This window comes from Nansenia antarctica, assembly GCF_963989245.1.
Source record: "Nansenia antarctica genome assembly, chromosome: 4".
Lineage (NCBI taxonomy): Eukaryota > Metazoa > Chordata > Actinopteri > Argentiniformes > Microstomatidae > Nansenia > Nansenia antarctica.
In genome coordinates, this window is record NC_137689.1 from 52,013,940 (window position 1) to 52,086,028 (window position 72,089).

The 72,089-nt window shown below is 43.5% G+C and overlaps 2 protein-coding genes across 2 annotated transcripts in view; one reads left to right on the top strand and one right to left on the bottom strand.

The window, feature by feature from the left end:
* Positions 1 to 21,697: 21,697 nt before the first annotated feature.
* On the top strand, positions 21,698 to 53,472 carry grin3a (glutamate receptor, ionotropic, N-methyl-D-aspartate 3A; the record flags this gene model as incomplete). Its single annotated transcript, XM_080529438.1, has 10 exons — positions 21,698 to 21,881; positions 39,362 to 40,002; positions 42,979 to 43,580; positions 48,954 to 50,004; positions 50,358 to 50,503; positions 51,602 to 51,717; positions 51,923 to 52,074; positions 52,298 to 52,459; positions 52,581 to 52,651; positions 53,118 to 53,472. The coding sequence occupies 10 exons, from the start codon at positions 21,698 to 21,700 to the stop codon at positions 53,470 to 53,472; spliced, it is 3,480 nt and encodes a 1,159-aa protein (XP_080385564.1).
* Positions 53,473 to 59,338: 5,866 nt separating this feature from the next.
* The window catches only part of plppr1 (phospholipid phosphatase related 1), a gene marked incomplete at both ends in the record, with an annotated part of 17,633 nt that continues 4,882 nt past the window's right edge, over positions 59,339 to 72,089 (bottom strand). Inside the window, 6 exons of the mRNA XM_080530266.1 lie at positions 59,339 to 59,371; positions 62,264 to 62,395; positions 62,696 to 62,872; positions 63,827 to 64,077; positions 66,075 to 66,207; positions 69,161 to 69,349. Coding sequence (XP_080386392.1) covers positions 59,339 to 59,371; positions 62,264 to 62,395; positions 62,696 to 62,872; positions 63,827 to 64,077; positions 66,075 to 66,207; positions 69,161 to 69,349 — 915 coding nt within the window. The remainder of the gene's footprint in view (positions 59,372 to 62,263; positions 62,396 to 62,695; positions 62,873 to 63,826; positions 64,078 to 66,074; positions 66,208 to 69,160; positions 69,350 to 72,089) is intronic.

Here is a 72,089-nt window from a genome sequence, read left to right on the forward strand (position 1 = left end):
ATGTCAAAGTGTCCTTGGGCAAGACACTGAACCCCAAATTGCTCCCAGTGAGCGGGCCGGCGCCTTACATTTACATTTACATTTTTGGCATTTAGCAGACGCCTTATTCCAAAGCGACTTACAATCAATAAATTTGAATACTATGCATGTGAATCAGCAATCCACCATTCGTTGCAGGAAGAGTAATCTAGCTCGGGCCCGGGGCCACTGATAGAAGGAAAAACCTTCTCCCTATCGCCTTCTACTAAAACCTTTTTATTTATTTATTTATTTATTTTATTTATTTATTTATTTTTACTGGAGAAACTGAGAAACAGTACAAGGGAGGCAATAGAAGTTCTTAGGGACACAGTAGAGGGGAAAGCGGGTGTCTTTAGGAGACGTAGTGGTGAGGGTCAGAAGATGTCTCAGGAGGAGCAGTTAAGATGTAACCTGAAGAGATGGGTCTTCAGTCTACGACGGAAGATGGGTAGTGACTCTGCCGTTCTGACAGCCGAGAGGGTTCGTGGAGAAGCCTTGCATGGTAGCTTGCCGCCATTGGTGTGTGAATGTGTGTGTGAATGGGTGAATGAGAGGCCGTTGTAAAGCGCTTTGGATAAAGGCGCTATATAAGTGCAGTCCATTTACCATTTAGTTGATCTACTGTATCTCTGTCGCTAATGCTAGCTAGCTAACAATGAATCGTGTAGATTATTTGTTGACCGTGCGGTTTATTACATTGAGTTTGGAAGAGAAGATGAAGATATAGGGCCACACAGACTAGAAGACTTGGTTCTGCTTCAGGCTGGGGATAAAGTGACCTGTACGTTCAAACACCAACAGTTTGACTAAAAGAGATGGCTCACTGCTAGCAACTCGAAACATGCACTGTTCTGTTTCCCATGCATTATTTTTGGTGGACTCTGTTTGGGCATTGGCTGGATCCACTGGACCTGTCTGATTGGTTGATAATTCAGATGGGTAGGTGTAGATAGACTCAGACAGGCCGTTTCCTGCCTTCTGCTATGGAAGCTAATTTACAAGTGAATATCTAACTGACTAGCTGTTCCTCAGATAAAATTACGTTTTTTGGTTGCAAGTGAAGTGTTGCAAGTGTTGCATCTGATGGTCATCACCTGTTGTAACGTTCTTCCCTAGATTCACTAACCAGATTTAAGCACTCAGCTAATTGTCAACAGCTTAGCACAAATATTCATATGCAGCTAGAATGCTAACTACTTGGCACACATCTATCAGATGCAATCCTGAGATTGAGGAATGGGTTTACTTAGAAAAATGAAAACAGAAAAAAACCCATCTGTAAGTTAGTCTAGGGGTTGTGTTTGCAGAGCAGAGCAGAGCATCTCTTTCTCTCTCTCTCTCTCTCTCTCTCTCTCTCTCTCTCTCTCTCTCTCTCTCTCTCTCTCTCTCTCTCTCTCTCTCTCTCTCTCTCTCTCTCTCTCTCATTTGTGAACATTAATTCCATTGTCAATACACATTGCAATTAAAATAATTCTAGATCAGAATGTGTTTGAGGATGTTGAATTTCCATTCCAGAGATAGCAGTGTGATCGAGCAGTTCATCACAACCTTCTTTCCTCACACAAGCTTATTATTAGCATAATAAGTTAAACATTAGTAAATTCTTCAGATTTCCCCAAATGTTAATATTTATTCAGTCCTTCTGAGCATGAAGGTGCATTAAGCTGCTGTTCCAGCTGCCTGGAGGAGGGAGTGATGTTTGGGGAATAGGCCAAGGCGTGTGTGTGTGTGTGTGTGTGTGTGTGTGTGTGTGTGTGTGTGTGTGTGTGCGTGCTCAGTTATGCACACCTAGGTGTGTGTGGGGAATATGCCTCATCTCCACACATCAGCAAACCTCTGTCTGTCTGCCAGTCATACTAGATGCCCCCTTGACACGGAACCAGACACTGAACTGACCTTGAGTTAAAACCTGCTCAGCAGTCACACATGACGCTCTATATGATTTTCAGAAAAGGTGCTTACTTTTATATCAGCGAATAGTTCATCTCAAGATGCTGTTTGAGAAACAAAGTTTCTAGTATGTTCAGTATTTCAATATTAAGTTTCAATAAGGGATGCACTCAGAGAAGTCGTCAACGTTTTTGCTAGACCTCCTGTAATGGATAGAACTTCAGCAGCTGACTCAAACGCACGACTCAGACAAAAACTTTAAATCTAAAAGAATAGTTTAACCTTTACTTGCATAGGTTCGGTACACAGGTAGACAGTCATTAGGCAGGTAATCCAGTAGGGGTAGGCAGGGCAAGGTTTGGTACACAAGTTATCAATCAACGTAGTTGGCATAGAATCCGTCAGGGAGTAGGCAAAAGGCCGGGTCAAAAAACGGGAGAAGGGGAGATCAAAGACTAATAAAACAAAGCACTAGGAGATTGCTGAGACATATTGACACAGAGGCACAATAGACGAACTGGCAACAAGACAAAGGAACACACAGAATATACACAGGGAGTAATGATGAGGAACGGGGGGGTATTCCATCAAAGTCGCTAGAGGAAAATCCAGGCTTATTTTGATAAGTCTCGCGAAACATAAATAAATACAGGCTTATTTTGGTAAGTCTCGCAAGACTTATCGCGAATAAGTTTGGATTTTTCATTAGCGACGTTGATGGAATACCCCCCTGGTGAAACCAGTCAGGGTTTGTAAAGACAATTACACAGGTGGGAAACGCACAAGGGTAGATAGTGAATAAACAAAAAACAAAAGACAAGGGGAGTAACAAAAAATAAACAGGAAATAATGAATAACAAAAACAAAGACAAACAACACTAATGCACAGGACGAGACGTGACACCTCCATTATCATTTCCAATGGCTGTTTTAGTCAACAACAACAACAACAACAACAAAAATCATACAATATGTGTGTGTTTAGTTTCTAGAAATGTCAAACTAAACTAGAATGAGAGTGGACAGCCAGTGCTCCATCTGCGTGGTGCTCCTCCAATCACGTCGAAGTGTGAGCAAGTGGACTCTCCTCCACAGGAGAACGGCTCCGGCCTCCACTCTCCAGCCATGTCCAGCCACACTAATGAACCTCGGTGACCTCAGGAGACGCCTTCAAATGCCATTTTAGGAATATCCACAATACTTATATTTCTAAAGGTGTGAATGTGTATGTACTCAGCTCCCCCCTGTCATTCTCTAGTCTAAGGTATATACTTTACACACTTGATAGCTCATTGGCAGCTCATCCAGCACAGGCTGTGGTGTGGTGAGTTAAGACCAGGATGACCTGGAGTGGCCCTTTCTATTGGTTCATGTAATAATTGTTTTATTCAGAAGATACCAGGGTCAACGCCTGATTGGATCACTGGCTGAGCTGCAGCATCGGCTACTGCATGAGGGAATATATGGAAACACATATCACCATGCATAAACCATTTGTCAATGGTTTATGCATGACCATTACAACTCCCAGATCTTGTCTATGTCTAGGGGGTGTAGGGGAGCCCAAACAAAAAAAGTGTATACACCAAGCTTAATGTAGGGATGCAAAAAACAAGCCACAGACCAACAGAACTAAAGTGAAAGAATGTATTTACAATAGTGATGGTGAGTTTACAATACACACGCCAAAGGACAACTGGTAGACTATGAGCGGTGTCAACAAAGGGAAATCCAAAATAAAGTGCTATACTATCTAGTCTAGTGCATACAACCTAATCTAATAGATACATGGGACGTCCGCTCCTTTGCCTAGTGAAATAACAGAGGCAGCTCATACGCAGGGCTGCCAAGTCTCACGCAATCACCGTGAGACTCACGCATTTCAACCAGTTCTCACGCTCTCACGCCGCATCTCTATTTCTCACAGCCAGAAATAACAACTATTTTTGAAATACCTTGAAAGAAAGCTACCGGACATGACTTTCGTGGCATCTTTCTGCACGCGCGTTAACTTGAGTCTGCAATCGAAGCGGCAGGCGAGCGCTGATGGAAGAACCTGTGTTCACGCGAGCTGCAAGAACGTAGCAAGCAGGGTTGCCAGATTGGGCTACTTTTGGTCACACTGGACGGGTGGATTCGGCAGCTTTTAGACCGGTTGGGCTGGACATTGTCAATTCCATCTGGCAACCGTGGTAGCAAAATATGTGCATACATTACAACATCGTATCTGGTAGCCTACTGGACTGGGTTGCACCAATATGGCGTAAGTCATTACTAAATGCAGGCATTTAGTAGTTACTAAACCCCTAGTTGTTACTAGTTAGTTTCAAACTAGTTGTTTACTAATTTCGGTTGCACCACGCCAATCTTTTGCCAATCTTAGCTAGTAAATACTCCGTTTTGGTAACTGTTTTTTGTTTCTCTACTGTAACATAACCAGGTACATTAATAATAGTAATAATTAGTAATAATAATTACAATTTACAATACAAATACAACAATTGGGGGTCCCTCCAAAATAAATTCACCCACCAAGCCCTCATTCTGACCCAGGAAAAACCCTGGTATGTACTGTATAACATGATAGCCATCTATGAGCAATGCACTGTATATAACATGATGACCACGGGTCTTTCTGCTGCTGACCAAGGGGCTGAGTCCTGTTGATGGGGCCAATTTTTCTTTTAGAGTCTGTAGGCTACTGTGTTTATTAAGATTTCATAAATATGATATATTGTCTGTTTTTTTTTTCTTGTTTTATAAAATGTTATTATTTATTATTTTCATTTCTTGTGCTGGTTTATTATGAACAACATGTAAAATTGCAGGAAACTAGCACAAATAATTGGGTGGGAGAGAGGGGCCGCCGCTGCCAAAACGTGCACAGTTTTGCGTCGCTCCACCGCCCAAAAATCTCACTCCAAACTTTTGGTGAAACTTGGCTGCCCTGCCAATAAGTCTTAGAAGTCTGCGTGTGTATAGCCTACATTTATTGTATATTTGGGTTCCATAGAATAATAAGTTATGATAGTGTGATTCCTCCTTCTCAGAGGGTCAATGTGTTCCTTTAAAACCATGTAGGCTACTATCATTAACAATGCAACATTCTCTATGTATGGTTCCTCTTCTAGGCGAGTCAATATATGGTTTAACCCCAAAAAAATTGATACAAAAGGTTTTTCAATGGATTCTGGTAGTATTGGGCGTGCTAAATAACATACTAAAAGTTGACCAAAATCGACCCCTCCGAAAGCCGTCATTTCCAAGATGGCGTCCCAGATGGCGCCGGGGCGATTAAAATGGCTATATCTCAAATTAAGAAAATGGTGCAAAGGATTTCTCAACTGATTCTGGTACCTCTGGGCATGCTCACTAACATACAAAAAATCTAGGAAAATACACCTTCCAGAAAGGCTTCATTTTCAAGATGGCGTCCAAAATTGCAGCCGGCCAAGCTTAAAATGGCTATATACTGTATATGTCAATAGAAAAATTATATAAATGATTTTGTCATTTGATTCTGGTACCCCAAGTACCCCTAGACATACTTAGGAATACTTAGGATACTTTTTGTTGTTATAGTAGGATCTGAGTATGTCTGATGTTTTCTCTCTTATTGTAACAATACAATCCAAGCCATCTCCTTCTGCAATAAATATGCTATTTGCATATCGTTGCATCAGCAATGTTTTTAGGTATTGATTATTATATGGGATGGAATCGGCCTTAGACAAATACTCTTGCATTTTACACCTAAGTGCAGAAACGGTCAGCTGTCCATCATCATTCGTTTCAAAGTAAGCACACATTTTTGAGAAGGCTTGTTCTTGGTCCTCATTCTTTGGCCTTCCAGACTTTCTCCGCTTTGGATTACAATCAGGCTGAAATTCCATGGGAACATCACGGTCACACCGGAAATGTGTGCTACAAGCATTATGATACACACAGTCTGCAGCATGTAGATCACTATTATAGTATTCAATTCTACCTTTGACTTTGAATGACCACTCATCATTTCGTTTATCACAGCTTTGCAATATAGACTTTGCAAAGTTGTCTGTTTTCACGTAACTGTAGTCGGCACGTCCTTCATGAACATTTGTGCCGCAGAAAAGGCAATCAGTTTGGCTATTGAATGGAGCTTCAGACTGCCTAGTACTAGTCCTTTTATTAGTGGTACTTGATTCACCGCTCTGTTTCCTCTGTAAATGTAAATCAATATCTCGGCTATGTATGTACATTTTGCGGCATTCTGAATGTACTTTCATGCCAGCAGTCACATACAGTGTCACCTCTTTTAACACTAGCTTTATTGATCCCATCAGCACCTTTCTGACGAATCTCAACAAAATCACTTCCATCTTCCAATTTACAAATGGGACAGATCTGGGCACTGAATTCACACATCACTTTAGAAATCAGATAATGGTCAAAAAGAAGGATTCAACTATGCTAGCTTGAGAGCTGGAGAGTGCAAACACCTCTGGCAAAGACTAGGATGAAACTGGGGCTTAAATAACACTGCCAGGCCAGACACGCCCAGGCATGCCCAAACACAGGACTAGGTCAGAAAAGAAAGAAAGAAACTGATTCAGAAAAAGAAGGCTTCAACTATGGTAGTTTGGGAGCTGGAGAGTGCAAACACCTCTAACTATAACAACTATAATGGTCAAAAAGAAGGCTTCAACTATGCTAGCTTGAGAGCTGAGAGTGCAAACACCTCTGTCAAAGACTAGAATGAAACTGGGGCTTAAATAACACTGCCAGGTCAGACACGCCCAGACATGCCCAAACACAGGACTTGGTCAGAAACAAAAAAATTAAAATAAACTGATTCAGAAAAAGAAGGCTTCAACGATGGTAGTTTGGGAGCTGGAGAGTGCAAACACCTCTAACTATAACAACTATAATGGTCAAAAGGAAGGCTTCAAGTATGGTAGTTTGAGAGCTGGAGAGTGCAAACACCTTTTTTAGTAAGCTATTTGTATTTGTATAGTCATTTTAAGCTCCTGGGCGCCAGTTTGGACGCCATCTTGAAAATGATGCCTTTCCGGAAGGTGTATTTTCCTAGATTTTTAGTATGTTCACAAGCATGTCTAGAGGTACCAGAATCAAGTGAAAAATCCTTTGCACCATATTCTCAATTTGAGATATAGCCATTTTAATATCTCCACCGCCATCTGGGACGCCATCTTGGAAATGGCGGCTTTCGGGGGGGGGGGTCGGTTTTGGTCGACTTTTAGTATGTTATTTAGCACGCCCAATACTATCGGAATCCATCGAAAAACATTTTGTATCAATTTTTTTTGGGTTAAGTGCTTTTTTTTCATAGATTGATTCACCTATTCTGTGTTCAAGCATCTGTCTGGTGCAACAGTAAACTGGATAAAGGTTTAATGTCTTGCTCAGCTCAATTCTGGTCCATTGCAAGATGTCAGTATGGCCGAGTGGTCTAAGGCGCCAGACTCAAGGTGAAAGTCCTTCCTGATAAAGGAGTATTCTGGTCTCCGAATGGAGGCGTGGGTTCGAACCCCACTGCTGACACATTTTAAGTAGAGCATGGCAGGTGTTAGCAATGTTGACTCATTCAATGTTCTGTAAGATACATTATTATAACATCGAGTTCAACCTCAAGGTACCATAACACTGCATGGTCTCTAACAAGCGCTATATAAATATAATTTATTATTATTATTAACAAGAACATACAGCATAGTCAGTGGCTCGATGTAGCTCAGTTAGAAGGGCATGCTGCTAACAATGCTAATCACCATGACTTTGATTACAACTGGAACTGTCTATAGCCTATCCATATGAATGAATGAATGAATGAATGAATGAATGAATGAATGAATGAATGGTCTTTATTGTCATTTATATAGTACAGGTACCAAACAACGAAATTTGGGAGGGGGGGCTCCCCTGGTGCTAGGAAAAAAACAACTAAAAACAAGAAAGGAAAAGAGCTGGTTTACATAAATAAAGGCTATATACACTATCCACTATACTATACAAATAAAACACTGTGCTGTACTCTATGCTATGCTTTACATATCCTAACATTTCCTATCTCTGATTATGTACCCGAGAGTTGTCATATTGCACATAGTGTTATTGCACATTATGCTCATTCAGTTGTACATTCCTTCGGTTCATAGTCTACTCAATTCAATTCAATTCAATTCAATTCAATTCAATTCAATTCAATTCAATTCAATTCAATTCAATTCAATTCAATTCAATTCAATTCAATGATACTTTATTTATCCCCGTGGGGAAATTCATTTTGCCACGCCACTCCACTAAAAACAACACATAACAACACAACATAAAGGACAGACAATAATAATACTGGGCCAGCCATGTATAGTATATAAAAAAACAGTGAGATCATGATAGTTATTATATTAAAATACTAAAAAATACTAAAATACTAAAATACTAAAAAGTGATGATGATGATTAAAATAAATAATAAATACAAATTCAGGAGCCTTGACCCCGACTACTACTTTAGTTGCCATTGAACAGTCAGTGCAGCCGGGATAACTGCTTTTTTATATCGCTCCGTCCGGGAGCGTACCGAAATGAACAACAATGGCATGTGTGCTTGGACATTCATTTTGCCACGCCACTCCACTAAAAACAACACATAACAACACAACATAAAGGACAGACAATAATAATACTGGGCCAGCCATGTATAGTATATATAAAAAAACAGTGAGATCATGATAGTTATTATATTAAAATACTAAAAAATACTAAAATACTAAAATACTCAAAAGTGATGATGATGATTAAAATAAATAATAAATACAAATTCAGGAGCCTTGACCCCGACTACTACTTTAGTTGCCATTGAACAGTCTTAGTTAGTGCAGCCGGGATAAATGCTTTTTTATATCGCTCCGTCCGGGAGCGTACCGAAATGAACAACAATGGCATGTGTGCTTGTCATATTATAAAACATATCATTTGCCAGATATATTCAGGTAATTACACGTATAGCAAGTGTATACAGCTGTTGTATTATCGTGTCTGTCTGGTGTGACAGTAAAGGTTTAATGTCTTATTCAGCTCAGTTCTTTAATTGATTTATAATTGTCGGGATGGCCGAGAGGTCTAAGGCGCCAGTCTCAAGAGTCATAACTTGAGACTGGAGGCGTGGGTTCGAACCCCACTTCTGACTAGTTTTTGTGGTTCAGATGGTAGACTACTAGAGCATAGTGTTAGTGTTCATCTAGGTTACGTGTCCTTTTTAGTTCATGTAGGAGCTGAAGTATAAAAGTATACTATTATTCTCTCATAGCAATTCGAGAATTAAAATAAACAGTGATCGGTGAAAACTGTCTGAAAGCAATGCGTTTGCCAGACTTCTTCTAGTCTTCGGAGACTAGTTCGTTTGCTGAAGTACTGAAAGTCGGAACAGCGCCACAAAACCAGCCAGTGGCCGAGGATATAATACACTATAGTATGATACTAGGGTCTGCCATGTAGCGAGTTGTAATGCGTTATTTACTCACTGTATTAGGGAGTGTTTACTAGGCCACGCAGGTGTTAGCTTGTTAACTAGCTAGCTTTATTAGAAGCTTGTTTGTTTTTGTTAGCTGACTTAGCGTGGTTTTGTTTGTTGTGTTGTTCACAAGTTATTGTGTGTGTCTGTGTGTGTGTGTGTGTGTGTGTGTGTGTTTACTACACTAGCCAAACAAGTGTTAGCTTATTAGCTAGCAGAGCTGCCAAGTCTCACGCAATCACCGTGAGACTCACGCATTTCAACCAGTTCTCATGCTCTCACGCCGCATCTCTATTTCTCACGGCGAGAAATAACAATTTGTTTTACGGGACTTGAGTTTCGTGGCATCTTTCTGCACGCGCGTTAACTTGAGTCTGCAATCGAAGCGGCAGGCGAGCGCTGCTGGAAGAACCTGTGTTCACGCGAGCTGCAAGAACGTAGCAAGCAGTGTTGCCAGATTGGGCTACTTTTGGTCACACTGGACGGGTGGATTCGGCAGCTTTTAGACTGGTTGGGCTGGACATTGTCAATTCCATCTGGCAACCGTGGTAGCAAAATATGTGCATACATTACAACATCGTATCTGGTAGCCTACTGGACTGGGTTGCACCAATTTGGCGTAAGTCATTACTAAATGCAGGCACGCAGTAGTTACTAAACCCCTAGTTGTTACTAGCTAGTTTCAAACTAGTTGTTTACTAATTTCGGTTGCACCACGCCAATCTTTTGCCAATCTTAGCTAGTAAATACTCCGTTTTGGTAACTGTTTTTTGTTTCTCTACTGTAACATAACCAGGTACATTAATAATAATTGTTAAAGGAGCATAGTCTACTACTTGCTACTGAGATGCTAACCCGACGCATTGTCCGGTTAAATTTGATGTGTTGCTGTTGGTTATATAAGATCCGTAGTCGTTGGTTTGCTGCATAATAAACATTTATTGTGTTACTATGTGCCATCAATGGCTTAATCACTGGTACAAACAATAACAAACTTAGCGCCCTTGCGGTCAAACCTATTTGCCCTGGGGTCAACACCTGACGACAACAACAACAAATGTGCTACCTGATATACACCTGCCTCAGGTATTGTGACAGCGCCACCCCATGCCTACACAGTGAATTATAACACGTATCACAGGACCATAACTGGCTCCTACAATAGTAATAATAAATAGTAATTGCAATTTACAATACAAATACAACAATTGGGGGTCCCTCAAAAAAAATGTGGCGTATGTGTGTGACAAATCAAATTAACACATGACAGCATGTTCAATATAAGACAATATAAGTGTTGTGAAGGCCCACAGTTTAGTGCCAGTTTTAGTTTCCCCAAACCAGCCCTATTTTGCCCCTGGTATTTCCTTTGTTATTTTCTATACTATTCTGTACGTTTTATGAAGGTGTATGTATTATTATTGTACTGTTTATGTATATGTATGATGACGTTGTGACGATCCACACTGGTACCACCAGTGGGCGCCAAACATCTATTGTCTTGTTGACCCTCTCTCTTGGTTCCTGATGGGCACAGGTGAAGGTGATCATCCTGATTGTCCCAGGAACTTTAAGAGGGGGTCAAATTGATGGACTCGCTCTCTTCCTTGTCGACCAGCAGCCATTTTTGGGTTGTTGTTACTATTTACGTTATCATTATTTCAATTCAATATTATATACTTTAATAAATCTCCTATTATTGTTATCCATGTGTCGTCTCCCTTTTTGTCACCTTGTCCTGAGCCAGGCAAGCGTAACAAATTGGGTGCTCGTCCGGGAGTGAATTTGGTGAGAGCAATATTCTCTCCCTTTTCATAGTTGATATTCGGGATTGGATTGTTGGATTTGTCCAACTCTATATTGGGAGACCCGCATGGTTATTGTTTATAGTTATTGGGTTTTTGTTGGATTGGATGTAATGTATTGTTTAGTATATTTGGTACGTTGGTTTGGGTGCTGGTGACGAGGGGGAGCTGGCCGTCCGACTGTGCTGACAAGGACGTAACTCTTGGTATTGGCTGTGATCTTCGGCTGGAGTTTGGTGAGTGCTGTGTTCTATGCAAAGCAGAGAAGGATAGGTAGGGCGGGTGGTTTAGATACCATCAGAGCTATACGTGAACCCCCGTGCTAGGAGTAGAAGCGCTTAACGCTTGTTTATTGTTTTCGTTTGTTATTTTTGGTGTGTTGAACGCGGGGGCGCCACCAGGCATTTGCTTGGTGGAAGAGTTGCATGTGAACGCACTGAAGACTAGCTGAGTGGTTAGTCAGTCATTACTGAGTTAGATGCGGGGCAGCTCTTACGAAGTATGTTAGTTACTTTTCTGTTTTGTATGTGTGCACAGTTACTCGCTTTAAATGGGCTGAAGATTATGGCTGATATGGGAGTAGTTTATAGGAGGAGTTTGTAATAGGAGGGGAGATTCCCGTTTGTTAGGGTTGGTTAATATTGGTTATTTGATTATATTGAGTTATGGATGTTTTTGAGGAGTTTGTGGCAGCTCCGTCGGTCGATGGATTGTTACAGTTAACGAAGGAACAACTGTGGAAGGTTGTGGAACATTATGAGGTTAAGCTTGAGGTGGTGAAAGGCCGAGCAAAGAAACAGGACGTAGTGGAGGCTTTACAGACTACGTTAATTAATAGGGGCATACTAAAGGGTAAATTGTCTGTCCCTAAAATATCCGTTGGGGTTGCATCTGGGTCCACTGAGTTAACATTTGATCAACAGAAAGAATTGTTAGCATTACAGATGGAATTTCAGATGCAAGAGCGTGAATTTCAGACGCGAGAGCAGACGCGAGAGCGTGAGTTTCAGGCACAAGAGCGTGCGAGGGACAGGGAATTGCAGTTTGATAAATTAGCTCTTGAACGGGAGCGCCTTAAGTTGATGGCTGAGGGAAAGTTATCTGACGGTGGAGGTGGCGATTCGAGTAATTCTAAGAGGGATAATATGTCTGTCATGGTTAGACTGTTGCCAAAGTTTAATGAAAAAGATCCTGATATATTCTTTTCACTGTTTGAGAGTGTTGCCGACGATAGGGACTGGTCTACTTCAGACCGCACCGCATTACTACAGAGTGTGCTTATTGGCCGAGCTCAGGAAGCTTATATTGCTCTTAATGGTAGAGAGAGGAAAGATTATGATACAGTTAAGGCCGCTATCCTTAGGGCATATGAACTTGTTCCTGAAGCTTACAGACAGCGGTTTAGACAATGGAAGAAACATGACAAACAAACTCATGTTGAGGTTGTAAGAGAACTAACCAGCCATTTCAATCGTTGGTGCGTGGCGGTAGAGGTGAATACTCTGGAGGATCTGTCAAATTTGATTATTTTGGAACAGTTTAAAACCATTGTCCCTGATCGCATTGCCACTTACGTTAACGAACACAAGGTGAAAACAGCAGGTCAAGCCGCGGTGTTGGCAGATGAATTTGTACTGACTAATAAGAGTCAGTTTGGTGAACATCGTTTTCGTAGCGAGGGGAGCCGCAGACATAATCCGAACGTGACTGACCTATTGGTAAATCGTACACAATTCCCTAACGAAGGTCCTGGTTATTCTGTCCCCTTTTCAAGGTCGGAGCATGGCAGTCAGAGTAGAGTAGATCCTAACTCGACATGCAATTATTGCCTTGAGAAGGGTCACTGGAAACAGGAGTGTCCTGTCCTAAAAGGAAAGAAAACCTACAGTGGGAAGGGGGGCTCTGTTAGACCGTTGGCTCTTGCAGTGCATGCTTGTGGGGCAGGAGTAAGAGTGTCTGGGGTTGCCGAGGGGTCTCCCTTTAAACCAGGGGTGATGGCATCCTCAGTATCCAGCCCACCTGCGGCTACTGAGTTGGCGGGGGCATTACAGGGCTCTGCCTCCATACAGATTAGCGAGGAGGATCCTGATTTTGGCCCGTTTATTACTACAGGTCTCGTTTCTCTGGTGGGAAGCCCACAGAAAGTGCCTGTCCAGATACTTCGTGATACAGGGGCTTCAGAATCGTTTATATTGGAATCGGTTTTGACATTCTCTCAGGAGTCAAGTGTGGGGACCAGCGTTTTGATTAGAGGGATGGGGATGCAGACTTTGTCTGTCCCCTTGCATGAAATTGAGCTTTGCTCTGATCTGGTCCAGGGGGTAGTGACCATTGGTGTTCGACCCTCTCTGCCTGTGGTGGGTGTGGCAGTCATTTTAGGAAATAACCTGGCTGGAGGAAGAGTGTGGAGTGATGTGCCCCCACCTCTGGTAGTTAGTTCTGGGTTTACACGACCAACAGGACCCGACCTAAGTGTGAAGGAGTTTCCTGAGGTTTTTACTGCCTGCGCCATGACTCGTGCTATGAGTTGCATGGACCCTAAAATTGATGATGGTAAAGAGTCTGATAAGTTCACTCCTGACAATTCTGTTTTTCAGTTTCCTGATCTGCCGCCGTCTTTGTCTCGGAGTGAGTTGATTTTAGCCCAACAGGAGGATCCTGAGCTGAAGCTGCTGCTCAGTGGGATTCAGCCTAAGGATGAGCTGGAGAGCTCTGAAAGTGGTTGTTTTCTCTTGGAGGATGTGTTGGTTCGTCAATGGCTTCCTCATAATGATTGTTCTGTGAGTGACCCAGTTTTCCAAGCAAAATTTACTGGTCCCTACTCTGTTGTACGACAGGTGTCCGAACGGAATTATTTGATCGATACTCCTAACCGTAGAAAGTCTACACAACTTTGTCACCTGAGCTTATCAAAATGTTATTATTCTCGTTCACCTAGGTCCGGAGTAGATACGGTCTTGGAGGTGAAGCCGGTTGTGTTGACCACAGTGAACGAGGGGTCTCCATCTCCATCCACTCCTGTGGTGGCAGCAGGGTGGGAGGAGGATGTGAGTGGGCCTGGAGTTTGGTTATGGTTTGGTTATGGTTTGGTTATGGTTTGGTTACTGTTTGGTTACTGTTTGGGTTCTGTTTGGCACTGGTTTGGGCTCTGCAGCACTTTGATGTTATGTGGGAGGGGGGTCCCATCCAGTGGTCGTTTGTTAAGATCATAACCCCCTGACCTTTTTGCATTCTTTGCAGAGTCCGAGCCAGCGCCTTTCCAGGTGAATCAATGCTGCCGGTCTAAAACTCTTGTCTCTAATCTCTCTTTCTCTTGCTCCTCCCTCCTTAAATAGAGCTTTTCCAGGTACCAGGAATTGCTGGAGGGTGGGCAGGTTGTAGGGGAGGTTGGGATTTGACGTTTAGGCTGTGTGGCAGAGATCACCGTTTTTTTGTTGCCATAAACTATTGTTATTATTTGTATTATTTGTAATCTGGGAAACAAATTAGCAGAGACCTTTTTAGTAGGCCTCTGTTTTAAGGGGGGGGATGTGACGATCCACACTGGTACCACCAGTGGGCGCCAAACATCTATTGTCTTGTTGACCCTCTCTCTTGGTTCCTGATGGGCACAGGTGAAGGTGATCATCCTGATTGTCCCAGGAACTTTAAGAGGGGGTCAAATTGATGGACTCGCTCTCTTCCTTGTCGACCAGCAGCCATTTTTGGGTTGTTGTTACTATTTACGTTATCATTATTTCAATTCAATATTATATACTTTAATAAATCTCCTATTATTGTTATCCATGTGTCGTCTCCCTTTTTGTCACCTTGTCCTGAGCCAGGCAAGCGTAACAACGTAGTATATCCGGGGTGTGTCCGTGACCCGGATGTTAGGTTCGGTGGTGTATATATAAGAGACGGAAGTAGTCCGCGAGTCAGTGTGTGAGGAGAATCAGAACGAGAGAGACCAAACGATAGAGAGTAAAGAGAAGCCAATCTAAGATGGCGGATTCAGCAACACGCACCCCGTGCAGCAGCTGAAGACGCCAGGAAAGTGATTATTGAGTGTACCACTGTAGCCCGTTTAGTTGTGTTCCCGTTGGACCGCCTTGCCAGCAGCCGGCTGTTCAACGTTGGACCAAGCGAGACGCCAGCTGGACATAATCGTCGCCTCCACGAGCGGACTGCGACCGAACACTGACTCCAGCGGAGCTTCGACGCGGACCACCGGACCTGGGCCCTTCACCTCGTTGTGGACCACGAAGACGGCCCTTTCCCTCCGCGTTGCTACGTCACCCTCCCCCTTTCGTCTGCTACCTTCATCGACGCACATGCCATCCAACCAGGCCTCAACGCGCACCACAGCCCTGGACTATAAGCCTGTTCAGGCCAGAGACTATGAGTGAGTGATTGAGTGTGTGTGTGGCCGGCGGGGAGGGAATGTATATCTGGGGATGTATACCTCAGTCATGTATAATAAATGTGTTGTTCATATGTGATACCGTTACCGTGTGTTAGTTGTTTGTATGCTAATGCTAAGTACAAGGCTAATGCTAATGCTAGTTCCAATGCTAAATGCTAATGCTAATTACAAGGCTAATGCTACTGCTAGTTCCAATGCTAAATGCTACTGCTAGTTCCCATGCTAATGCTAACGATAGTAACTGCTAGTCTACCGGTTTGCTGGCGCCCCCTGCCTGTATCCTCCTACACTGCCTATTTAGCTCCATTAGTTAGATAACCAGCCCCTTCCTAAATTATACAGTCCTTTTCAGCTACTCCCTGGTTACAATTGGTCCTTCGAGCCGGATAGGTAGTGTAGTGATAGCATGGCTGAGCGCAGCCAACCAGACCAGACAGTTACCCCCCCTTCTCCGCCCCCTGAGCCAGAGCCACGACCACAGAGAGTCCCGCGGTTGCCTCCGAGGTTACAGGAGTATGAGCTTGAGCTCGAAAGCTCACTGAGTGGTAGCGAGGAGCGCACTCCACGGGATACAGTGGTCGGAGAGGCCGAGGTGTCCGCCGGCGAGCGGGTGGCTAGCACTGAGACAGCCCTCACAGAGCACCAGCCTGAGGATGAGATGGCAGAACCGCAGGGTTTTGCCGTGGAAACGGACGAGCAGGAAGGAGAGGCCCGGTCCGACAGCGCCTGCGGGCGGAAGAGGGAGGGCCTCAGCCTCAACGATCTGCCTCCCAGTACGGCGCGCTCGAGACCTAGCTCCTGCCGCTCAGTGGCTTCCTCCCGGTCCAGGGTTTCCGTGGGCAGTTCTGCCTCTGGGGCGGATAGCCTGCACTCCAGAGGGAGTAGTGCCGCGCTGTCCGAATGTATGCGCCAACAGGCCGAGATGGCGTTAGAGCGGGAGCGCCAACAGGCCGAGGTGACGTTAGAGCGAGAACGCCTCCAGTTCGAGCGTGAACGAGAGAGGGAACGCATCCATTTCGAGCGTGAACGCCTCCAGATGGGGACGGCGGAGAGACAGCGCCAGGAGGCGCTAGAACGCGAACGCCTCCAGATGGACGGAGCGGAACGCGTGGCGGAGAGACAGCGCCAGGAGGCGCTAGAACGTGAACGCTTCCAGATGGAGCGCGACCGCCTCCAGACGGAGAGACAGCGCCAGGAGGCGTCCGAGAGGGAACGCCTCCAGATGAACGGAGCGGAACGTGCGGCGGAGAGACAGCGCCAGGAGGCGTTAGAGAGGGAACGCATCCAGTACGAGCGCGAGCGCCTCCAGATGGAGGGGGCGGAACGCGCGGCGGAGAGGCAGATGGCGAGAGAGCAACTGCACGCAGAGAAGATGGAGGAAATGATGCAGACCATGCGCGACGTGTGCATCAGCAGAACTCCGTCGGCCCGTAGCTCCAGAGCATCATCCACACGGCCCTCTCGAGTGCCATCTCCTGAACCCCCCGCCGATGGCTCCATGACCCCCGCCATGACTGTCCAACTACATGCCCAGCTGACCACCTGGAAGGAAGAGGACCAGGGACCCGACCGCTACGCGGCCCAGAGGGAGCCAGCGTCGCTGCCCGGGAGGGGAGCCATCCCCCAAGAGCGTAGCACACCCCTAGGTCCTCCAGTGCACCAACATGCATGCAGGCCGGACACCCAGACCGTCACTCCAGCCCCGATCATCCACTACAGGATGTTTCCCCAGGTGGAGGGACCCAAGTTCCCCTTCTTCAAGGACGAGGACAGGAGCCAGTATGTGGAGCTACGCATCTGCCTGGACACGCTCTTGGACGACTCCTGCTCAGAGTCCTACAAATATGCGATTCTCCTTCAGCATGTGAGGAACCCCAGAGCCCACAACATGGTTCTGGCCCATGCCTCCGCACCGACACCTTACACCAGAGCGCTCGCCGACTTGGATGCCCGCTACGGTCGTCCCTGGAACCACGCCCTTGCTGAACTGCAAGCCCTCGAACAGCAGGCCCCCATCAAGGATGAACGGGCGCTGGATGACTTCGCGCTCCGCGTGCACACCTTGGTTGGAATGCTGAAGACGCAGGGCCCAGCTGGCGCCAGCGAGATCAACAGCACCTCCAACGTAGAGCGGCTGCTCCGCAAGATCCCACGCTTCCGGCAGGAGAGGTTCCGGCGACAGCAGCGCGTTCGTAACCCCGGGAAGTTGGGTCTGAGCATGGCTGCCTTCGCGGAGTTCCTACTGGAGGAAGTGCATGACACCAACGTAGACGCCATGGGTTACGCTGAGCCGAAGAAGGAGAGGGAGAAGGGAGACCGCTGGGACGGGCCGAGCTCGAACAGAGGACGCCCAGTAGGAGTGCTGCACACGGAGGAGGAGCCTCGGAGAGAGAGGACCACCCGACCTGAGGGAAAGGATTCCTCTCAACCCCCACAAAAGGGACGGAGAGGTCCACCGCCATGTCAGTACTGCCCCAGCGAGCACTGGTTCAATGAGTGCAGTGACTTCAACAACCTGAGTACCGAGGCCAAGCAGAGGTGGCTCGAGGAGCACAAGAGGTGCTGGAACTGTGGGCGCGACCATCTGGCGAAGAACTGCACCTTGAGGAGGAAGTGCAACCGCTGTGAGGAGGTCCACCTCAACATCCTACACGAGGTCTCCCTCGCCAGGTCCACGGAGGGCAACAGAAGCCCTAGGTCCGGTCGCGCACCGGAAGAGGAAACCCCTGTCTACTACCTAGACTCGCCACAGAGCAGCGGCTCCAAGGTTCTACTGAAGGTGGTGAAGGTCCGACTTCACCACAACAACGCTGTGTACGACACGTACGCCGTTCTAGACGACGGGTCGGAACGGACCATCCTTCTCCAGGGGGCAGTGCGCCAGTTGGGGCTCCAAGGGACTGCGGAGAAGCTGACTCTGCGCACGATACGTCGCGACCTTAAAGAGGTCACCGGGGCGAGAATCAACTTCTCTATCTCCCCGGCGGGGCGGCCGTCGGATAGACATCGGCTTCAGAATGTCTTCACCGCCGACCAGCTAGCGCTCTCCCGCTACGACTACCCCCTGGAGAGGTTACGCGCAAGATATCCCCACCTACGGCGAGTAGACCTACATCCGATAGAAGGAGCGGAGCCAACCCTTCTCATCGGCTCGGACAACGCTGAACTGATAGTGTCGCTCCGTCCTCCGCTGAGAGGACCACGAGGCTGCCCGATGGCTGTTAAGACTGCGCTTGGGTGGGCCCTCCAAGGCGCTACCGAGGGGAGAGATAGAGACGGGAGAGCTACGTCATCCCTCCATGTCCGAACCGAAGAAGCACACCAACCAACCGGACCGCCTGGAGTGGAATCTATTGCTGCCAGTGCACCTGGAACAGTTAGTACCACAAATGGTTCACCACAGGATGACCAACCAAAGAAGAAGTCTCTGTGGACAGAGCATAAGTCTCTGGATGGGAAGACCTACTTCTACAACACAGAGACTAAACAGTCCTCAGGGGAGAAACCAGACGACCTGAAATCTCCTGCTGAGCAAATGTTGTCTAAGTGCCCGTGGAAGGAGTACAAGTCTGACACGGGAAAGCCTTACTACTACAACTCCCAGACTAAGGAGTCCCGGTGGTGGCGCTACCGTGCCATGGCGGCAACAGCTGTTGCCGAGGAACACCTGCAGGTGGCCATGCACCCTCACGTAGCCGAGGTCAGCATTGACGCACCCGTCAACTCCGTCGAGTACACGTCAGCCATGGAAGTCTCAGCCAGTATTGTAGACGCCTCCAAGGAGGAAAGGCCGGAGTTGGCGAAGAAAACGTACAAGTGGAACCCAAAAGAGGAGGCCAAGCAGGCCTTCAAAGAGCTTCTGAAGGAGAAGGGTGTTTCCTCCAACGAGTCATGGGAGCAAGCCATGAGAATGATCATCAACGACCCACGCTACAGCGCCCTGCCCAAGCTGGGTGAGAAGAAGCAAGCGTTTAAGGCCTACAAGGCTAAGAAGGAGAAGGAACAAGCCAAGCAGCTCAGGAAGAGGAACTGGGAGGCGCTGAAGAGCATTCTGGACAACATGGCCAACATCACCTACCGCACCACCTGGTCCGAGGCCCAGCAGTACCTGCTGGACAACCCCACCTTCGCTGAGTACGAGGCGCTGCAGAACATGGACAAGGAAGACGCTCTGATCTGCTTCGAGGAGCACATCCGCGCCCTGGAGAAGGAGGAGAAGCAGAAGACTCTGCTGAGGGAGAGAGACAACTTGTCCGAAGGTGCCGTGGTACTGGTGATCGACCAGTCCCTTCCACGCGCCGCCTGGCAGACAGGCAGAGTGACCAAGGTCCTGCCGGGTCCGGATGGAAGGGTGCGGACGGCCATCGTGGACGTTGGTGGTCGCACTTACACCCGACCTGTGGCACGCCTGATTGAGCTCCCTCAGATTACCAAGGACACTATCACCTCCTACCTCACGCTGCTAGAGCAGCCTAGCCAGTGTGCCTTCTTAGTTAACTGAAACCGAGGGTTTCATGGGGCGGCTGTTGTGAAGGCCCACAGTTTAGTGCCAGTTTTAGTTTCCCCAAACCAGCCCTATTTTGCCCCTGGTATTTCCTTTGTTATTTTCTATACTATTCTGTACGTTTTATGAAGGTGTATGTATTATTATTGTACTGTTTATGTATATGTATGATGACGTAGTATATCCGGGGTGTGTCCGTGACCCGGATGTTAGGTTCGGTGGTGTATATATAAGAGACGGAAGTAGTCCGCGAGTCAGTGTGTGAGGAGAATCAGAACGAGAGAGACCAAACGATAGAGAGTAAAGAGAAGCCAATCTAAGATGGCGGATTCAGCAACACGCACCCCGTGCAGCAGCTGAAGACGCCAGGAAAGTGATTATTGAGTGTACCACTGTAGCCCGTTTAGTTGTGTTCCCGTTGGACCGCCTTGCCAGCAGCCGGCTGTTCAACGTTGGACCAAGCGAGACGCCAGCTGGACATAATCGTCGCCTCCACGAGCGGACTGCGACCGAACACTGACTCCAGCGGAGCTTCGACGCGGACCACCGGACCTGGGCCCTTCACCTCGTTGTGGACCACGAAGACGGCCCTTTCCCTCCGCGTTGCTACGTCACCCTCCCCCTTTCGTCTGCTACCTTCATCGACGCACATGCCATCCAACCAGGCCTCAACGCGCACCACAGCCCTGGACTATAAGCCTGTTCAGGCCAGAGACTATGAGTGAGTGATTGAGTGTGTGTGTGGCCGGCGGGGAGGGAATGTATATCTGGGGATGTATACCTCAGTCATGTATAATAAATGTGTTGTTCATATGTGATACCGTTACCGTGTGTTAGTTGTTTGTATGCTAATGCTAAGTACAAGGCTAATGCTAATGCTAGTTCCAATGCTAAATGCTAATGCTAATTACAAGGCTAATGCTACTGCTAGTTCCAATGCTAAATGCTACTGCTAATTCCCATGCTAATGCTAACGATAGTAACTGCTAGTCTACCGGTTTGCTGGCGCCCCCTGCCTGTATCCTCCTACACTGCCTATTTAGCTCCATTAGTTAGATAACCAGCCCCTTCCTAAATTATACAGTCCTTTTCAGCTACTCCCTGGTTACAATAAGACAGGACGATTTAACACTAACAAAAGTACTACTCTAAATGTTTGTAATCACAAGTTGGAATCTGACCTTGCACAATGAATATAAGAGTCGAAAGAACAAACACACCCAAACACAAAACTAGTCGACTAACAAATCTGGTGGAGTATTTAAACAGACAGACTGCCTTCTGATTGGTATGGGCAGCCCTCTGATTTGACAGGAACGGAGAATGAATGATGAATGACGGGGATGAATGGCCAATTGCAGACAGACCTGAATGTAGAAGGATAGTGAGAGGGGGTCACACTGAAGGAAACATAAAAGAATACAAGGACACACGTAACAATGACTGACTGATTGCTTCAAACCTGTGTCGTCTGCGCACTACAATAGTATGTTAGGCTGCTGAACTAAAGCCTAGGCATGGTTCTCCTGAAGACTACTACCATCTCTACAATTCAACATGCCACAGAAGGTGATGGTCGAGATCCTCAGCTCATCGATCACCGTCTGGTTCGCTGCTGCCACTGCCAAGGACAAAGGCATACAGAATCCAGACTGCAGACTACAGCAGACCATTCGGTCAGCTGAGAAGGTCATCGGCTGCAATCTGCCATCTCTCCTGGACCTGTTCCACTCCAGGACCAGTAAGAGCGCAGGAAAGATCATCACTGATCCTTCCCACTCCAGTCACCACCTCTTCCAAAGACTTCCATCCAGAAAAACCTCACACCACCTGAATAGCCCCCCCCAGTCACACTCACACACACACACACACACACACACACACACACACACACACACACACACACACACACACACACACACACACAAATGTTATTGTACATGTATTCTAATTTATAGTGTACATGCCCCATACCCACTTCAAATCCTCTAATCTCATTGCCTCTTAGCCTCGCACAGCCTAAATAATTTATTGTTTGCTATTCTCTTTTAAATTATTTTTGCTTATATATTGTTGTTTTTTATGTCCTATGCACCATCCTCACCAAGTCAATTACCTGTATGTGCAAATATACTCAGCCAAATAAAATAATTCTGATTCTAATTGTTTTCTCAACTAAATATCATCAGACTGTTGAATGTTTTGAAATGCACATTGACTACAATGAATTTAAGATTATTTGAGTGCTATGAAGCTTTCATGAAGTTCCCCATTTGTAAAATGTTTTGCTTGTTTTACAGTCACCATACTGTAGACTTTCTCTTAATGTTCAAGCTTTGTTGTACGAAAAAGGGGTTGGATTTGCAAAATGTCTCTTTAAACGTCTCAACTTGTACCTGTCAACAGTAGCTACAGCTATCTTACTATACCGGAAAGAGCAGCTTATGGATAGCCTGTCTTCGATGCATAGGCGACATAGAGTGACAATCACTGTTTAGTTTGTTTTCATAGGACTTATCCATCCTGGGGAAAGAGAGGAGACTGCATGGAACCATACCATACTGTATGAATGCAGATTGAAATCCTGCAGGGCTGTGTCTGTCATTTCATAACAGAACCCACATTCTCTATGCTGATCCTCTGTCATTTCAGGGCAATGGCACGACTCCCACCGAAATGCCGATAGTACTATTTCAAACTTTAGTTTGTTCACACACAGACACTCTCATACTCGTGCGCACACACACACACACACACACACACACACACACACACACACACACACAAATCCCACAAACTCACATAAACTGAAATAGCAGAGGTATTCTTACACATTCACATTGTTATCATCAAAACAGGCTGACCCTCAGTAGCCTACCGGCCATCTTCTGCCAATTGGAGAGGACAGTGGACTGAGGTGGCGAGATGACTCAGTGTTTGGGGAAGGACAGAATGTCAAGGACAATGAGCTGATCCTACACAAAGGCCACAGGATCACCCACCGGTGAGCATGTCAGTGCACTTCTAATTGACAGAGTCAGGCAGGGGAGTGTCACAGAGTATTTGGATCTATTTTAGTGGTGGCACACTAGAGGTTATCACCCTACACACACACACACACACACACACACACACACACACACACACAAACACACACAGACAAAGAGAGGTTATAACCCTATCCTGTCAAACAAATTAGCACTACCATAGGGTTTCAGTAGAGCGTGTGCACCTTAAGGGTTAAAGGAAAATACAGTGGGTTGAGAAATATATATTTTAAATAAATTACAACTAATGTAATTGAAAAACACCCCCCTTATTACATAACTGTACAACAGGCCCGGCGCCAGAACCAACACCATGGCTGGGCAGGGGCCGACGGGGAAGGGGGGGCGAGGGGGTGCAGTAGCAAGGCTGATGAGCTGACGAATGCCGGGGGATAGTTGCTAGCGGTAGCAAGGCCAACTATGAGCACTGCTAAATCGATAGACATAGTATATGGACAGACAGTAAATACAAATATGAGATTAACCATACCGCCGGCCTTGCTGTACAAAGCCAGTTAGTGTTCCACAGGTATGGAGCAAAAAGCAATTATTTATCTCCATGATATTTTATTTTTCCATAAACACAACTTGTTTGCTCTATAGGATTGTGAGCTGTTCTGTCTTGTAGTACCCAGCAGGTTTCCCCACACACAGGGCTACATCAATGACAAATGACCACCTCGCTCTCTCTCACTGTAAAGTGGGAACTCTGTCACCTGCTTTGTAAGAATTACTCAAGTGTACAGTTATTGATGATGTGATATATATATATATATATATATATATATATATATATATATATATATATATATATATATATATATATATGCCATTTAGCTGACGCTTTTAGCCAAAGCGGCTTAGATTACAGTGAGTGCATTCATTTTTCAATATATGGTGCCAACAGGAATCAAACCCTCAACCTAAGCGCTGTTAGCACCATATTCTACCAACTGAGCTACAGAGGACCACTGGTAAAAACTAGTAATCCTAAGACCTGCCTTTAAATGTACAACCTTAAACACAGTGAACTACAGTGAAAATGCCAACATTTGTCTGGAGCAACCAATGGTCTCCCAAAGTGAACACATCATGAACACATCTCCCACTACCACATGAACACATTATGTTCACAGCAGTGTTGTATTCATTCCTTGGCCTATTATATTGGGTCCTGGGCAGGTTAAAATAAGAGGTTGCTGTTAAGTATAATGACTGGAGAAGGAGGGAGCCGCTCGCTGGAGGGTGCATCAGTGACTGAGATCCAGATCGATCAGGGACTGCGGCGTTGCCACTCAGTGAGACAGTGGCATCAACATGACAGGATGGGAGATGAAGACATCTTGCCTGCTTTGGCAACGGACTGGAATTCACAATGAAGGGGGGGGAAAACAAGCCCAAACCCCAAATAAGGCCCTGTCTCTCACATAGAGTGGGATGTGAAATATAGATGAAGGACAGTTTTATGCAGGCAGGGAGTAAGTGCTTAACAGAGCCTGTTTCTAATCAATAAGGGAGGGCAACAGATGCCCTTGTCCCAGAACTGGAGGAGAGGAAAAATGTGACACAAACAACAGTTTAAGGATCACTAAATACTTAGAATTTGTGAATTGGATTAACTGTATCATACTCACCTGAGTAAGTGTGATACATGGCTTGTAAACAAATGTACGTTTTAGGACGTGTTCAAAAGCTGATTAGATGTGATAATCTAATCATGTGTAGTTATGTGTTTTTAGCATATTGTGATGTGAGTGAGTTTCTCCGGTATTTGGTTTGAGGTGTATCAACATTCAAATAGGCATATCTTCTTCAACTACACTGAAAAAAAATATTAACGCTTTTGTTTTTGCTCCTAAAATAAATAATAATAACATTGGCCTTTTATTGTGACCAGCCTAAGGCACACCGGTGCAATAATAATGCTGTTTAATCTGTATCTTAATATGCCACACCTGTCAGTGGATCGATTATCTCGGCAAAGGAGAAGTGCTCACTAATACAGAACTCACAAACACATTTGCGAGAAATAGGCCTTTTGTGTACATAGAAAAAGACTTAGATCTTTGATTTCAACTCATTGCATTAATATTTTTGTTCAGTGTATTTTCAGATGTCAATGTATGACACATCATTTGAATGCTTACAATGCACTTTCATAATGTGGAAAAAAAGAAAAATGACCTGATGATTTTTTTTTCATTTTACATTCAGGAAAATATCCTATTCTTATAGGGAAATGTGCTTTACATGAAATGAATGCACATGTATCTCAGTACTGTTCTTACCAGAAGTCTTAGTTTTTGGACACTTGTGTTATCACAGCACCCCAGCTGCAGGGCATACCATGTGCATGACCAATTTGCATTGAATGACTAAGTGCATTGCCAAGATTCGGCCAATTTCATTATGTACAATCAGGGTTTGCATTGTTTGTCCTATATACAGTGAGAAAAGTAGTGTATCTGTACAGAGCACTCCAATGTCTCTACTGTGCCTCTCTTTAGTCAACATGAGGATGGCGGTGGCTTTAAGTAAGGATATGATGGCATAAAAATGTACAGTCAGGCACTATTGTACCAATATAAATATAGTAACATATGCCTTTGTGGTAACAAGGGACACACTAAACAAACCTTTATGGAAACACTTTATTTTACTGAACACATATCATGCGCTAATTAGCAGTTTATAAAAGGATATTCCTGCCTGCACTGCCATCAGAACTCTGCTCCGCCCCTCTCTGCCTTGGTCCCTCATCCGCTCCCTAACACCCCTTGTTCCTACAACAAACACACCCATCCTTTGGGTTTCACCAACATCTGCCTTTTGGTTGTGTGAGAAATTTGGACTCATGTAGAAAAGAGTAGAAAAAAAGCAAAACATTAGGCCTTCAAGCTCATTTAAAGTAGAGAGTGCCCTTGCTTTTGGAACATGTTGAGATGGTATTGGTACTGATGTGTAGAGCCCTTGAGTGTTGTTTCTTTTCCTTTTTTTGGTTTCCCTTCCATCCTCCAAATACAGTACAACCAAACATGATTACGATTGTCATTAATAGGGTGATTGCATAGGGGTTATTAGACAAGTTAATAGAATAAATAATTTATTTAAGTACTTTAATCATGGGTTATTGTCGTGAACATGCCAAAAACATTGAGCTGAAGAAATGGGAATTGTAACCAAAGTTTTCCTATTTCCATGGTTATTCTGTATCGTACTAGAATATTCTCTAAATCACTTCTGTCAAAAATAATATTATTGAGAATCAGGGCGTAGCAAATCGTTGAGCTGTAAAGGCAAGGATAATATTGAAGTGTGGCATTCATCATTGACTATATGGAATGTCACAAGGGCTTGATGTACATAATAAACTACCTCATTCACACTTTGTCAGTCTAGACACCAACTTAAAAGGATGAAAGTTGAACTGCATGGATATTACTACAGAGTGGTATAGAGTCAGATAAGGTTATGGAACATCTCCACTGGGAATATATTGTAATGTAACTTTCATAAGGTAGAAAAAGAAAGAGGTAAAAGCTTATCTTTTCTTCTACAGTAGTATGTACTTCCTGAGTACTGTAGCTGGGCTATATTAACTTCTGTCTGATTGTCTTCCTTTTACCTGTGGATATCCTGTCCACAGTTAACACAAGAACAGCCGTGCCTATTGTACCTGCTAAAAGAGCTGCCTCGGGGCAGTGGCGTAGCGCAAAATCCCGGGGCCCCCCCGCAAGGTGGCGGCGGGGGCCCTTTCGCAACGGAGGTTTAAAAAAAAAAAAAAAAAAAACGTGCGTTTTTTAGAGTCCGATGGGTTATTGACGTTGCGAAATTTCGCAATATGCACTCTACATTCTAAATGCTTGACTTAGCAAAAGGTACAAACAAGTGAGAGCAATAGCCTATAACTAAAACCAAATGACTACATCAGTAGAATGTATTATCAGTAGAAAAGTACAAGCTTTATTTCTTTTAACAAAGTGTGGTGTGCAGTGTGCACAGCAGCGCGATATCTGTAAACATACAAGCTGTAGACTCTCCGCTAAGGGTTGCCAGATGGGATTGAGAATTTCCAACCTAACCAATCTAAAAACGTCTAAATCCACCAAAAACCAGCCAATCTGGCAACCCTGTCTCCGCTGCATCAGAGTCTACTTGTTGCGCAAAATAGGCCAGGGTTAGTCAAATCCTTTGTTGGACATCTCGTTTCTTAAGTCCTGGTATATTGTGGCATTTCTTTACTGTTTGCCATCTGGAATACCCAGGGAGACGCAGACAGCAGAAGTAGAATAGAATAGTAGAATAGAAAAAGAAACCGCTATAACCAGCTGAATTATGTACCTGTATGATGCACTGGCAGTCTGTGACTGTGTGCACCTGCCCGGACCCTGCCCTTCTGCCTGAGTTTGAGTAGGATGCTGCCCAAATGAATGTTATTGTTTCGTGATGCTGCCCAAATAAATGTTATTGTTTAGTGCTGTACGCTTTCGTGGTATTATATTGTGTGAATTATCATCTGTATGTTGTTTTCTTTCACTCGACTAACCGCTGAGATAATACTTGAGACATGTACTTCCGTAAGCATTAATCCAACTGTCCTGCAGTTCTAATTTGACGATGTGTCCCTCTACCATGGCAGAGTGGTCAATAACAACTCTCAAAAGGCTTTTGACGGACGCGAAAAACGCAGAACATCGAACCTGTTCCGATTTTTTTGGGGGGGATGGACGAATATTACTGATTCGGTGTGCAAGCGTGATTGACACAACATGAGTTCTAATTTATTTTTTTAACGGATGTAAAAAACGCATTGGTGCGCAAGGGCCAGAAGCTGCATTGGGTAAAAGAAAATATGACATTTTTCGAAGTTTCGCTGAATTTTGTTCCTTTTTATAGGAAAGTTCCTGTTTTTGCGCACCGCTGAGGTATTTTCGCTTGCTCATTTTCGTGTGACGTCAAAGTCATGTTGCTATTGGATACGGCTAACTATGTTTATATTTTTAAATATAGGCCTATATATTAAAATTAAGGTTGACACAATGAAGGGCCACTTCTTTTCTTTGTTTTATAAAAAAAATACAAAAAAAAATACAAAAAAAAAAGTTTGGATCCGATGTTAGGGGGCCCCCTAGTGGCTGGGGCCCCCCCGCGGTGCGTCGCTTGCGGGCCCGTCCGCTACGCCACTGCCTCGGGGGTCAAATGATCATCTTTACAATGGTACGCTGCCATTTACACACAACGACCACCAGTTGGCTTCTTTTAAATTAGCCTGCCTCCTACACAGAAAAACTGAAAAATAGCTTTACTGATGTCATTTTGAAAATGTAAGGATACTGGGTGGTACAACGCACATATCTAGGAAAAGTCATGAAAGGAGGCTCCTGAAATTTGATTGAGTACAAAGATATAACTTTTTTTTACTCACAGGGTCAAATGACCCCACCCATGGCTGTTCTAGTGTTAAAAGGATCCTGATTTCTGATCCAATTCCAATGCTGGGACGTGGCTATGACCGCTTCACCAGGCTTCTCTCCCACCAGAACTGGCTCAAGACAGAGTGCACAACCCTTGGAATCCCAACACTGTCATAGCTGACTGAGAAAGTCCATGCCCACACAAGGTAATCACATCATCCATGCAATGCAAATAGAACAAAGTCAATTAAATCAGTTACCTTGTAGGTTACTACTATCTGTCATGGTCACTACAGGGGGCATGGACCACTAAACAAACACTCCCTAAACTCTGCCAGTCGGATAGTCTGTTCTCACTCTAATTTCATCCCAGTTAACATTCAAAACAGGCAACATGTGAGATCTGCTAACCATCAGTTAAATCGTACTACTCGTGGTATAACTGTGTGATCTGATCTCCCTCCCATTATACGTTCCGCGTCCTTAACTAACTTGACACTATAGCACCTGCTACATAAAACAAAATGTAAAAATGCTGAGCGTCAATGGAGAAAAATTGTCCACTATGACATTTTTTTCAAGACCACCTCACTATCGTTAACAAAGCAATTAGAAATGCAAGAGAAGCTCATTTCTCAAAGTTGATTTTTTAAAATCTGAATAATCTCAGAATACATTTCTCAACCATTGACAGTCTCATAAATCCAGCTCCAAAAAGACACTTCTTCATCACCTAAACATAGATCCCTGCATTTGAACAGTTACCCTGTGCCTAAGACTGCTATGAATGTTTTTGCTGCTGTTGATAAAGAAATGTTCAGGAATGTAGTTAAATGCAATTAAACCCCTCCACCTGCTCACTTGACCCCTCCCCAACCCAAGGTTGTGTTTAATTGTCTTGAGGATGAAGTGCTCATGATTGTAAATCACTCCTTGCTGACTGGTATTTTCCCACGGGCACTGCTATTGTTAAACCTCTCCTAAAGAAAAGCAACCTGGATCCTTCAGTGCTAAACAATTTCAGGCCAATTTCAAACCTTTATTTTTTAAGTAATATTCTTGAAAAATGAGTATTTAAATAGCTAAATGATTACCTATATTTCAGCTGTATATTTTTCAATATGGCTTTCATCCTCACCACAACACTGAGACAACACTAGTTAAAGTTGTAAATGACCTGGACATGGACATGGATGACAAGAAACTCAGCATGTCAGTAAGTTAGACTTAAGCTTTTGAAACAGTAAATCATGACATCCTTATTAGAAATCGGACCTTGATGGTCTTTTAATGGCCACACACGGCAGTTTTACACTCTGATCACACACATGCAAGTTTTTAGGTGAACACACACACAAACACAAGCACATGCACTATCTTCAGCAGGTCGCCAGGTGGAAATTGTCCTCTGCTTTTGTAACCCATCCGGGCTGCCATTCCTCCACTGGCAGCCAGGGGCAGCGGTCGCCCTTTTGGCGCGGCTTGAACCGACGCCCGGCGCCCCGGGGACGTGGTCAGGGACGGGTGATCACTTTGGCATGTCTTTCCATGTGGGGTGAAGGAGACCCCTAGTTAACAGACTACATGTGTGTGTTTGGCTTAGTTTTACATTGGTCTTATTGGACTTATCTGTCTGGCAGAGACTATTTTGTCTCTATTGGTGACCACATCTACAACACTAGTGTAACATGATAGGGTCGGGTGAAAAAGTCCAATTCACAAATTATTTAGTATTTATTGATCCTAAAACTGTTGTTTTTATATCGAGTGGCCTCTTCAACGCCTTTTGGTCATTTGCACGACTTGAGAATTGCCGACATGCGGACCACTTCACCAGATCGTGTCACATATGGGGTTTCTCAAGTCTCCATTCTGGGACGTGTGTTGTTCAGTCTCTATATGCTGCCACTAGGAAATATCACAACACAGGGTTAATTTTAATAGCTATGCCAATGATACACAACTGTACATCTCTTCATCACTCAATGGCATCAGACCTATTGATAAACTGGTTGAATGCATTGATCATATCAATTCGTGGATGTCACACAATTTCTTGCAATTGAACAAAGAGAAGACACTGGTTTTAATTATCGAAGCAAAGGCCCAGAGAAAGATACTGTGCAGTAACTTAAAATCCCTGGCACAAAACGCCAAACCCCCTAGCAAAAACCCTTGGCGTGCTTATAGACCTTGATTTGAATTTTTAATCTCACATCAGTAATCTCATTAAAACCACCCTTCATCACCATATATATATTACTAAAGTGCAAACGTTTCTCTCCCAGGCAGATACTGAGAGACCTATGCATGCTTTATCACTAGCAGGCTTGATTAATGTAATTGTAATGCTCTCCTTTCGGGTCTACCTAAAAAAGCTATAAATAAGCAAAATGCAGCAGCACGTGTACTGACCAAACCAGAAGGACAGCACACATCTCACTTGTCTTAAAGTGTCTTCCTTGGTTGCCTGTCAGTTTTAGAATAGATTTTAAGATCCTCTTATTGGTGTTCAAATCACTAAATCACTGAATATTTCTCAGACAAGCTTTTAAACTATGCTCCCTTTAGATTCCTCAGGTCCTCTGGCACTGGGTGAGGACAAGGAACTAGGTGGAGGTGACATTTATTGACAATGGCCCTTTTTTTTGGTGATCCATTTTTTATTATTATTTCAGGGAATAGTACACGGGAGTGGTAACATATGAATAAACAAAAGAGAAATAGAATAACAAAAATCCAGTATAAATACAAAATTCCCAAAACCTCCCTCCCGCCAAATACCTCCAACCCACCCCCTGCCCAACCACCCCACCCCACAGGACCCCATGGAAGGAGCAATTAGATTAGCCTATAGTAATGTCTTGAGAATGGTAATGGTTTGATCCCAGCAAGAAATATTATCAGATATTGCCTGATGCCTGTTAGCTATCCAGTGTTCCATGCGGGCTATGTCTATGAAGTCTAAGATCAACCTCAGCGTGGTCAAGAAATGGGGTGACTTCCACCTGCAAGCTATAATCCTTTTGGCCGCTGTAAGGCCGGCCAGCCAGATGCATCTCTGTTTGATATGTAAACACCTTTAATTAAAAGACACCTTAAAACATTTAGCGTAGCATTCTTTTAGTTCACGTTTACTGTATTTTAATTGTATTGTTTATTTTTACTGTATTGTGTATTATAATTGTATTGTCGTATTTTCATTTTTCTGTTAAGCACCTTGTATTGCATTTTTTGCAATTGCTTGCGCTATTGATTGACTGATTAGTTAGAGTGTTTGAATGGGGTATATCATGAAAGGACTGTATGAATGGAAACAACATGTTGTATTAACATGCATTATAAGTAAATAATGAGATACCGGGAGACGGGCCATTACACAAGGAGAGCTGGACAGGGCCGTAGAAGGCCGAAGAACAACCAAGCAGCAGGACCGGTACCTGCTCCTTTGTGTGAGGAGGAACAGGAGGAGCACTGCCAGAGCCCTACAAAATGACCACCAGCGGGCTACATGTGCATGTTTCTGACCAAACAGATAGGGTGAGGGTGGCATGAGGGCCCGACGTCCTCTAGTGGGCCTTGTGCTCAGCCCAGCACCATGCAGCTCGATTGGCATTTGCCAGAGAACACCAGAATTGGTAGGTTTGCCATTAATACCCTGTTCTCTTCAAATGAGAGCAGGTTCACAGTCAGCACATGTGACAGACGTGAAAGAGTCTGGAGACACCGTGGCGAACGTTATGCTGCCTGCAACATCATCCAGCATGACCGGTTTGGCGTTGGGTCAGTGCTGGTCTGGGGAGGCATATCCTTGGAGAGTTCCCTTATTTTTTTGGAGCAGTGTAGTAGTAGAAGTGCATTTCAGTCATAGAAATACATCAGTAAGGCATTAAATGAAATAGAAAATAAAAACAGAAAATGACGACCAAAAAGGTGTGGCGGAAGCAAATAGCTTATAGTGCCTACCCTTTTACATGATTACGTTATATTTTAAAACAAAACAGAAGCAAAAAGACAAACAAAAAGATAAACAAAACAAAAAGATCCAAAAGTTAGATATGAAATAGTGATCATACTTCAGTTTTATCATCATATTTTGAGTTACACATTTTCAATTCTTTGTCACAGCTTTACACCTCGTTTGTCTTTACCCGTGTTCTTTTTAAACATTCAATTAAATGACTGAACTGGAAAATGGAAAGAACTCAAACATGTCAATAAACAGACATTGTGTGTCATTCATCCATGAGTGGCAAATGTCAAATATTATCTAACATGTTGTATCTGTCTGAGGACAGAGCTGTGTGTTAAATGCAATTGTCACCCAAAGATTTTATGCAGCTGTGTTAATTAGCTATGTGAAGACAGCAAGTTAGGGCAACCATATTTCCCTAGCCAATCTATGATAGACCAACTTTTAATTTAAAAACCATAGCAACATCAGGTAAGCCTTTCCTTTACAGCCCTGTTTCAGCTTGTATTAATACACTATGTCATAACATGGGGTACCTTCTGGTACAGTCGGTAGCTATGCGGTACTAAATAGCAAATACTGTAGGTCCTTAACTGTTAATCTTAAAGAAACGGTACTGTTCTACTGTTATTACATTGAATAAAAGTACAATACCCAGCACCTACTCACAGTAATACTGGGCAGTAAAATAAAAGGTTACCGAAAACCATCCTTACAGCACCAAGTGAATTCAGTACACACAGAGGCTCTGACAGTATGTTAGCTTTATAGCATACCATAGACATTATGACACATTCCCACTTTGTCCAAAGGTCTCGCTGACATTACCCCTTTCGCTCCCAGGAAACAACATTAAGCCGTGTCTATGAAGACAGGTCCCTGTTGTAGAGGGGCTTAGACTACCCACAATCCCTTAGGAGAGGACCTCCTCTGCCACTACAGCATGGGGATTTGGCTCTAAATCCCCCAGATTTAAAGTTGTTTTAAGCAACCTATTTTAAAGAAACTCTAAAACTCTATCACCTAACAGCAAGCTAAACAATTGCACTGCCTCCACAACAATAAAAGCAAACCTCTCTATACTGGCTTTGGGATACGGTGAAATTACTTCAAAACAATAAAATGCTACAAACATCAATACGTTTTGGTGGAGGCTCACAGCTCTGGATCGATGTATTGTTGGTTGTATTCCAATCATTAAAAAATAAACACTAAATAATAAATGAGAAGAACTGAAAACCCTGTCCCCTAGTGCCAAGTTTAATATTGCACAGTTTAAGAAATCTTGAGGTCCGACAACCTAACAATACAATTAGAAAGCTACATTGCAGAATGCATGGCTTTCACATTCAACAACTTCACTGTTGAATGGAATGCACATTAGAAACAATCCAATATCAAACATGTTCTGATATTGAACAGGAGGTCATAGTACATCGCCCAGCCCATGGAACGTGTTTCAAAGAACTATTCCCATTACACAAATGTCCCCAATATTCCCCAAACTTCCTCTGAGTCAGCAGAATGAAAAAAAAAGTGTTTTATGGCGAAAATCATGTAATACATTTAGTCAGCCTAGTGTTGTAGCAGTCTCTCTCTTTCTCTCTGTCTCTCTCTGTCTATAAAGTGATGTAGAGCTGATGTCAGAGTAATACACCTGGCTGCACTCCTCACATTTGTTGTCTACATTAATGCCAGGCTAATCTTGGCAGTGGGGTCTCAGCTCCTTGATCACCAGCCGGAATGCCAACGAGCTATCACATCACAGATGGTCCAGGGTGAACTGCACTATGGATTTGCATTTCCATCCTCTGCTGTGATTTGGACTGTCATCTACATTTGGGAGGAACTGACATGAATCTTTGTAGTTCTGCTCCTGTTTGGAAAGCAATTACCAAACAAATGCATCGTCATAGCAGGATCAATATTGCACAAAATATTTTGTAAAAAACGTCTTAATCGTTATTTGACCTCAACTAAGAGCAACCGTTTCTTTTTTTTTATTGTCAGAGTATGTACAATTCCATAGTGAGTGTTATTCATTGGCACAAACTGTTGTTTGTTAAAGACAGTCATGGACTAGCTTATTGCACACAAAGGTGGATGTTACTTTATGTTACTGAAGAAACTAGCACTAGGATTTGTTTTCTAGATATTTTATGGATCCTGAGGTGTCCAAGGATACGTCAGGAGCTTAAGAAAAGATTGTAGAGCTTTGAGCAAAGATCACATTATTCTTTCACATACTATTATAATTCTGTTTCTAGCACGACTGGCCCCTGGATTGTACCATGAATGCTAGTTTTCAACATCTTCTTGGATATATAAGACCTTTCTCGACAAACCTGAAATTGAATGTCCTGTTGAATATTTCAGATGGTGTCTGCTCACATTCAGCTCGAGGGGAGAGTGCTTGTCAGAGACCCTGGCTATCACCTTGTCTTTCTAGGGAGGCCTCAAATGGTATCCTGTCTGCCTTAAAATGGAATCAGTGGTAACTTAGCAGCTCTGGTACAAGCACACATTTGAACATGTCCAGCAAAAACATAGAATGGTGAATAGGATTATTCCTGATATGAGACATGTTCTAATTATATTCTAATGAAATAGGTTTATCTCAGTCTTATGGATGTATGGAATATGTAAATAGGGTAACACAATAACTGTGTTAAGTGTGAATGAAAAAAAAAGATTGGGTAGGATATACTCTCACAGTACAATCAATCTGATTTATTTGTACCTCAATGGACAACTGACGTCTCAAAACCCATTGATGTTTTTGCTTTCTTTGTGTTTTAAAAGTTATACAGTAATTTGTTGATGATAAACATTCATAAACATGCACTGTCCAGCTTGAAATGCTACATGTCGATGAATATTGTGCCTGGCTGTTCGATAACGGTGTCGTCATGTGATGTTTTTAGTTGTGTGGGGAGCTGTATCTCAGACATCTAGTCTTTGTTATGCAGTGACTCTACTTTCTCCCGACAGGCTTCAGGTTTCGTTAGCCGTGACTAAATGACAGGAATGCTGTCAGAGAAGAAGAGAGAGGCTTGTGGGTCCACCTTTGGGAAAATCTGAGAGGTAGTGGAACAAACACAAACAACGTTCACTCAGAAATTGCTCCCCGCTTCAAATGCACTGCAGATAATGGCCTGGATTCTAACAAAATAAAAAATTCTCCTGCTGATACTTTAGAAACAGCTGCACAACTCTTTTTTACCCCCATGCCGTTTCAATGAATGGATAAATGTTTCAATCAATGACTGAAATTCAAAGGTTGTGCATGCCTTCGTACTCAAGAGTGTATTCATGCACCATATGAAACGATACATTTAAACTGTACAATACATACATGAACATAAATTCAATATTTCATATTCATTTAGCAATTTTTAAATTCATTTAGCTGTCCTATTTTCTCATTGCAGACATTGCCGATAAGGTGTGCTTCTTTGTTGCATAAAGAGAGACTTGTGTAGTAACTATTATTTAGCAGGCCTGAGTAAAATACATAAGGAAGCACACTTCAAACTGCATTCAAATATGTTATGAATGTATTGTGGTTGACCTAGGACTGTTAGCTACCTTAGCATGACTTTAGTCCCCACTACCTTACAGACGCAGCTTCTACCTTAACGGTCCAGCTGTGACATTCTGTATGACCTGATGGACGACCTGTACGACCTGATGGACGGAAGCCTTACTGGTTTCACTTCCTCTACCAGAAGCCCAGTGGGCTGTATCAACAATACTGATAAGATAGGGACTTGGATGACGCCAGCAAATCAAATATAAGTTCTTCAAAGAAATCATTATTACAGTATCAACTTGAAACCATGCCCTGACGAAAAGTAACTTCCCAATACTATCTCAAAGAGAATTGAATTAGTCTCATCTGATGACTGTGCATATATGCTGAATGATCTACAGCTATGTTATCCTTAAAGGGAAATTAGACATGAAAAACCCCAAAATATTCTTAATGTTGAGACCTATGTTATGATTTATTCATTTAATATTAAAATGTATTCAAGAGCCTTTTTTGTTCATTCATGTTCATGATGTGAAGAATCGTAAATGGACTGACTTATATAGCGCCTTTATCCAAAGCGCTTTACAACGGCCTCTCATTCACCCATTCACACACACATTCACACACCATAAGCTACCATGCAAGGTGCCGGCCCGCTCACTGGGAGCAATTTGGGGTTCAGTGTCTTGCCCAAGGACACTTTGACATGTGGCCAGCCGGGGCTCGAACCGCCGATCTGCCAACCTTGCGATCATTAGACGGCGGCTCTACCTCCTGCACCACAGCCGTAATTGGGTCAGTGCAATAATAGGTGAACTATGTAGTTTTGAGTTGATATGAGTTGATTTAATATGCACTGGACCGGAGTGCCTGTGTTAGATTACAATACACTGTAATCTAACACAATCTCCCATGTAACCAAATACAATATTACAATATGGGCTATATGCAGGGGTGTCAGATTGATGCATTCTAATGTATACACTCCTCTGTAAATGCACTTTGCAGTCTAACAATGCTAGGCTGCTGATCCTCACCTACTCATACATAGGATTATGCAGCTCAATTATCAATAATACAAATCACGTCAAGTATTAACACATTCACCTTGTTTACCTTTGTGTCATTCTTTGTTTATCTGTGTGTTTGTTTGTTTGGTTTGTTTGTTTGTTTCACTGAAGTAGCCAATGAAAACGAGAGGATCCACGGGCTCCACTCTGGTCTCACATGTGGGTTTGCAAATAATGTTTATTTGGTTTGACTTGAACTAAACAATACAGGCTTGCTGGACAAAGTGAGAAAGCTGCCCTCAGCAGATACAGCAGTGCTGTTGAAAGACCTTTTGTAGGACTGGCAAGCTCAACTGAGAATCACTGAGAACACACAGGCCAAGCACAGACACACCGGTAAAGCAAGCACTACCCCCCCCACCCCCCCACCCCGCCCCCCCGCCCCCCTCCCCTATTACACAATGCTGCGCTGCACAATACCACTGCACAGATGTCTGCAGTATGTGCCGATGGGGAAGAACCACAGGACAGGATGGACCATGTATAATATATAATGGAATATGGAACAATTCCAATTTCACTGGGTCAATGCTATGATATGTAAGATGGTAAGATCAAATGGTTGATGGTACTCATGCATTGTTACCGATGCCTCCTCTGTTGTCATTCACACTTTAGGCTTTAGGAGTTTTACAGTTCAATACAGGGGAATTGCAAAGACCTACGGTAGATTATGCAGTGTGTGTTTGTGTGTTATTGAGGGGGAAAGAGAAGAATAGGATAGGCGAGAATAAGGCTATGAGAGGTACAAAGAAGAGAGCACACGAGAGGGAGAGCAGATATGCACTCACAACACAGTGCTCCACTGAAAGGGGCAAGGCCGTGCTGCTTCAGAAACCATTGGCACAGAGACAGGACTTCATGCTTGGGTAATCAGTTGACACACTCATCTTGTGCTTTCCCCTCGTCTCACACTAGAAGGCTCTGATGCTCAATGAATCTGATCAATTGGAGCTATATCAATCGTAAGATTATATTTTGGGGGGTTCATCTCTCATGACTAAGCTGGCATGACTATTCTAAATCACAATTAGAACTGTGGGGGAGATAGGCTCAATGTTTACCTCTGACCCCTTTGTTCAACATTGTGCAAAGGCGTCTACTGTCTTCTCATTCCAATGGCTACCTCTGCTTTTGAGAGTTGATCACCAAATGACCATACAATATCCGTTGAGTTCAGGTAAACTCAAACTCAAAACAATATGCATATCACACAACATTACGAAGCTGATCTATATTATAAGTAAGCTATAGCCTTACTCTCTATACAGTAAACACATAGTATTTGTTCTTCAGGAATGAAAACCACTATAATAAATTACGCAGGCAAGCGCACGCACGCACACGCACACGCACACACACACAAAACAATGAACATCGATGGTTGAAGCTGTCTCCTTGAAACACTTTTTTGTTTGTTTTCATCTTATACAGTCTAGGTGGAAAGGATAGGGTTAAAATGTACCGTAGCGCGCGGTCTCGTGCCAAAGCCGTAATCAGTACAAGTGCCAGTACACGGGTTAAGACCGCGTGGGAGCCTGCGTTTAGTTTGGACGTATTCTGAGAGAGAATACACTGGCTTTCTTTCCAAATAATCAATTGATAATTTGCACTTTTGAAAATATTGGAATATATTACTCTGGAGGAAAACTACAAACCATATCGAACCATCTATATAATAACCAGTAGAAATTAAGAGACATAAAACAAGTTATGGATATAAACGCTCAAACTGTTGTGATGCGCAATAGCCTGTTTGCATTGTTCCCAAATATGCATGTATTCTTGTTTAGCTTTTTTATTGACCTATATTAGGATATGTAAAAACAAACTGAATATTCGTTTTTTTTATAATGTAAGGTTGAGATCATGAGAAGCTTTTGAGATGAAAAACGGCAGTTTTGTAACAGATTTCTCAAGTGCACGAGTTGTATCCGCACTCGCGCCTGTTGGTGGAAAAGCGCACAACTTTGCTGTGTCCGGGATATTTGACGAGGAGAGCTCTGACCGACGCTTGACGGGGACAACACGGGGGGCAGGGGAACGAGTGGAGCTCCGTTTTTCGGTCGCATAGGAGGGCTCTGTTGAGTGATGACGGGGTTGAGGATTTGGGGTGCGTTTGGCAGGTTTGTGCTGCTTCCTTTGCTTGCGCCATGCACCTTGATCTGTGTTCTGATCCCAGAGTGTCTCTCTCACCCGCAGCCGTGTCAGATTTTGAAGCGGATTGGGCACACGGTCAGAGTCGGGGCCCTACATCTCCAGCCGCGTATGTTCACGCACGATACCTCCGTGGGCAAAGAGTCCGCGGATGAGTGGGATATTGATGGGGAGACGAGGGAAGCCGCGGAGAGAGAGTTGGAAAAGATTACCAAAAGTGCCAATGAACACGGCTTGAGGAGCCTTAGGACTAGAGGCTCAGCGCACAGCCAGCATAAGGGCACCAAAAGTAAAAACATGTATCAACATGTGGAGAATGAAAGTCGTGTGTTTATGCCAAGAGACTCTGTCTTACTCGCCATGGAGACCCTAAACCGCATGGCGGGTCTTCTACCTTATAACTTGTCTTTGGAAGTAGTCATGGCTGTTGAAGCGGGGCTGGGGGAGTTACCCGCCTTTTCCTTCGCCTCTTCCTCCACACCGGTGTGTGAAGACCCTATGTCTTTTTTAGAAAGTGTTTGCCATACTGTCATTGTTCAAGGGGTTTCTGCGATTTTGGCTTTTCCTCAAACCAGAGACGAACTAGTGAAGTTGGAATTCCTCGCTACTGCGCTTCAGATCCCTGTCATCAGCGTTGTCCAAAACGAATTCAAACGGCAGAGCAAGGTAGGCAGATATTTCTATACAAACCACGCTTGTGTTTAATTAGGCTTTGCGAGGCTAAGTAGTGTGTATTTGATGCATGAGCGGAACGCACAGAACCATGGCCAGTCCGAAGCAGCTGTGTTGATGAAATCAGGACCATGGACAGCTCCACATTAATCCTCCGCTGGCTTTGAGCTCTTCTCATACTAGTTGATACTTCTCTCCTCTCCTCCGCAGCCTCTGTGCAGCACGAGCAGTTAACTTCACTTAGCATGTCTCTACAATATAATTTCTACTCTGCAATAACCTAGACATAATTGTAATTCTGTGACAGACCAATGCTATGTTATCGGAAATGTTTATAACACATTTGACGTCAAATTTAAGTATCGACCGTAACTCTACTGCAAAACATATAGGCGGCTGGGCTATCTTGCGCATAAACGTTGCAACAGTAGGCAGCACCACGTCTGGTTGGGTAAGATATAGCCCCCAATGACAGTTAACACAAATGAAAATAAAACTCTCATTGCAACAGGTGTATTCGCTCATCTGTATTTTCAGTAGGCCTATTCCTTGCGTTATTTATATTTCATGTTTTTTGTTGTTGTTGTATTTAGGTTTAATGTCAATTTCAAGTACACACAAACACACATGCATGCACACACACACACACACACACACACACACACACACACACACACACACAACGTTGAGCAATGACATTGAAATATCATTATGAAATATTATTATTTTTAAACACGAGTTGCACAACAGAGTGCAAACACATAAACAGACAGACAGACACACAGACACTACGTTGAGCAATGACATTGAAATATCGTTATGAAATATTATACTTTTTAAACACGAGTTGCACAACAGCGTACAAACACATAAACAGACAGACACACAGACACACAGACACACACACACACACACACACACACACACACACACACACACACACACAACACTGATCATGGGTGTGTCCTTATACACACAAGCCACTTAGCACCATCCTCTGGTCAGACCACCTGCACTCTCACATTATAGTGCAATACAATCTTTCCTCATTTGACATGTATTGCATATCAATGAGGATTGAATAACAATTAGAGCCCTTGACTGCTTTTGTTGGGATCTGATGAAAGCCTTCCCTGAGGTGAGCAAAAACGATGTGTGTTTACTCTGCTCAATAGAAGCTCTTGTTGATTAGAAGGATGAATAAAATAGGCGTGCAATTAGTTAACCTGAAGGATTCTGGGAGCATTGCCACCCACTCACGGTCTGCTAAATGCATGTGTGGTCTGTTTGTCTGTTTCTCCCCCAAAAGGAACACCCAAGGAAAACAAAGTCTATCTATCATCTCTCTATAGACCTTTTTGAGTGTTATTTTTTCCTTATGAAGTCTGCTGACTTTTAATCCAAACTGTGTTTCTTCTTAAATGTAAATAACGCCCTAAAGGAGCAGAATATAACAGGCACTAATAGGAATATGCCACAACTCTGGTGTTCACTGAATCATGACACTGCACTTACGACAGGCTTCAGCTTACACAGGCACTCATACGTCTTCTAAACAATTAACTTCCTGCCTTCCCATGCATCCATCATGACAAAATGATACTGTCAAATCATTAAAAGAGACATAAAACAACACTTGTTTAAGAAAAGAAAAGTGTTCAAGTTTCCACACAGGTGCACTTGACTCAGCCAGTCAATAAGTCATCATCAAGCCCTTGATTAGCTGACTCAGATGTGCTGATGGTGGAACATAACACATATTTGGAATGGCTGGGGTACCCCAAGAATGAGCTTGAGAACCATACTGATTCCATATTAGTACGGTCTCTGTACCATCAAGCCAGCAGGGGACTCATCCTTTAATATGCGCTGAACTGAAAGGTGGCCCAGCTTTCTTTTGAGATAAATCCCTGAAAAGCTCTGCTTTAATCAGAAAAGATTAGCCTGTTTTTTGCTGTCACTTTAGGTAGCCCCCTGGGGAAATTAGTCAGCTTCACTAAGCATCAGGTTCTGCCTCTCAGGGGTGGCCTACCTCACTCAGTCAGTGGATGAGAGGTTATCGATGAGTCGTATACACATCATTTATCCAGAATCCAGGTTTAGGGCCTGAGAACAACACCCAGGGTCACTCCATGGTGATTAAAATTGCCTGGTTATTTGCTCTGTTATTGTCTACAGGAATAGTCCTGACGAGAAATTGAGGAGGTTCTCGCGTGAACATTAAGGTGGTTAAAAGTTCGGAGGAAAAAGGTCTAAAATACATTGGAGCTCATGTCAGGGGATTCTAATAGAATTATAATAAGGCTGCGTCCACAGGTTGAGGTTGGTTTGGTGAGCAGTACGTAGAGACAATCAATTTGCTGAAATAAAGCACATATTGCCTTTGCTGATGCTGTTGTAATGAGCAGTGCCCATTAGGCACAAATAAATAAATTATGCAGACGAATAATGATTTTCGAATTTCCATGGTAATGTGGAAAGTGATTAAAGAGATTAATGCAATTACCCAATTTGTACTGCTTTTAGTGGAAGTTTAATGTGAAATGTCATTGCAATAAGCCCATAAAAAACTTGCTGAGGGTTGTCTAATGAATAGAACAAAAATGTTACGGCAACTAACCATCTGTACCATTACAAACACAGCTGTTAACGTCAGTGCTCCAGCTACAAACACATGCTTCCATTTTTGTATACTCAGCTACAGTGGTGGTATGGGAGATCACAATGGTTCATTTATTGGTGAACAAACTTACAAATCACTGGAAGTCATAGTTTAACATGATTTCTTAAAAATAAACATTAACTATTTTGATTGTTCATGGCACCAGATAAGACCGGATAAGTTCCTAGGTGTTGATCAATTTGTAGAACTATTTAGCTCAGTATGTGTGAAAAATCATTGCACTGTAACATTGTCCTCCTCCCATCTTCCCTCTGTCTCTCTCTCACCCTCCCTCCCTTACGCCCCAGAACCCTCTCCACTTCCAGATGTTGATGCGGAATCCTCCCACGCCCCATGCTCAGCTCATCTACACTCTCCTGGTCATGAATAGCTGGTACGACATCAGCCTGGTGCTGTGCCAGGAGTGGAACATCTCTGACTTCATCATCCTCCTGCGCAACAACACCAAGTTTCACCTGGGCTCCATCGTCAACATCACCACCAACAGCACCTCCAAGAGCGACTTCCAGCAGTCCCTGCAAGGCTACCTGGAGTCCATCAAGGAGTCCACCTCCACCGTGGTCACCTTTGGCTGCGACATCAGAGACATCAAGAAGATCTTTAGTGTTGTGGCTAAGCTAGGCCTGATGTTGCCCGAGTACCATTGGGTGCTGGGCGACACTCAGAACGTGGAGGAGTTGAGGACCGAGGGGTTGCCCTTGGGGCTGCTAGCTCATGGGAGGATGGGGTCGCCTTCTCTGGATCAGTACGTGCAGGATGCCCTGGAGGTTGTGGCGAGAGCTGTGGGGGCTGCAGCCCAGAAGGACCCCAGGCTCGCCCTCATCCCTGGCATCACCAACTGTATGGCCACTGAGCATGGGAACCTGGCCGCAGGAAAATATCTGTCCAGGTACTGTCTTATTTATTATCTTTTGTTTATTCAGGAGATCAAAACACATTTTGCATTAATAGAATCCATTCAAAGGACAGATAACAATCAATTATAACATGAGCATTCCTCACAAGCTCCTGAAAAAAGCTTAATATATTATTTTGTGGTTTTATACTATATTGTTTTGGCAGCGTAGTGTATGTAGAATAGAATGCACTCTTGTGGCAGAGGTTTTAGCCATAATATCGCGGAGATCTCTGCATCTCAAGTATTGCGATTAACTGACATTTTTCATCTGAATATGATGGAATGGAATAGAATGGAATAGTTTGCTTTTATTGTCCTCCAAGCAGGGAATTATGGGCATGTTTTCATATGACGACAACACAAACAAATTAGTGTACAAATGAAGCTGCAGTGACATAACAGTACAAATGAAAATATACAAAAGATCAGTGCTACACAGTAATACTCCTGGGGCCAGGATGGACAAAGGGCACAGACGGTATATATAGAACAAACAATGCCCAACAGTAAAACACAGGATAAATTAACATTAAACAACACATATAAGGATGTAGAACTACTGTATGTTGGTTTCACTGTGTAGTGTGTTAATAGCAGGCAAGGCGTAAAGCTCATACTGAAACTGGGGCATCTTGCAGTAGTACAGACAGGCACTGGTCTGCTGCCCGAGGACGTTGTTATCAAGTCAATGCATCAGCCAGAGTAGTATTATTGGCATAGACAACAACAGCTAATGTTGACTGGGCATGACACAAGACACCCAGTCAAACAATCATTTCCTGCCCTGCTTGGCAGAGCCTGAGATAATGCCAGGATGATGCCAGAATGGTGCCCACTGACCCTGCCCTGGTCTACAATTGGCACTGACAAGTTAAACAATGTCCAGATCTGACTTCAGATAATTAAGTCACGCTCTTACACTGACAGGGTGATAAAGTTAACAAACTGAATGTACACAGCCAGCTAGTCTTCTCCCGAGTGAGGGTTAGTTTCCAAAACAATTTCCAAAACGATGAGGTGCCTGTAGTAATGCCCTCACCTGCTGTTGTTTTAGAATGACAGAGAACAGCTCGCTGTTCCTGTTTATCCCCAATGACTACACAGGGAGGCACGCCTCCTGACAGGGGTCAAAAGCTGTGTGGGAGACAAACCGGAGATAGTAAAAATGTTGGAAGATGGACCAGTGGGAGGCTGAAGGGATAAAAAGACAGCTGTGAGGATCTGTAGTGGAAAACTCTTTCCAGGTAGCTGACATGTTTAGAGAGAGGTGCCATAACTGCTGAACCGTGCTCATGTGGCACAATGTCAAGAAACCTTCCAGTGTCCCAGATGTCTGTCACAGATGCTGCCCTCTCGATATTCAACTCAGCTTTCTTCAATGTCATATCATAGATCAGCTGTGTATATTGGCTAGGTTGTTGTTGTGGTTTTAAATGAGATATTACATGAACATGATAGGCTATAGCAGGGCTCCAGACTAAGTTTTTCCCCCTTTTTCATTTGGTGGCACCAGCACATGATTTGATCACACTAACATGTTGTCACACAGTAGAATAAATGTGTAGGCTAATCATCTTAGAAATGAACTTGCCATTGCATTCAGAGACAACTTGTTCTATGTGTGTGATAAATATTCCTCTTCTCATTACAATGGTCTTACAATTTACAAACAGGGATTACAGACTATTACAGACTATAAAGGGAGACCAAGCAGTTTGGACACTGTCACTCTGTTCCCCGATGAGCTAAATTCCTTTTATGCTCAGTTGGAGGATAGTGATATAGAGCTTCCCATTAAAGCTCCTGTTACTAGTGAGTATTGTGTGGTTTCGCTTACTGAGGCTGATGTGAGTAAGGTGCTTAACTACTGAAAACACTACTAGGATTTTAATACTACAACAAAATGTGTTTTTCGCTCTAGGCACAGGGTCAGCCATAGTCAGCGCCCCTGGAGCAATTAGGGGTTAAGTGCCTTGCTCAAGGGCACAACAGCAGTAGTAGGCACCACAGATATGATGCCAGCAACCCTCCAGTCGCCAGCTTACATGCAGCTTCCACCTGAGGTGGGGATCGAATCAGAAACCTTCCGATTGCTAGCCAGCCTCTCGAACCTCTAGGCTACCTGCCGCCCCAAACTAATAGATTCATATCCTTTGTGTATATTTATGCACTTGAAAACTGCTAGCACGTCTTCCACGGTGATGAGTCGGGGTGCCTCTTGTGTCGTGTGTGCTGTGCGTTCTCTCTAGAAGGTTAGTGTAGACCTGTTCAAAGTGGGCATAGTCAGAGTCAGAGGTATTGTCTGTGTCGCTGGTGCTGTGAGATAGTGTAGCCCCTTCCACATGCTGTGTGGGTTTTTGCTGCTTAGTTGGGTCTCTGTCTTTGCTGTAATCCTTTTTGGCTGCTTTAATGACTTTACGAAGGTTGCTTTGATATACAATGGGTCGCCAGAATTAAATGTCGTTCTTATCACAGCTAGAGCTGACTGTACTTCTGTAGTAATCCATGGCTCCTGGTTTGGAAACACCCAGACAGTTTTTGTCGGGACACAGTCCTCTGTGTCCTCTCAATGAATCCCATCGTACCGCACGCGATCTTGTTGACGTCATTGCTATCTTTCGCAAAGTCCACTCGTGTCTTGAAGCAGGCCTGGAGAGCGGCGTCTGAATCGTCTGACCAGCATCAGCTCATTCTCATGTCTGGTGGAGACAGCTTAAGCTTGTACTTAAACAAGGAGGAGCACAAGGAGGATAGCAGAGTGGTCTGATTTGCCGAACGGAGGGCAGAGGAGGGGTTTGTAGGAATCCCGGAACTGCGTGTAGCAATGGTCCAGGCAGTGTTCTCCCCTGGTGTTACCACTAATGTGCTGGAAGGATTTGGGTAGAACTTTCCTCAACGACGCTTGATTGAAGTTGCCTAGCACTATTAGAGCAGCCTCAGCGGTCTAGTTGTTTGGAGCGGTCAACCGAGGCTCATTTCAGCAGAGTAGTTGTGTGAGATGATGGTCCAAGTGCCTTTTTGATGGCGTCATAAATGCCTTTAATGTTGCCTATGTCAGCAGCCGATCGGATGCCGCTGCAAAGCTGTAGCCAGTAGCTGTTGGCACAGTGTCGTGAGGCTGGCTGGAGTTTCTTCCTTGACGTTCTGAGGGCATGTAGGATCTTGTTGGTGAGCGTAATCCATTTCTCTTCCAGGAACAGTGCCAATGCCATTGAATTGGCTTTGAACCAGTCATTGGACCTTCTCAGATTTTTGCCAAAAACTGTAAAGGCCATGCTGTAGATATTATTTGGTAGGCCGTCCCAATACTGCTGGGTAGAGCAAGATTGGGGTAAGTGGAGGAGGGATTCCTCTACGGCACAGAGGAAGGCTGCAGCTTTAGTTGGACGTGCTGTTTTGCTGCTGTCAACCCGAAGGACTCCTTTTGGTTTTGCTCTATGACTATTTTTTGTCTGTAGCTTGACTCTATAGCACATGAGGGAGTGATCTGTGTCGCAGTCTGTGCTGCACGTCGTGTTAGGATCAAGTCTAGCAGGTGCCAGTGACCAGACCTGTGGGTGTCTCCAGGAGACTTTGTGATGGGGTTTAGTTTGAAAGGATGAGTTGGTAATGCATAAGTTTTGGTATGTGCAGAACTCAAGTAGACGCTGCCCGTTCTCCTTCATTTTACCAATGCCATGGTGTCCCAAGCAAGACGGGCAGGAGTCATGGTCTGTGCCAATTCTTGAATTGAAGGCACCAATCATGTAAAGCTGTTCTTGATTGGGGCGGTTTTTACAGTCACCTCAAGCTCATCATGAAATATGTCCTTTATTTTTTTGAGAGGAGATGTGTGTTGTGGCATACACACTCGCCAGGTGGTCTGGTCCCATGGTTATGTTCAGGCAGAGGGACAATATTCTCTCTGAGCCACCTGTGGGTGGTATTATTGACATGTACAGCAAAACTCACTCCATATTCCCTGGTTTCCACAGGGCCTTCCCCTGCTAGAAAAAGATGTAGTCATTTTCCCTTCGTGAGCCAGATGAGTGGAGTCAGGTTTCCTGAAGGGTTGAAAAGTCAATTTGTCGCTTCAGGAGTTTGTTGTTTATGACTGGAGTCTTGCGAACATATGCCTCAAGTCAGCAACCATTGTGCTGGTGCCAAATAATTCTGCTGCAGTGGGCCTGAATGTCTTCTGCCCTGTTGCACTCACCCCTATCATCATGAAGTGCATGAAGAGAGGTTGGTCCTGGCTCACCTTAAAGACCACCTACCCCCCACACTGGATCCCCACCAGTTTGCCTACCGCCCAAACAGGCCCAAACGGAGAATGCCATCTCCACAGTACTACACTCCGCCCTGACCCACCTGGATAACGACAACATCTACGGTAGGGTGCCGTTCATTGATTTCAATACAACAAGACAACACCGCGGTGGTAGGCCTGATCAGTAACAACGATGAGTCGGCCTACAGGGAGGAGGTCCAGCAATTACAGGAAAGCTATGGGCTGCACACAAACCCCCATCTACATCAATGGGATGGAGTTGGAACATGTCTCCAGCTTCAAGTTCCTGAGTGTCCACATCTTCGAGGACCTCTCTTGGACCCTCAACTCCTCCACACTGGTCAAAAAAGTGCAGCAGTGTCTATACTTCCTGAGGAGTACATCACCAGTGTCCGACTCCCTGCCATCGAGGTCCTCCAGTGTAGGCAGTGTCAGCGGAGGGCGCGAGGCATCAGTAGTCACCCCAGCGTTCTACGTTCCTGCACCATCAGGCTAAGGAACAGCTTCCCCGCCGAACCCGGACCCGGGGACATTGACTCCCAGTATCAGTGTACCCTACCCCCATACCTCCATTGGCTACACACTTAGGACTTCAATTTAGCTTTTGGCACTAACAGCTATACCATATGTATTGAACTAGTCTCTAATTGGATATCTTATATATATGTAACATACCTCAAGACTTATCGCCCTTGTTCTGTACATATCATACTGTACATATAATATCATAACAGCACAGTCATATAATATTGATAATAATCTCATGTATATACTCACTGTAATATTTGCATCTGGTTAGATGCCAAACTACTACTCGTTGTCTCAATACTCTTGTGCAATGACAATAAAGTTTAATCTAATCTAATCTCTGGGCTATACTATGTACCTTAGTACATTAGCTGCTAGTTGTGAAGAACAAAAGTATTTGAATCTGTGTAGTTAATTTAAGATTTAGTCCATTTGTTTTTAAATTCTGCTGTTTAATTCAGCTATTTTCCAAATTATATTAAAATGAACATGGTGGTAGGTGTCTTATGAACAGTGCTCAATCACATCTTGCTGTCAGAATCAACTCATCTGCCTTTGTTCTGCAGGTTCCTTGCCAACACGTCGTTCGACGGCGTAAGCGGTGTCATCGTCACACAACAGGCATCTGTAATCTCCTCGGAGAGCCATCACTTCATTTGGAGCCTCCAGCACGACCCCATTGGCAACCCCATGTGGACGCGCCTGGGCCGCTGGAAGCACGGCAGGGTCATGATGGACTACGGTATCTGGCCCAACAAGCAGTTGTCCCATCAGGGCGGTGACTGGAGGCACCCGGCCCGCATTCACCTGAGGGTGGTCACCCTGGTGGAGCATCCGTTTGTGTTCACTCGCGAGGTGGACGATGACGGGCTGTGCCCTGCGGGCCAGCTGTGCCTGGACCCCATGACCAACAACACGGCCGTCTTGGAGAACCTGTTCCTGGGCCTGCAGGGCCTCAATGACAGTGTGCCCAGGGAGCTCAAGAAGTGTTGCTACGGCTACTGCATAGACCTGCTGGAGAAACTTGCAGAGGACATGGGCTTTGACTATGACCTCTATATCGTTGGCGATGGGAAGTACGGCGGCTACAAGAACGGTCGCTGGACAGGTCTGGTGGGAGACCTTCTGACCGGGGCAGCCCACCTGGCTGTCACCTCTTTCAGCATCAACTCTGCCCGCAGCCGGGTCATTGACTTCACCAGCCCCTTCTTCTCCACCAGCCTGGGCATCCTGGTGCGGACGCGGGACACGGCGGCGCCCATCGGGGCCTTCATGTGGCCCCTCCACTGGAGCATGTGGCTGGGCATCTTCGTGTCACTACACGTCACAGCCGTGTTCCTTACCATCTACGAGTGGAAGAGCCCATTCGGGATGACTCCTCGAGGCAGGAACAGGGACAAGGTGTTCTCCTTCTCCTCTGCACTCAACGTGTGCTATGCGATCCTGTTCGGCAGGACGGCGGCCATTAAGCCTCCAAAGTGCTGGACGGGCCGCTTCCTGATGAACCTGTGGGCTATTTTCTGCTTGTTCTGTCTCTCCACATACACGGCCAACCTGGCCGCCGTCATGGTGGGGGAGAAAACCTACGAGCAACTCTCAGGTATACATGATCCAAAGGTAAGAAACAACCCCTATATACCCCTCACATCAAATACTGTATGTGATGAAATACTGTAACTACTGTATGAACCATTTGTAAGCAAATCATATCATATGTGGGATTCCAGATTGTTGAATGTGCTAAAGAAAGGTGGTCAAAGTATTAGTGATTTACTGGGAGTACATGTGGAGGGTTGGCAGTGTAGTAAGGCTTTTTTAAGGTCAAACATTTTGTTTTTGAAAATAGTTTAGCACTAGATTTATGTTTTCAAGAAAGGGTTAAAGCATTTTGGGTTGCAGTTTTAAATCTACACTGTATTACAGTTTACAAGGCTAAAATACCCTAGTAATGGTTCCCTCTTTTCTTCTAGCTCCATCATCCATCACAAGGCTTCCGCTTTGCAACCGTCCGTGAGACCAGTGCAGAGGATTACTTGAAAAAAAGCTTTCCAGAAATGCATGAATATATGAGACGCTTCAACGTACCAGCAACTCCTGATGGGATATACAATCTAAAGTGAGTCATAATCACACTTTGAAAGATTAATGCAAACCTAAGGAAACGTGTGAACCAAAAATGGTTCTGAATATATCTGACAGAACAGTTTAAATGTATACCTGATTCAAGAGGAAATGACCTCATTATATGATTATCTGACACTGTACACAGTATGTTATTTCTGGAGGAAAGGACTGACTGTGACATCAGCATGTATGTTTTAAAGATATTTTGAAGCGATACGTTTGTTTACATTGTTTCTATTTTGCCTTCTAAACCTACATTTTAGGTCTTATTTTATTCATTTAACCTTTATCTATCTTTTAGGTTTTTCTCCCCTCTGACAATAAGTGGTGTACACTTTGTTCCACTACAAAACCTTCCCTAATCAGGCCCCATGGGAACTTTAACAAAATCAATCTGTGAAATGCCCCTCTAACTCAAATCAATATAAAACTTTTCTTTTGGAAGCATTAGTGGCAGCTGCTCTGTGCCTCCCTCTCCCTCTCTAGTCTCAGCACTTGATTTGCTGGGTTCTGGAGATGATTTCCACCCTGCTGTGCCCTTTTGATCTTCTCCTGCAACCTCTTCTGCCCTATTCGAAGTTGTTTTTCAAGTCATCTCACATTTTGTAAGGAGTAGAGCAGAATGACTAGGGCTGAGGGTGAAGGAGGTTTGATGAGATTGACAGTATCTTCTCCCAGAGTTGGGAAAAAAAACATTCCCAGCCCTTCAGACTGACACCTGCTCACCAAAGATAAGATCCATTTGGAATGAATTTCAATAAGGAGGCAAACACTTCTCTGTGTTTATTTCAATGGCAAAAATAATACACATTTAGTGTTAGCAGTTATGATTGCCTATATATCGGGTAAAACATTTAGAAATCCAAACCTACTGTATGTTCAGGGATAAATACAGATTTCTCTGTATTTAAAAGTGTATTGTATAAACTGTGTACAATGAAGATATTCTGTCACTTGATAATATATATGATCAATTATTAATATATATATATATTATATATATATTAAGAAGAAGAAAAAAGCGATCCTGATTATGTTAATTACAGAAGAGAGTGGTGCAACTGACTAGCTAATTCCTCTGTTATTTCAGGGATGAACCTCAAAAACTTGATGCTTTTATCATGGACAAAGCTCTACTAGACTATGAAGTGTCTATAGATGCTGAATGCAAGACACTCACTGTTGGAAAACCATTTGCAATTGAAGGCAAGTACATTAACATGTCTGTGTTCAGTTTAAGACCCATATGCACAGTACAGTACATGTCATAGCTACAGTCTAGCAAAAATAACGGGCCTAATTTCAGTTGCAACTAGGTCCATTGAAACACCATCTTCTGAATACATTTTGAAAGACATACTGCAAATACCAACCAGCACAGATGTCCATTTTGTGTGTATTTTGTTCCCAGGGTACGGTATCGGTCTGCCTCAGAACTCCCCCCTCTCCTCTAACATGTCTGAGCTTGTGAGCCAGTACAAGTCAGACGGCTTCATGGACACTTTGCATGACAAGTGGTACAAAGTCGTACCATGTGGAAAAAGGAGCTTTGCAGTCACTGAGGTGCTGTATCATGATCAGTATAATTATATCCTTTTCTAATTTCTTCACAAGTCATTGTGATGTGGATTATAAATAGCACTTAACATTGAGTTGTTCTTCACCTATGTAGTACTATTGTACAATGAATTTGAATGTGCAAGTCATGAGTTAATCGTTTTAACATAATCATATCATATGATGTTATGATAATCATCCTATGTTTTCCTGCATTGTCTCTCTCCAGACCTTACAGATGGGGATCAAACACTTCTCAGGCTTGTTTGTGATGTTGTGTGTAGGACTTGCCTTGTCACTCCTCACCACCCTAGCCGAGCACATCCTCTACCACCTGATCATTCCCAGAATCAATGAACCCAAATTCAAGTATTGGCTACATACAAGTCAGGTACTGTATGTATATTGACTCCACAAATATTTAAAAAGTTTAATTTCAATGATTCATTATGACACTCTGTGTAAAGGTTCACAAATGTTGTCTGACACCTAATGACTGATCTGTTTTGCAGAGACTACACCGGGCACTTAACTCAGCATTCACTGAAGACAAATTACAAACTGTTGCAAAGCCAGAAAAAAGGTAACATCACTTTGGTGCCATCAATATGTTATACTATACATAAATCATATTCACAAAAGCATTGTCCATTGGCTTGAGAAAAAGAGACATCTGTTAATTGAAACTGTCAGTGATGATTGCAGGGAAGTTTTGAAAACCTTGTGTTGACGTGTTGAAGCTCCACTAATTATCCATGGTAAATGTCAGCAACAGGTAGCATTTCATGTTGTTTGTCATTTTGTCTAATAGAAAGTGTGATGTTGAATGCTATTAAAAATAGATATCTGATTTAATTTGGATAGATTACCCACTCCAAATCTAATCATTGAGTATATTTCCCTTCAGTTTACCGTTGACATGGTTCCACAATATTATTGCTTTTGCATACATGCTTGATATTTTGGAACCATACTAATGGTAAAATGTCAAAAATGTTTTTGGAAAAAAGTATCCCTTCATCCCTCCATGTTCTCCATTTGAACCTTAGGTGCAATGTGGGCAACAACCAGCAAGTGCCATGGAATCCCACCGACAAAGCCAACTGCAGTAGAAGGAAGCTACCCCCACAAGAGGCCTTACAGCAAAATGACCTGGAGTTCCCAACGAGTCAGAGCCAGGACCTCCCTACTTCTTTGCCCCATCCGATGAAGAGACAGCTCCCACTACAGGCCACCTCCAATGGCAAGACCGACATGCTGGACCTGGGGCGTCACCCCATGGTGCAGGAGCTCACTGACCTGGAGACCCATATCCAGATCATCAAACAGCAGCTGCACATAGCCATGAAGAGGAAGAGAGAGCTGGAGCAGTACCAACAGACCAACACGATTCCTGAGTCCTAGAGCTGGAACAACAGATGTCAGACCGTGACTTCTGACATCCCAGAGCTCCACCCAGAGTAGACCAGCCTGGCTCCTTCTGCTCCTTCAGCTCTGGAGCTTCTATCCTCCACTCCAATCTCACACTGACTATGGGGTCAGATGGACGAGACCATGAACCAGAAGGCTTGGCCCCATGTGGTGGACTATTTCAATTTAGCGTCTAAATCTTGGACCACACTTTCTCTGCACATCTTATTTTATAACGGATGACATCCTTTGGATGTCTAAGTACACTCAGTAGACCCAGGGACTAATGTGAAGAGGGACTTGGGGATGATATCAATGTGATACATCAGACGTTTTCCTCCAGCATTTTCCAGAGCTATCGTTTTGGGATTAGTGAATGGGGCAGCAGAGTCTGTTTGGAGACAGAGAGTGATCGTGTCACAGGGGGTGGTGTTTGTTTGTCAGGTGCGGCGAGCATTTGCAGCGCGTCACAGGGATGTCACTCTGATGTACGATAGCTGTTGCAGACACACACCCTCTGCATACTGAGTTACAGTGGTGATGCATCTCTGAATGCTCTGTCTGACTCTGGTAACGGCTGTTCTGATCTGTTATCTTCTGTTCTGTTCTATTCAGAGGGGACTCTGGATAGGAATTATTTTTATTGCATTGTGTATGGGTTTGGATGTGTTATATTTATTAAAAAAAGGTTATGATCTCAGATGATGTGCACCTGTACTTTTCAGTTGCCAGTCTTCCATAAATGCAGTGGTTTTGACAAAGGTATATCTAACTGTGTACATGTTGCAAATAGCAGCAACACATGATCTCCCAATTTGGCAGTGGGCTGATCTCAAGTTTGACCTTATCATTGGACAACATTGGGCTAGACAGGCTTATACACTTGGAACATAGGCTGCTACTTTTGCAAATCGACTAAAACAGTACATTTGGTTCTGTTCCAATAGAACCTAGCTACTTAGCGTAACAGTTCCGCTGGAAAGTCAACAGCTTACTCAGTTAGGCTGGGGGTCTCAGAGGTGGAAGCAGCACTCCTATCGCCAGAGGGCAGGGAGGTCTGAGGAGCCGTTCCAGCTCCCCAGACCTAGACATCATTCCCAGGCCAGGGGACAATTCGTCACACCAGTATGCCATCCTTTGGTCTAGCATTCTGGGCCCCTAGCCCTATGAGGACCTGCGTGGGCAGCACACACCTATGGTGCACAGGTCGGTGAAAAGAGCAGGCAGACCCTCTGCCCCTATGCAGGCCAGGGCACCTGTACCTCAAACTCATCCTGGCTGCCATAGCAAGGACCCTCTGTTCCCCTCGGAGAGTAGGTGGGGACCCTATCCCTCCATTCGGAGCAGTGGCCCGTGTGCGCAGTCTCCCCCTGGGTTTTACACACACTGGAACAGGAATAAAGAGTGCAATTTGTGGGTCCCCCTCAGTAAGGGAGTAGGCCCAATGTCTCGGTCAGAAAATACAGTTTGTTTGGACAAGGGAGCACTCCTTGTCCCTTGGCTTGCTCTCAGCTGGGCTTCTACAGCTATTATGTCCTGGTCTTGAACTGGATCTACAGCACCTCAATAGGCACCTACCAGTTCAGAATGGTCACGTATTGCATACTGTCGGAGTCTATTCGATCCAACGCTTACGAACGCTCGATTGAGTCTTTGGAGACCGTTGACATAAATACATTGTCTTATAAAACTGTGTTGTGGCTAGCCTTGACTACGCACAGTAATTTCTATGACTTACAGTAGTCACTGAAGTAGTTTCTTTCCATTCCCCACCTGAATTCTCCCAAGTGTTGTTGCAAAGACAGTTATGGATAAAAAAAAAACATGCTGTTATATCGCCAAATTGTGTAGAGTAACTGGAGTGATGTTGTCCCATCGACTGTACTTTTCGCTCTCAGCCATTCAATGTTTTAAGTCTCCCCAGGCCTCCCCAGGATACAGACCTCTGCAGCTCATCCAGAATGCTGCTGCCCGTCTGGTATTCAACCTCCCCAAACTCTCCCATGTCACCCCTCTCCTTCACACCCTTCACTGCATGGCTCCCGATAGCAGTTCGCATCAGATTCAAGATCCTGATGTTCGTCTACCGGGCGGCAAAGTAAACAGCCCCTTCCTACCAGCAAGCAATGGTCAGCCCCCAAACACCAGCCGTTCACCCGTCCGCTCTTCCACGTCTGCTGGTCGACTGGCACCACTCCCAATCTTCCGCCGTAGACTAAAGACCCATCTATTCAAGCGACACCTTAACTGTCCCTCCTGAGGCATCTATTTCTCCTCTAACCTCCTGTACAGATTCTCTACTGTTAATAAAATAAAATAAAAACATATTCCTTCTTCTGGCACTACGACTGCCAATGGCCCCAGGCTTGAGCATACAGTAGATTACTTTTTCCTGCTATGACTGGTGGATAGATGATTCACTTACTTAGTCAAATGTATTTGATGTAAGTCACTTTGGATAACGGCGTCTGCTAAATGCCAAAACTGTAAATGTACATTGTACAGTTAGTAGTGACAACCTGATCAACAGAGTGAGTAATTGATTCCTATTCAAATAATGGACCCTGCAAAGAAAGGTTATGCATTACAAGTTGTAACTATTAGCATTGCAATGTACTCAATTCAACATATTGAGTCAATTGGAAGACATGCTTGCATTTGAGGACTTTTTAGGAACACAGCAACAGGGTTTTCTTTCCATACAGGCCTTCTGTTTTTCATTTTTACTAATTTATTGGCATAGCCTCTGTTGATCAGTGTAATACAATTTCAGGCTCTGAGGTTAGTCCTTCGGTGTTCAGCTGCAGTATCCACTCATCAATGCACAGATGGGGCTTGGCCCCAAATGCGTCGTGCGAGTGTGGCGCAGAGGACCAAACCGCAGACCATGTTATCCTGGATTGCCCGGTGTACCACCCACCCAACGGGATGCATGGTCTGTCGGTATTAGATGACGAGACGATGACGTGGCTTCTGGAGGGGTGTCCAGAAATATAGCCCGGGTGAGCCCCTCAACCAGGTCTCGGGGTGGTAAAAGGGTAGCCCCTCGGCCCCGAGCCTGGTGGAGTGGAGAGGAAAACAACTACCCATACGCTGAAGAAGAAGAAGAAGGCTCTGAGGTAACAACATTTAAATATTGTGCAGGGGGGGCAAATACGTTTCATGGCACTGTATGACATTAGCTGAAATAACTCTCTTTTATAATGAGACAGCCAAGAGACAGAACATTGGTTGCGTAATACACTAAGCAAGATAAAGTGGCATGGAAAGGCAGGTCAACATTGTCCTACAGACACATTGGTGCAATGCAGCCCAACTGGACACTCTGACAGAGTAGCAGTCTAGAAAGAACCTTTTAAATCAACAACAGGTAAAGTACCGAGAGTACCGCTGTTCTACTTTGGCTTACATAAATAGCATTTCAGTCAGGAACTCTCACATGTTAGTTTAACCATTTATTAAATATAAAATGGTTACCGGTATACAGTTAGACTTCGCATATTTGGATGGCTCCGCTCTTCTGAGAGCTCCCTGCCTGGAAATTATAAATGACACAGTATGTGAACTGACAGAGCAGAATTAAAGCAAATGAACCCGCCGTTCTCAATTGGCCTAAAAGTTGGGCTGAACGTTGGGCTTGACGGAACTACCACCCACAGGTGGGAAATCAGCACATTTCATGAGATGAGAGAGATGAGAGATGAGATGAGATGAGATAACGTTTATTGCCATTTATGCATACACATTAAGCATACACATATAGGAATTTGATTTGGCGTTACAGTAAGAGCATTTCTAAATGCAATGCAAACAAAACAACACAGGACAGACAGCAGTGCAGACAGAACACAACAAACTGTAAAACACCTGCCAACAGGCAAGCCACTCCCCCAAGTACCCTGGGTAGCCAATCACCATAACCCACTGAGCTTACCATCACAGAACATAGTTGGATCGTGGCAATTTTAAAACGGTTGTTTGTTGTATCAAGTGGGCTCTTCAATACTTAAACTTTCATAATATGCAAAAAAACTGAAAACAATTTTTTTCTTTTAAATTTTCGAAGAAGCTTTTTGGTCATTTGCGCGACTTGAGAATTGCCAACATTCGGACCATTTCACCAGACCGTGTCACTAATGGTAAGATGCCTTGGACATTGAGCCAGAACGAAGGAGGGTCGCGTCTTGACATACATGTTGTTGGGTTTGTGAGCCTCAAAGGTTGAAGATGGACTAGTGATTGTGTCTTAATATATATTTTGTGTGTGTTTTTTTTACACTCCAAAAGTTTGGATTTTTAATCAAACAAGTACTATGAGGTTACTGTAGAGATTCACAGCTTTTGATAGTATTTGTGTACAGATTGGTTTCACCGTTCAGAAATTACAACACTTTTTATGCATAGTCTACATATTTCAGGGTACCCAAAAGTGATGGGACAGATTCACCAAATTTCCAAATTAAGTGGTCGTGTTTTATATTTGGTCTATAATTATTTGCATGCAATAACTGCCTGAAGTCTGCAACGCATTGACCTCATAAGACACTGGGTATCTTCTCAGGTGATGTTCTGCCAGGCCTGTACTACAGCCATCTTCAGGTTTTTTTTTTCAGCTGCTATGGCAGTATGTGTTGGGTCATTGTCTTACTGCATCTGGTGGCATCCGCTTGCACTCAAGCAGACACGATCTACACTTCAGAATATATGTTGCTGCAGCTGTCAGCAGTTACAATCATCAATTAAGACAAGTTAGCAAGTTCTAGCGGCAGCGATACACCACCTGCACCATGTTTCACAGATGAGGTGGTATGCTGTAAATCTTGGGCAGAGAACTTGGTACATGATAATATTAATATCATCTGTCCAATACCTTTTCCAGACCTCAGGCTTTTTGTGTGTCATTGTATTTATTGACATAATGCATCCTGTCTTGACTATAATAGGACAGTTAATTAATGACAAAGGCTTAGAGGTCTGATCATGTCTCCCAGAGGCAGTTGTGCAATGAATATGAACAGACTAACTACTTAGCACTCATGCGTGGGGACACAATGTTATTGTATTCCCTAGCTTGATCGTTCAAGATGATAAATTCACATTGGACATGATTCATAACAAGACACCACATAGCACAGGTGAAAGATCACTCAATTCTACCTTTTTATTTTGGGGGGCAAAAAACTAGTGAGACACACAACATGAGTTATGCTACTGACTATTTATTTTGTGGACAAATCAAGAAAAATATATGCAGCATTTCAAAAGAAACGCAATTTTCAAAGAAAGACCATATACAAATTGGGAATATCTATTCAAACAGTTCTGTGTACTTTCATGCTGAGTAGATGATCATGTCTGTATGCCATAGGAAAACAAAGCACAATATCGTGTCACAATCCAACAGTAGGGTTTTTTTCCCCCCGATACACCAAAAATGAATACCAAAACATTCTTGAAAAACGGCAGGCAAAAGTCAGTCAAAATGTTTTATACAGAGATAACAAAAATAATACAAAATAAGACTTCAGTCAATAAATGTACCGAAAACAAACGAAGAGGGATTTGTACAAATACCACATAACGACATCAACATTTCAATAACATTAGATAGACTGTATACTGTATATATTTACTTTGTGATGTAAAACATGATGAGGAATGTTTGTATCCTGACATGTAACAGACTTAACGTAATCAGGGTTGGCGACAGCACTCTCTTATACAAAATGTACAAAACATCGGCCTCTAACTAGTTACACCATAATACTGTCCTTTTTTACAGTATGACACAGTACAAAAACATCATTTGTGCCTAGAAGTCTTGAGGTGACGCAAAAGTGACCCTGTGCTGGCCCCTTAGTCATGTGACTTCAGTCATCGATGCCGAATGGTTCTGGAAGACAAAGAAAAAGGCACAGGCAAGACAATGGTTTAGAAAGAGGTGTGTGAGTGCCCCACTAAACTAACCATCCTGCACATGAACAGAACTGCACAAGGTTGTAAGTTTGATCCCCGCCACTTTCCCTGTCTGCATTTCCAGCTCAGTGGCATTGCGGTTAGAGTGTCCGCTCTGAGATTGGAAGGTTGTGAGTTCGATCCCCGGCCGAGTCATTAAGGCTGCCACGATTAGTCGACTAGTCACGACGACGTAGACTACCAAAATCGTCGCCGACATATTTGGTAATCGCCGTAGTCGCATGTTTTTTTGGAGCTGAAATAAGCGTTTTTTTTTTTGTTTGTTTGTTTTTTTGTTTGTTTTTGCCTAGCACCAGGGGAGCCCCCCCTCCCAAATTTCGTTGTTTGGTACCTGTACTATATCAATGACAATAAAGACCATTCATTTCATTCGATAAGCATTCGTTTTTCTTCCCTGAAGCTGCCACTGGCTAGCGTCTCCCAGTGTCTTTGATGTACATGCGCAGTGTCGGTCATCCGGGGCACACGTGACTTCCCCGGAAAAACAAACAGAGAAATGTCTTCCTGTCCTCGTACCTCTAAAGTGTGGGAGCATTTCAACCACAACGTTGAAAAAAAGAATGTAAAATGTAAAATTTGCAAAGCTGAACTCGCTTATCATGGCAGCACGTCTATGATGCGCGAGCATCTAAAAAGGAAGCACGTTGTGGCAGATGACGAGGAAGACGATGGCTCGTCTCGGTAAGCTAGTTAGCTTGTTATTGGCTAACGATATCGTTACGTTAAAAGCCTTCTTACATTATTTTACGTTGTCATCAAAGCGATACTTATCAAATAGCTAAAAATGTTGTCTTAACGTTACAGTGCTAAGAAGGCGCGTTCTACTATGAGATGAGTGAAGCAAAGCAAAACTTTTGTACTCTGTACAAGTATTTATTTTTGTTTTTGTATTCTTTTGGTTGCCTAGTGCCTAGCCTACCTCATTTTACTCAGCAGTTTGCACCCTCTACTACTCTTTACATTACATTACATGCAAGTGATGCCAGAAATAAATCTGCAAAGTTCATTAAAATATCTATTTTTGAGTGAACAATCATTTTAATTGTCTTTATTTTTAGTTAGCACATGCCTACAACAACAACTAACAACTTCAAGCTAAATTTAGAAGCTGATTTAGAAGATGCTAGCTAAATAAGAGCGATTGAGTAATTGTGCGATAAGCTGTAATTTATGATCCGATTAGTCGACTAATCGTTAAAATAATCGGTGACTAGTCGACTATGAAAATAATCGTTTGTGGCAGCGATACGAGTCATAACAAAGACTATAAAAATGGTACCCGATGCCTCTCTGCTTGGCACTCAGCATTAAGGGTTGGATTGGGGGTGAGACCCTGTGACATACCGGCGACATGTCCAGGGGGTGTACCTGTACATCAAGCCGCCTCACGCTATGGAAACAGGAGATAGGCTCCTGCCGCCTAAGGGCCATTAGGCTCAAGAACCAAGGTTCTCAAGGCTTACTTACTTTGTTTTTGTTATGCTGAATTGAGACAGCAAGTTCAATCGGGACCACAACCTGAGGCAGACCAACTGTGATTGATATCTGATGAACACTCCCTCTTCCCAACATTGATTACATGTCAGTCATCAATCTGGAGACAAACTGGAGCCAACCAGCAAAATATATTTCTCTGCTACCTCATTTCCTGCTGGGTCCACCAATTAGGTTGTCTCACTCAGTGATAGGACACTCTGACAGGGAGAGCCTGATGTCTGTGGTTTACACATTAAACACACTGTGTGCATGTGCATGTGTGTGCGTGCGTGTGTGTGTGTGTGTGTGTGTGTGTGTGTGTTTGTGTGTGTGAAAGAGTCTGTTTGTGTTGGCCTGGCCTGGCCTGCTGTCAGTAAAGGTGTCTCTCTCTATTTCCCCACTGCAGAGGGTGTCAAAACCCATTTAGAGGAGAAGCGTATTCCTGTGCTGTTGATGGAGATTAAATGCAGCTATCCAGCTATCAGCTAGACAATGCATCTTCAACACCTTCAAATAGCTAGCTCCTATAATGAATTGGAGCGATATCACATAGGCACAAAATGGCTGAATGAGAAGGAAATACATCACCTGGTTCATCAAGTAAGAAATAACACATTTCCCCCCAGAAAAAACAATATGGTGAGTAAAATTAATAACAAACTAGTCAGCTAGCTAGGTAGATCACTGCACTATGGAAAGCATTTACATTTACATTACATTTACATTTTTGGCATTTAGCAGACGCCTTTATCCAAATCGAACAGACACATTTGTCTAGTTCTGAATATAAATTTGACACAATTTCATTTCAGGGGCCGTAGCTCTCATATTTAGACTTTTAAGCCAGTGGAATGATCAAGTGTACAGTAGAAGTTAATGTGATGCAGGGGGGGAGTTGTGTGCATGTTGTTACATAAACATAGTGGCGAGTCGGCGACGGCCTCATACATTTAACATGAGTCCCTCGTCTGAGGGAGTCTGCTGAGCACACATTTTAGCATCAGCTATCAATAATGATGCAGACCGGATTAGACCAGCTGTGTGAAGGTGTCGAGGGCAAACATGCACAGTCTTTGGTGCAGTGTGAAAATAGAATTTATTTTCCTTCCAACCACTTCATTTGTACCTGATTTAGCTAACCCAGCCAGCCCAGGTGTTCACGATTTTCAATTAGGTGTAAACCTCATTGATTTCATGCAAGCAAACTATATTAAGTAATGTTTCGACCCAAGTCTGCTAGGCACTAACGGTTAGGGGGAATTAATGACCTGTGCACCGGGTCAGGGTGAGGGTCACTATCGAGGTCCTGGTATCTAGGGCCTATGCGACCTACCTGTGCGCTAAGCGTCTCTAGTGGGCTCTCGACGCGAGGGAAGGTCATAAGTGGAAGACCCCGGTACTCCTCCGTCTTCTGCTTGGTGGGAGTGGAGTGGGCTCCTTTAAAGTTGTTCACCACGCAGATGCCCTACAGGAAAGGAGGACAGGAAACATCTCTCAATCGCTGCTTAACAGAACACGCTACAACTTTATCAAGGGAAGTGTTTTTCCATCCACATTTCAACGCAACTAATTCACAATCACACCATAATACACTTTCCCGACTACGACTACATCTTTACAGAGCAAGCAGTGAACAGTTAAGATGCTAAAGCAATACAGTAGAATACTGAATGATATTAAGTCAGCTATTTTGCTTGTAAAGCATGTACACAACTCAACAGCACATATAGGCCCTGAAGGAGAATAGCTTCAAAGTTAAAATCACCAGGAAGAGAGCCACTGCACTTCCCAGAATAAAACCAGCGATGACGTCGGAGCAGTGGTTCCGATATTCCGAGACGCGGTTGAGGCCAGTGAGGAAGGCGGTGCACAGTGTCCCTAGGCAGAGCACAGGCTTGGCCAGGCGGCTACTCTTGGTCTTTATGGTGCTGGTGATATACATCTGAAAAAAACAAGACGTGATTGTGAGAAGTGACAGAACCGGTCGTCTTGTGGCTCAGCTGGAGCTACTCCTTTTCGAACAATTGATAGGACTGTACTCTACATATTAGTTATTTGTTATTTATTATTTTTATTTTAAATCCTGTTCGAAATAAAGATTCATTCATTCATTCATTCAAGAGCATGGTGCTAGCATGGAGCTAGAGCATGGTGCTAGCAATGCTAAGGTTATGGGTTTGATTCCTGCTAGGACTATTACACAAAAAAATGTATGCACTCACTGAACTGCAACTTTGGATAAAAGCATCAGCTAAATGTTTGACCAATTAGCAGACGCTTTTATCCAAAGCGGCTTACAATTTAACTTAACTAAGGGCAAAGTGGCTTACTCAAGGGCAGCACACGAGTGATGGTGTTCCCCAGGTAGGATTTGAACTTGTGAATTTCTGATCAACAGTCCGACTCGCTATCCATTAGGCTACCATTACCCCACCAAATGTCATATATTGAACTACTGTACCTACAGTAACTCTGTAATAAAGGAGTATACAGATGCATGGGCGTGCACCTATTTTATGGTACCAATATTACCAAATATACTATCAACTGATATGGTCTGAGTATACACCTTTTCCAAATCGCACTTGCAGATAGAAACAAAGCAAACATTTTTTTGGGCATTGCAAACAGATTGCCATAGCCTACTGGAGTTAAACTGTGATAACACACTGCTGACTGTTACAATAGAACAGAATGCAAATTAATCCTATACATAACACAGGTGCAATATATCAGATATATGTTAAGTGTATGATTGAAGGAAGAAGGATGTTGAAGGAAGTGTACTATGTTTACAGCCAACATCGATTTTGATTGTTTATCCAACTGCACCTGTGTGTGTGTGACCGACATGACAATTTTCTCTTTGGGGACAACAAAGTCGATCTTATCTCACCGTCACATAGACGGCAGAGTACACACTGAGCGAAGCGTCTTTGGATGGGAAGGACCTGCGGGCCTTTTCCACCATGGCAGGACTCCCCGTGCAGATGTTGCCGTTGGAGACAAACTGGTGGTTGAAGCGACACTCTGTCCCCGTGTAATTGGGTTTGCACACCGTCAGGAAGTAAGGCGCCAGGTTCCCTGTCACCACCTGGCCGGCGTTGACGAAGATGTCGGTGGCAAACAGGCCAAACGCAAAAACACCTGCAGGGGGTCATTCAATCAATCAATCAATCAATCAGTCGAATGTATTTGTATTAAATTACCGTTTCATAAAAACAGTATTATCACAAAGCGCTTAACAACAGAAACGATATGTTTGGATGGACACACAGACACTCAGCAACTTGGCATTGGGCAGTGAATTAAGCACTATGGAAATTAGCTCTATATGTAGTCCCACTGCATCCTTGATGAAGTCACAGTCAATGTTCACACATTTATCAACCAGGGGCTATTATACAGTAATCGAAAGTACATCTGAACTAATGAAGAAAGTCTCCTTTGAATACTGATGCGCACGATAAGCAGTGGACATATGATCGCTTGCATGAATCGGGATGCTTTATTTTCTATGTTCATGGAGAATGACTCGTTGTTATCTGGGCTGCTTGCCCATGAAATTGCAATCGTTTATATGTTAATCCTCCATAGCCTAGTAACTGTGTGAAGATGCTATTTTGTGAAGGGTTAGGTTGAGAACATTGTGCTGGGATATAATGAGAGGAATATCACCAGGGCCGAGTAGTAGAAGAGAGACAAGAGAGAAAAGGTGAGCTCTCCGGTGGTGGTCACTAGTGTGGAAGATTGTCTGAGATACGGTGGGCCAAAATCATTCCAATACCAAGCCTGAGAGAACACTGTTACCCAGCAGAAGCAGCAGCAGCAAAGTAAGAGTCTGATTAACCATAGCCTATAAAGTGTCAAGTAGTTTCAGCTTACAGCAAAGCGTCGCAAAGTGTTGTAACACAGGCTTCATGTCAAGTGAACTCCTGATAAATGCATTGTTGTGAATGCCTGCAAAAAAATACCCATGCAGATATACCAAAAAGAGTATCTTGAAAGGAAATTATTAGTATAAGTGGACTTATACAGCTGGCACTTATCCCATAATACATGGAGGTGGGGATAGAGTGCATCATTGGCTCTGGTGTGAGAGGACTGCTAATTAAAACATGAGGTTGACAACCTCCCAACCTTGTTAAATCCGAATGTTTACACTCACCCTCTCTGTAATAAGAAGGATTAGACAAACACAGACAGGCCACTAAGACTGTCACCTAACACTCCACAACATCTAGACAACACACAACTCCAGAGCCTGTGCTGCTTCAGCTGGCTGACAGATAACAACATTGAATATCTGTGGAATGTCCAATTCAAAAAGATGTATATTATGGCAAATACAATTGAAACAACCTAGAAAACGGATGATATAGCAATACTAAATGTGACAGTGTAACAAATCACCAATACAACATATGTAATTCAGTGACTAGTGTGACAAGACACCTATAAACTCAATAATGTAATGTATAATCTCAATATTTTAATGTAATAAACCGAATGACACTGTAATTAGAGTGTAATAACTCATCTATAAACCTAATGACGTTGTAATTAGTATTTTTACTGGCATAACACAAGGCTAGACTACTGCAACAGTGTTGTATTTGGGGCCACCAACATGTTCAGAACTCAGCTGCCCGCTTGCTCACTAGAACCAACTCTGCTAGCGGAGAACATTTTGTCGTCGGGTGCTAATAATGTTCTAATGGTGCCTATTGTGTTTGCGCTTCATCTTACATTTAAATAATTCATCATTGTGATTATTCTGATGATCGTTAGGCTGTTTTGGTGGCCTCTCCGGGGCACTTGGTGCCCTATGCGCACAGCGCGGTGACGTAGAGGTGACCCTGCTCCTTGTCCCCATCCACAGGACTAAACAACAGGCCTGGGGGGACCGTGCTTTCTCCGCTGCAACCCCCACTCTTTGGAACACTCTCCCAAACCACATCAAAGAATGTCGCACGCTCTCCTCCTTCAAAACAATCCCTCAAAACCAATATTTTAAAACTTAAATCATTACCTATTTTGTATTGTCGTTTTTTTACTGATTGTGCTTTTGTTTTACTTTTATTCATCTATCTATTCTTGTCCTCTCCATGGAATGTAGTGTCTGTAACAGTGAATCAGCTCACCTATAAACCTGATGATCCTCCTGATGAGAGGGTTCAGGTAACAGCATTCTCCTGTCACGATAGTCTTCTCCTGGGCAATGAGGGCCTCCCTGGTGGACTTCATGATGTACATGGAGACCTCCCCGATGAAGATCTAACAACAAACACCGAAACACTGTGTGAACACATAGCACACACAAGCATGGCTTCTTGTAGTAGTAGTAGTAGTAGTAGTAGTAGTAGTAGTAGTAGTAGTAGTAGTAGTAGTAGTAGTAGTAGTAGTAGTAGTAGTAGTAGTAGTAGTTGTAGTAGTAGTAGTAGTAGTAGTAGTAGTAGTAGTAGTAGTAGTAGTAGTAGTAGTAATAGTAATAGTAATAGTAGTAGTAGTAGTAGTAGTAGTAGTAGTAGTAGTAGTAGTAGTAGTAGTAGTAGTAGTAGTAGTAATAGTAGTAGTAGTAGTAGTAGTAGTAGTAGTAGTAGTAGTAGTAGTAGTAGTAGTAGTAGTAGTAGTAGTAGTAGTAGTAGTAGTAGTAGTAGTAGTAGTAGTAGTAGTAGTAGTAGTAGTAGTAGTAGTAGTAGCAGAAAATTGAAATGGACCCCTATTCCCATAATGCACTCCTGAGTGGATTGGACGGGTGTAAACTAGTAGCTCTCAACCAGGGGCCTAATGAACAATTCAATAACAACAAAAAGCAGGAAAAAATAAATAAAAAAATATGAAAGAGCAGTGCATTCTATCATGAGGATAGAAACATCCAATTATTGTAGGTTTTCTCACTTTTGGTGTCAACAATTACTGTTAAACTACCAGTTGAGACAGATAGGGGACAATTTACATATACTACATATATATACAAGACACAATATTATCGCTGATTGAGGGGGAACCCAGGTTTTTCCAATCTCAGAGGAAAAGTTTGAGAACCCCAGCAGTATGGCAGAGATTCTATCCAGCCTATATGAGGGAAAAGTGTAGCTATTACCAGATTGCTTACATCTGTCAAATCCACTCAGATCTTCACAAGCACATAGAGGCTAGGGGCAAAATGTCGATTTGGAAATGTGAAGAAAATCGGTCTGGCCCGAGGCTATGGCTCTCCCACTATGGCCAAGTATCGCAAGTAACACCAGGTTAGCAAAACAGACAATGTTACACCCCAGGCAAATGTTACAGAAACACCACCATCGGAAAAAAATCACTTAACACAAATTGAATATTTGCACATGTTCACCTAGGTTTGATATGAGTATATTTCATAGGAGCCACAATTTCCGAGAAGTACATGTTCCGATGATTGAATTTGTGGCTAATGGGATGTCTTGCTGTATATGAGATCTAAAAAAGCTATTTGAATGTAGCCTAAAGTGGAGGAAGGTAAAAGGGTAGTGGAGAGAGCTTTTTCTGCCCGAGGATAGTGCAAGGAAGAAGCCTTGTATCCTGATGCCATTTGTTAGCTTGTTCCAGTGAACAGAGCCCAATGTCCTTATAAGACAGAGCACAGGACTGGATACTGTGGCAGACGGAACAGGTCAATGCCAAATCACCCAGAATGCCACATTTTTAGACATCATTAGTTTAGAAATACTGTTAGCACAATATCTGCTCTTCCGCATATGAACTTCAAAGGGGACTGATACTGTGTTCTGGTGCTCGACCCTTTTATAAGATAACAATATGGAAGTTAAATTGCCAATTTTGGGGGCTTTATTATTGAATGTAGGGGTGTATAGAGATGTCATTATCTGTATCTGTGTCTGTTCAACCTACAAAATGAGCTGTATCTGTATTTGGTTAGAAGACCCTGAAGTGGGCGTGGTTTACACCGGAAGTCACGTTAAATCGTTAATTAGTATCATTTAATTTATATAATTAATTATGAAATATATTTCCACATCCTCATACTGTATGGCACATTTCTCTCTCTTTTCTTTGGGGGGGGGGGACTAAATTAAGGCAGCACTGACTCGGTGGGGACGGCTACTGAATAGCAATCACTTTTCAAAAATGTGTAATAAATAAAATGACTAGTTGGTGAAATCAAAGTCCTATGTTGCAAACAGAATGGGCATTTCTATCTTCTGGCCATCCGCAATAATATTAATAAATTTGAAGAAACATAATGGCTGATAATAATAATAACAAGCAACTTCGGGTACAATCTGTATCTGTGTCCATCCCATTATTTGTGCTTTTAAGAGTAACTTCGTATCCGGGTACATCCCTAATTGAATGTATGGTTATCATAAGTGTATGATATAATATCCTTAGTTTTTAGACTTACAGAAAGACCGCAGCATTAGCCATTACTATGAGTATGGTGTCTGCGGTCTAGAGCGCATTGTGACCTCTACGGCCACTCATCGGAGCAGCCAACCAAAACGGACAGTGTGAAATAGCGGCGCCCTTTTTATTGGCCATATGTTACATCCAATAAGGGAGGAATAGCTGTCACAGTTCATTATGAATGGGTGTTTTATTGTCTGTGAGAGTGTTTAATGTGAACGATGCAATGTGACCCATGAAATACATCCAAAGGCTCTTACACAGCACTCTTGAAGAGTTTCATTTGTCATTTATGGATTTGACAGGAGTCCTCAGATTACTGAATAGTGCTGACAGTCACAACTTAAATCCTGGAGTCTGGAGTGAGATTCCATACGAGACTTCAATACAAATCAGGAAGTGTTAATGCAGTAGTGCATTGTGGGCTAACAGCATTGGAGGTGAATGGAGGCACATCTGCAGAGATGCTGTATCTGTGAGCTCTTAAACCGTGGCACAGGACTGCCCTCTAGTGCTTATGTTCATGCTACTCAAACCTAACATTGTGTCTCAGTGTTCTCTTCTAAATTAAATCTAGCAGATACAGACAGACAGATAGGAAGAACATTTACATTTACATTTTTGGCATTTAGCAGACACCTTATTCCAAAGCGACTAACAACAAAGACATTTGACTATACTAAGTAAGTGAATCATCTATCCACCAGTCACAGAAGGAAAAAGTAATCTAGAAGAAGGGGTGAAATCTAGACAGACCAGACAAATAAAAGCAGAGAGACGGACAGTTAAGAGAAAGAGAGTTAAACCAATAGTCTCTACTCACGACAGTGGTGGGAGCGGCAGCGACCACGCAGTAGAGGATGAGAGGGGGGATGAAGCTGATCTCCTCCACCCCAGGGTAGGGCTTCATCAGGTCCGCGTCGTTGCAGAAGAAGCCTTGGATGTGGAGGCCGAAGGTGTCGGTGCACTCAAAGTAGTAGGCCAGCAGTACGGTCCCCGCCATGATGACCAGCTGGAAGTAGAGCATGGTGGTCACAGGGAAGGCATCAGTCCATGTGTCTGGAACTATAGGTTGTCTCTCTGTCTGAACGTCTGTCCGTCTATACCTGGATAGCAATGTGCCTAGTCGTTCTTTTTTACTAGTTGCCTGGCATCCACTCTCTCAGGTTCTTCATTGGTGCACATACTGTATAGTACATTTCCCCCTGTCCTTCTCCTCCTCCTCCCTTTCCTCTCTTATCCTTTTATGTAAAAAAATATTATTCTGTCTCGTCTCTCTTTCCTCTCTCAGAGACCGCTCTTGCAGGTTACATAAACCCTTTTAGTAAACTGCTAATGAACAAGGTCATTAAATGGGCCATAGGCTTCACTTTTTAAGCAGCATGTTATACAACCAAGACCTGCCACTGATATTACAGTTGATCGAGTTGAAATGTATCTCTTAATCGTATTAACTATTGTTGATCATTAATGCAGACCTATTTCCATGAACACATTTTTATATACAACAGCCTACAGTATATTATATTTCAACTAATATATTTGTCAGAAAGTTCAAATGTTTGACTACTACTGTACACTACTCTCTCATCGGTCCAAATGTGGCCCAAAAATATTATTTTGTGCATACAAGAATTACAGATATCCTAATGAACTTATATTTACTTCCTGGAAAAGTAAGATGATTATGCATGAAGATGAAAATATGAAAGATGAAAATGCATCATCATCTCACTTTTCCAGGATGTATAAGCTTGTTGTCATTAGGGTATGTGTGATGCTTGTGTGCAAAAATGCAATGCTTATATTTAGATCAATGGTGGACTGATGAGAAATATACATGAAAAATATGTTTTAATGAAGTATCCCTTTAAGCTGTAAGTGAACGTTTGATATGGTATTTATAACCACACACTATGTTGATGCCACTTTGCATGTGACCGGGACATCAGCCCAAGTCTACTGGGATCAAGGAGATGCTGTGTGATGATTGCTTCTTTCAAAGTGGGAGTTATTCGAAACTCTCTTGCAGCAATAAGTGAGAGGATAGGAAGAACCATGTGATAATAGCAATACATCAGTACCTATACTGTAATTGCTGTACCGGATAAGATAAAGATTCCTAATGGAAAAAAAGATTCTAATATGACACCAATATCTGAACTGTAATTACAGCCTTGCTTGAGGACTACGCCAGCCAGATTAAATAAAATGTAATTCGCAACACCTCTTTCCGACCTTATTTCACAAGGTCGCCATGCTTGAATACTGCCTCCTTTGTAGCCTCTTATCCTTCCGCCGGGCCTTAGCGCCATATGCTAGTTGTCTATGTTTACGTAGGTAGTCATGCGTTACATCCTCTCAAAGCTATGATTCTTGCGCTTCGAGCCAAATATTCCACCTCAAGATACAATCATAACAGCAGGCACAATCGACATCGCTGTCAGACCACCAACAAACACACTACATTGACAGATTTGATAAAACTCACAAATGAAGCCTTATAGTTGACCACCGACCGATAACATTCTGACAACAACGGTTTGTTTACATAGCAAAAAAAATATTTAGAGAAAATGAAAGAAATCTGTATTTCTCAACGCCAGTGCCACTTATGGCGCTTTTCCATTGACCGGCTCGGCTCGGCACGGCACGGTGCCATTTTTTTGTTCTTGTTCGGGATGGGTAGCGAAAGGTACTTTTTTGCCAGGCTGCGTGTGACGTGTGACGCTGCACACCGTTGATTGGTCAATGGAAATAGTCATCCCATGTTCATAGATTTCTTCACTAACCGCCATCTTTAAATACCACAACAGATTTCACTCTCGGAAAATGTCACTTACTGTTTCTGTAATAACTTATTAATAAAGATTAGAAAAATTATGATAACCATCGTATTATCTTACTTAGTTTAATGTCATTTCAATGCATCATAGAACTTTTATTTACAACAAGCATAACAAAAAAATCGCTATTATGGCGATGTCCTGTGCCTATGCTGTTCCTCAGTCCAGCGGCAGTCAAATGCCGGTAGATTCGCGTCTTGCTCCCTTTAACACATGTCGGCGTTTCCCTGGTTGCGAGATCTAAACTACTAGAACTGAAAGCGGCAGGTAACAGGCACGTAACATCCATATGCTGTATATATAAATAAATATATTTGACTACCAGCAAGACACCGGAGCACTCGTATCTATAACAAACGCGGAGATTGTATGAGCCCCACGTCAGTCAGCCTTTCCGTAGAAATACATCGCACATGTTTTAAGGCTGATCTGTGCATGATAGTGCTGCATTATGTTGATCTATTTATATCGATCTATTCTGGCCAATTCCTTATTACCAGTGGAAAGGGGGAAACACTTTGAATGGAACAGATAGGACTTTCCGTTCAATGGAGGAAGCATGATACTCGCGAGTTCATCTCGCTTTCCCCCCCGTTGATGTAATAAACAATCTAAACAATCTAATCAGAGCAGTTGTTATTATGTAATATTATTGATGGATGTGCCATTTTTGATGGAGAGCAGTGAGCGGATGACTGGATGTGAGCATGTATTTGACTAATGCCGATAGATTCGCGTCTTGCTCCGAAACCGGAGCTGTCTGCGCAGACAGGATTTTACAGCGTTCCTTCAAACTATCGTAATTCATGAACTATCCGCTTGTTAAGTCTGACGTCAAAAGTGACGTTTAGCCATTTCCGGGTTCAAACCAGAAATTCTCCGCACCAGAGTACCTCTGAACTACAG